The 72,089-nt window shown below is 48.2% G+C and overlaps 1 protein-coding gene across 1 annotated transcript; it reads right to left on the minus strand.

Annotated features, from left to right (window-relative positions):
• Positions 1–36,400: 36,400 nt before the first annotated feature.
• Positions 36,401–55,791, minus strand: LOC144590422 (zinc finger SWIM domain-containing protein 1-like). Its single transcript, XM_078395039.1, has 6 exons — positions 55,706–55,791; positions 51,379–51,714; positions 48,618–48,726; positions 43,968–44,208; positions 39,005–39,440; positions 36,401–37,259 (listed from the first exon to the last, which is right to left on the minus strand). The coding sequence occupies exons 1-6, from the start codon at positions 55,789–55,791 to the stop codon at positions 36,401–36,403; spliced, it is 2,067 nt and encodes a 688-aa protein (XP_078251165.1).
• Positions 55,792–72,089: the final 16,298 nt, after the last annotated feature.

A 72,089-nucleotide genomic window follows, 5' to 3' on the forward strand; every position in this document is an offset into this window, starting at 1 on the left:
GAAAAGTGAAACAGATGAAAAGTGAAAAGGCTTAAACTACGGAAATGAGGGTAGAGGAGACGTAAAATATCAAGGACTATAAGTGTGAGGAGACGGGGGTGGGGTGGGGGGGGGGGGTATGGGGCATTGGAAAGGGAGATACTGCTTCGATGCACAGATGTTCCGTTCAGCTCAGTTTAGTCTATTGTCACGTGTACTGAGCTACAGTGAAAAGCGTTTTGTTGCATGTTCACCAGTCAGCAGAAGGACAAAACATGATTACTTTCGAAGCATTTACAATGGGGGACTTCAAGTGTTGACTTTGAGAGCAGGATTTTAAGGGGCGAAGGCCCTTAGAACGCCCGTGACGGACGTTCGACGACAAAGGGAGTTTAGCGCGTATAACCGGATATGTTCCACCCTGAATGTTCTTCTCAAGGTTAAGCGACCCCAGCATACGACGTTTCTGAAACGTGTTTGTGAAATCTTTCTTCGGCAGCGTGTTTCTGGTAAACGAGGTAAGTTTGCCGTGATAGGTTCTTCTGAATATTTCATACCCTCTCTGGCTTAATTACGACGTTTTTTTATAATAGCTAAATCTACTCTTTGGAGCTTGGGAAGGGTAAGTTACCAAAGTGTTGGCGGTCAAATCTTTTAGCGATCGCTGTGCTATTAGCTTCTGGATTATTTTTGATCGAGACAGGTAGAACCTACCACTTAAAATTCTGAGCAGGGGCAAGGCTAACTTTGATGGTATTAGACAATAATATGTTAAATTTGATTGGGCCAAATTGTTTCCCGGCAAACGAACGTCCGTTAACTGAAGTGTTTTTAATAAGTGTGGGGGCCAGAGTGGATGATATGCATGTTCCTGTTGGAGTGAGGTGCGCAGCGGGAAGCTTGGATCAAGAACGAAATTGCGGCTCTGGTCAGGCAAAAGAAGGAGGCAAGGGACAGGTATAGGAAGCCGGGATCAACTGTATCACTGGAGGAGTTTCTGGAACTGATGGGCATACTTAAGAATTCCATGCTGAATATAATCGATCAGCACTTGGCTTTTCAAATTATTTCGGACTTTTGCCATCTCCCGCGGTGTATACACAGATGAAGACACTTTTACCTCGTTTATTGGAACCCTTTATTCGTAAATTGCTAAGAGAATCCTTTGGGACTTCGCATTACCTTATCTGCCTGGAATATCTCATGTTCCCCATTTGCTCTCCGGATTTCCATCCTACGTGCATACATCCTAGTGTGTTCCGCGTAACTCCCCAGGCATTCTATTGATACCAGCTGCCGATACATGACACGTATCCCCTTCTTTTCCTGACCAGGGCTGTAATATGAGGAAAGATTACAAAAACTGGGCTTGTATTCACTGGAGTTTAGAAGGATGAGAGGGGATCTTATAGAGTCATATAAAATTATAAAAGGACTGGACAAGGTCGATGCAGGAAAAATGTTCCCAATGTTGGGGGATCCAGAACCGGGGACACGGTCTTAGAATAAATGGGAGGCCATTTAAATCTGAGGTGAGAAGGAACGTTTTCACCCAGAGAGTTGTGAATTTGTGGAATTCTCTGCCAAAGAGGGCAGTGGAGGACAAATCACTGGATGACTTTAAGAGCGAGTTAGATAGAGCTCTGGGGGCTAGTGGACTCAAGGAACATGGGGAGAAGTTGGGCACAGGTTACTGATTGTGGATGGTCGGGCATGATCACAATGAATGGTGGTTCTGGCTCGAAGGGCCCAAATGGCCTCCCCTGCACCTATATTCTATGTTTCTATGTTCCTATGAGAGGTTGTGTAGGCCGGGACTCTGTTCCTTCGAGCGCAAGAAGATTAAGGGTGATCTTATTGTGGTTTATAAAATCACGAGAGGAATAGATCAGGTAGATGCACAGAGTCTCTTGCCCTGAGTAGGTGAATCGAGGGCCAGAGGACGTAGGTTGAAGGTGAAGGGAAATGGTTTAATATGAATCTAAACGATAACCTTTTCATACAACGGAAGGTGGATGTATGGAACAAGCTGCCGGGGGAGGTAGTTGAGGCTGGGACTATCCCAACATTTAAGAAACAGTTAATCAGTTACATTGACGGGGACAGGTTTGGTGGTATATGAACCCAGTCGTCCGGCCAAAACAATTTGGCCCTTGTCAAAGTCGCTCACGTCTTTACTCCTGCCCATTTCTCCTGCATCCAACACATCATCTTCAAGAACTGACTGTTCACTTGCTGCCTAATATATTCCACCCCTTGACAGGTGCCATTGTAACAAGATAATCAATGCTATTCACTTCGGCTGTCATTGGTCCTAATGTTTTGGCTGATCGGTGTATGTTTTGCAACATACGAGGAATTTCATTTGCCATACAATCATTGCAATAACAAGCAACAGGACACGCAAAGTACATTTTAACATGAACACCCACCATAGTGACTCCTTCACATTCCTCACTGTGGTGGAAGGCGAACAAAAGTTCAATATCTTCCCTTCTTTGTCCTCCAGCGGTCGGGGGCCTATAACCTTCCGTTGACGGGACGATCTTGACTCCTGTCGCCGGTGGCGGGCCTTCCTCGTCGGGGCGATCAAGCTCCCGCATCAGGGGGGAATCTCAGCACCCCCGCGCCGGGCTATCTACCCCAGGTCGGGGCTTGTCGAACCTCATGCGGCTTTTGGAGCTCCCGACAGGTCTCAACCCGAGACTGCGAACTCATCGAGTTAAGTCCGCAGGCCACGGTTAAGTCTATGGCCCCGCGGTGAGGCTCAAAGTTCACGAGGTTAATTCCCGAGATGGCGGGACTATCATATGTTGAAAGAATGGAGCGACTAGGCTTCTATACACTGGAATATAGAAGGATGAGAGGGGATCTTATCGAAACGTATAAGACTATTTAGGGGTTGGACACGTTAGAGGCAGGAAACATGTTCCCAATGTTGGGGGAGTCCAGAACAAGGGGCCACAGTTTAAGAATAAGGGGTTGGCCATTGAGAACGGAAATGAGGAAAAACATTTTCAGTCAGAGAGTTGTGAATCTGTGGAATTCTGTGCCTCAGAAGGCAGCGGAGGCCAATTCTCTGGATGCATTCAAGAGAGAGCTAGATAGAGCTCTTAAAGGTAGCTGAGTCAGGGGGTAGGGGGAGAAGGCAGGAACGGGGTACTGATTGAGAATGATCAGCCATGATCACATTGAATGGCGGTGCTGGCTCGAAGGGCCGAATGGCCTACTCCTGCACCTATTGTCTATTGTCTATTGTCTATCCTCCAAGCCCTTCCCCTGTGTGAATACAGGTGCAAAGTACTGCTTTACTTCCTCACCTACATTATCCGATTCGGCGCATAAATCTCTCCTTGATCTTTAAATGTTCCCACCTCCCCCTCCCCACTCCCCCCCCCCCCCCCCGCCATTCCCTTAGTACTAACGGACGTGTAAGAAATAATGGGATGTTCCTTAATCTGCCTCGCAAGACATTTCATGCCCCTACTGGCTGCTCTAATTGTACGGTTGAATTTCCAACTCCCTTTATATTCCTGCAAAGCCGCCTCTGATGCCTCCTTCTTAAACCTGGCAATCTTCCTTCGTGAGCTTTTACAACACCATTCGTCACTCACTGACCCTTTCAATTGCCATCCTTATCTCTCAACCTCAGTGAGAAATGCTGATCCTGCACTTTGATCATAAGGCGTGTTGATTTCGACATATAATCTAAGGAACAATGCCTCAATTAAGTACTTTCCCCCAACATCCATACCTGTCCCTATTCAAAACACTCTTCCGCACTTTCCCCCCACATCTTCTTTAACGTTTAAACATAGCCACTACTGACCCAAGAACGGATTACCTGTCACGTGATTCGAAAATAACGAAGGTAGGTTTACAGACACAGTGATTTTAATACAATGCAATTTTGTTCCTCAAAATATCGATGTCGATGCAAAGATTAATCAATTTAATCGTTCTATTTCACTAGAGCGTACATTTAAACCGAGGAATATAACACACAGGATCGTAGGTTAATGTTGCAGCTACCTGTTGTAGAGAACCGTTAGCTACCCAGAGCAACGCGGAGCAGGACGCAACGGCCGTGTTATCCGGACACCCACAGTAAATGCACCAGCAATGAATTTCGGATGGGTACAAATTCCAGAGATCAAAAGAGAGAAAGTGTGAAAGAAGGAGCTAAGGATACAGGAGGCGTAAAAATATGGAGCCAGAGGAAGAAATATAGATGGAAAGGTGCAGGAAGGAACTGCGGATGGCGGTTTACATAGAAGTTGGACACAAAATGCTGGAGAAACTCAGCGGGAAAGGCAGCGTCTCTGGAGAGAAGAGATGGGTGACGTTTCGGGTCGAGACCCTTCTTCAGAAAAAACGTCAGGGGAGAGGGACACACAGAGATAAGGAGGTGTAAGGGGTGAGAGTGAGACATCAAAGGGGATGGAGTTCAAGGAAAATGTAGAACAGATCATTGTTAGCTGGGAGAAGGTGACAACAAAGTAAACGGAGATTATATAATCGAGGACAGTCCGACTCGTAGGTAAAACGGGAAGGGGGAGGGATGGAGAGGGCACACGCTGGAGAGGGGGGTGAATGCACATTCACGTAGTAAACAACAAAGAGAGGGGGAAGCATGTAGGTTGATACTGAAGTTGTGGATCATATGGATTTGGGGCAAAAAGGATGTGCCGGATATTGATGTTAGAAGAGCAAATAAGTCACGCATGAACTCGCCTTGAACAGGTGTTGCGAGCGCGCTACATGGGAAATATATCGGGGCTAGCAAGTTACAATAATTTGAACATTGGGATAACATTTTATTCCACGAAGAGTCCTGCCCAACATGCCCGCTCTGGATGGAACCAAATTCACCGAATCATCATGTGAGATAATAGATTGATGGGCTGCGTCATATCCCACCTCCAGTTCTAGGCAACGGGCGCGCCGGTGTCATGAGTTTAACAATAATACTCGTTAAATGTGTAAATGCGTTCTTCACCTCCTGTCTAAATTTCCTCTGTGTCATCCCGTAGATCCACGAATTGGCGCTGGAGCTGACGTGTGTGAGCAAGACCCCAACCTCATAGGCGATGTAAGATGGGCTTGGGTGACCCACACCCACGGAGTTCACAGTGACCCGAGTGCGGATGAAAGCTACAGCGATCGTTGTCCAAAGCAGTATGAAGGCGCCGGACACGGTGAGCAGTAAAACGATGGACTTCCGCCGATTCTCCGCCTCCGTGTCCTTGCCATCCACTGCTTTCAGGCGACGACGGACTCTGTTGGCCGCTATGATGTTTTTGACCGTCAGTCCGTTGAACAATAGGATTATTAGGAAGGGTAGCAAGGGGTTAGAGATGGTACACATCCACGTAAAAACCAACCACCAATCGGACATGAAGTAGGCGCGTTTGGGTCGCCACCCCCATTTCACACTATCCACGGTGAAGCGTGGCTGGTACATGAAGTTAAAGGGGATGTACTTCAAGCAGCTCAGCGCGCACAAGGACACAATGACCGTGACGGCCGTCCGATCCGTACAATAGGTGAGTCTCAGCTTCGGGCAGCAAATGCTGACAAAACGGTCAAATGTGAAGGACATGGTTAACCAGGCGGAATAGTCCAGAGTAACGACCCGCAGGTATAGATTGGAAGGACAAATTGCGCTGAGGGAGAGGAAGGAGTTGGGGGTATAGTACATGTAGATGTTATGAATTAACACGTGAAAGATGAGAACGAGGAGGTTGGAGATTGCCATCGCCACCATGTACCGGGTGATTCCTTTCGAGAGCCCGCACTTACCCCGGTACAGGATCGCAGCCGTCAGCACGTTCGCTGGGGGAAGAGCAAAGTACAGTGAAATTAGTATTTAAATGGAACCACCGATGTAATGGAGCTAAAGTTACGATTGAATGTTGCGTAGCGCGACAGCCCTCAGCGAAGCGAATCACAAGAACCACATAGTGTTAGTAAGACGAGGCTCTTTCAATGCTCCATTCTTCAGAAACTCATCATATTAATTATCACAACATCATGTGCTCTTTAAACTCTAGTTTGCGTTTTCATTCCTCCTTTAAAAACACCGCATTAAATCCCCGTGATGTCCACTCTTTGGACATCTGTCCACATATCTCATATTCCCTCCAGTTATGGCCGCTGACGCCGATGCGCTGCGTCTCAAGTTGCAATTTCTGTGTTGATCACACATCAGATTATTGTAAGGTGCAGGAGAGGATGGAACAGGCAGTCAGAGTACTCACGGTCTGTCAGGAGGAAGCATTAAACAATCTCATCACAGCTTACCAGGGATACCAAACGCAGCCAGGATCGGATAGCTAATTTCATGGACGTATATAATTGGGGCCCGTTCCATCTGATTGTCCCAGTGAAGTTCAGGAACATAATGGAGCGATAGCGCAGTTCGGATGTTCTTTAATACTCCCACCAACTCCCCAGTGGGGACGGGAGAATGACGGAATCCCAATATTAGTCACACTCTCTTGAACAAACAAGTTTCTTTCCGCGCGCGCACGTGTTTGGGTGTGTGTGCGTGTGTGTGTGTGTGTGGGTGTGTGTGTGTGTGTATTAGTGTGTTTGCGCGCGCCCGCGTGTGTATGTGTGTGTGTGAGAGTGAGCGAGTGTGCGTGTGCGTTTGTGTGTGTGTAGATTCGTGTACATGTATGATTGTGCGGTGTTGTGCGCGCGCGTGCGTGAGTATTTGTGAATGTGTGGGTATATGTTTGTGTGTGCGTGTGCGTAGATTCGTATATGTGTGTGGTTGTGCGTTCATCAATTCATGAATAAGTAAGTAATGGAAGTAAGTTAGGCAATTCAGCACAGCGAATCTAGTCCGCCGTTCAATCATGACTCACCTATCTTTCTGTCACAACCTCGTTCTCCAGCTTTCTCCCCATAACGTTTTCACCATTACCAATCAAAAATCTGTGAATCTCAACATTAAAAAATACCCGATGACTTGGCCTTCACAGCCGTCTGATGGAGTTATATTTTTAGGCCACCCAATTATACGCAGGCAGATCGTGGAAAGATGTAGAACAAAAGTGTTATTGTAATTGGTCATTTCCACTTTTCCAATTTTGACTAGAACTCACTTGATGAGTGAGTTTTGGATTGAACTGAAATGGTTAGATGCCTCTGGGAAGTTTCTTGAAACAATGCGTGTAATCAAACTCGGGATGAGGCAGCACTAAAACATATTGGGAATGCGTCCGATCAGGTGATCATATTTGAAAGGTTTCGCATTTTTGAAGACAATGATCATCATTCAATAAGTTCTAGAGATATTATACGCTTCGTCAATAAAAGGAAGCGTATGCAAAGTTAAGAAACTGGTATCAGGTGAATATAATGAAGGGGGAAAGAAACGGAAACAAACAACTGGGGGCGCTAAAAGAGGCCATGAAAGGTTCTTGGCAATTGGGAGTAAGGGGAAGCCCACGGCATTTTATGGATATATTATAAGCAAAAAAATGGGAGCATTCATTGTTCATAATATAGGGTTGTAGGCTTTTCTCTTTACTATTTCTCACTGGAGCTCTTCTGTGTACAGGCCCTGATGTAAATGCTGTGTATTTCCATTGCTTTATATTTGCATCTGGTAAATTCAGACCCGTGAGTTCAGGCACAGTCTGTGAGGCGGGGGCAAGATATTGTACTGTAGGAGAGCACCAGGCTTCAATTCGGGCTCAGCGTTGAGGTAGCTGTCTCTGAAGGCTGGAAGCGAGCAATGGTGGACAGAGCTACACGCAGTCCACGCAGTCAGCTACACGCAGTAAGGGCAAATGTAGACACAAAGCACTGCAGACGCTGGAAATTTGAGCTAAACGCCAAATGTTTTATTAATACATCGGCTAGGAAGAATCTGCGAAGGATGTGGGTAGGTGAAGTTTCTCGTCCATTTTCTGTCAGGTTCAGCATATTATCCGCCAATCCACCCAGTTCCTATTGAAGAATAAACTCGCAGGTCGGTAAAGTGAAATATTTTGTGGATCTTCCGCTCTCCGATCCACCTGCCTTAAACTTCAATGATCCGCGAATATGAACACCAAAACCGCTCTCAATGTCCACCACATGTTCGCCCCATCTTGGCTCGATGCGGGTGTAGTTCTGATTTCCCAACCTACCCATTGGGACGCCTGCAATTTGTTAAATCTTCACTTTCTCTCCAGATGTAACATCCTTGCACCCTGGTTGTCTTTCCCTTTGCACTACCTGTTGCATTTGTCTATGGTTTGGTCTCATGAATGGCATGACTTAACTGCAGAGGCCGCGAACGAAGTATCTGGTGACAATAATAAACCGACGCCGATACCACTCTCTCTGCTAGGACTGTGCGCTGTACTGCAACATGACTATTGTTGTCGAGTAATCTCCGCAATGAAGGTCAATGCGCCTACAATAGGGAAACTCGTCAAAAATGCCCCTCTGAGTGGAAGTGTCAAAGACTAGAGGACACAGCTTCAATGTGTGCGAGTGGTGAATGGAGGCGTGCGGGGACAGTTACACAGCGCACGTTGAGTCGCTGGAACGCTGTCAAAAGTGGTGGGTGATCCCAAGATGATAATGACATTTAAAAGGCTTCTGGATAAGCACATGTATATGCTGGGAATGGAGTAGAATGGATTGTTTATAGACAAAATAGATTGGTTTATCTTGACATGGTTGACAGATATTTTGGTCCGAAAACCATGTGACTGTAGCGTAGTGTTCTATATATAGCAGTTTAAAAACACTGAAACCGAACCACTAACAGTTCTGACATTGCAGTCCATTTTCAATTGCCCACCCGCCGGTCCTAAAAGCAATTGGCGTAGAATTGGCTACTCGGCCGTTCAAACCTATCCTGTCATTGAATTTGCTCATTCCTGATCTACTCTGGCCATGTGTCTCATTATATACCAGTTCCCAATTGCTATCAATGCCTTGATCGTTACCAAGCTTCACCTTAAATATCATTGACGGGCGATGCCCCCTCTTCCCGCACCTGTAACTGAACAGGATAAAGGCAGCACTGAGGACTACCCGTTTACGATACGATACGATACGAAGGAACTTTGTTCATCCCCGGAGGGAACTTGATCTGCCAACAGTTATAATACACAACAAGGTACACGAAAAACTTGAAATAAAAATTTAATTAAACATGAAGAGAAAAGAAAAAGACAAGCGACTTTTGGCTGGCTGCCGTGTTATAAACAATAGACAATAGACAATAGGTGCAAGAGTAGGTCATTCGGCCCTTCGAGCCAGCACCACCATTCAATGTGATCATTCTCAATCAGTACCCCGGTCTTGCCTTCTCCCCATACCCCCTGACTCCGCTATCATTAACAGCTCTATATAGCTCTCTCTTGAATGCATTCAGAGAATTGGCCTCCACTGCCTTCTGAGGCGCAGAATTCCACAGATTTCTAACTCTCTGACTGAAATTCTTTTTCCTCATCTCAGTTCGAAATGGCCTACACCTTATTCTTAAACTGTGGCCCTTGGTTCTGGACTCCCCCAACATTGGGAACATGTTTCCTGCCTCTAACGTTTCCAACCCCTTAATAATTTTATATATTTCGATAAGATCCCCTCTCATCCTTCTAAGTTCCAGTGTATACACGCCTAGTCGTTCCAGTCTTTCAACATATGACAGTCCCGCCATTTCGGGAATTAACCCAGTAAACCTACGCTGCAAGCCCTCAATACCAAGAATATCCTTCCTCAAATGTGGAGACCAAAACTGCACACAGTATTCCAGGTGCGGTCTCACTACGGCCCTGAACAACTGCAGAAGGACCTCTTTGCTCCTATGCTCAACTCCTCTCGTTATGAAGGCCAACCTTCCATTGGCTTTCTTCACTGCCTGCTGTACCTGCGTGCTTCCTTTCAGTGACTGATGCACTAGGACACCCAGATCTCGTGTTAACAGCGCTTTCACCGGAATGACCGACCAAACAAACAAACAAACAAACAAACAAACAAACAAAAGCGGGCTTATCCCCTGGGAAGAGGATTCTAAAACTAGAGTCGTCCCCCCTTCCCCACACAGGGTCCCCCTTTTTTCTCCCACCCTCCCTCACGGCGGTCCACCCAACGCCGGATCCTTCAATGTTCTTCACGGCGGTCCTCCCACGTCGACCCCTCCATTGTTCTTCACGGCGGCCCTACCACCGCGGTACCCTCCCCCTCCCCCCTCACGCTCATCGACGGCTGATCGGGGGTCGATCCCGAGGCCCCACCGTCGCCGAGGCTGCCGCTGCCGCTGTCACCGAGGCTCCCATTGCCGCCGAGGCTCACGCTGCCGCAGATGCCCCACCGCCGCCTAGTTCTCGTCTCACGGATAGAGGGCGACTTGAATGGAGACACAAGTTACTGCAGATGCCGGAACGTTGAACAAAACACAAACTGATGGCGGAACTCAACGGGGCAGGCCGCATCTGTGAAGTGAATGGTCAGGTGACGATTCGGGTCGGCGCCCTTCTCCAGACAGCGTATTTCACGGGTCTATGGACGTAGGCACCCCCCTATTTAGTCCGCTAAGTTGGCAAACAGATCTTTTTTTAAATAATGTTTTTATTAACCGCTCTTGCTGTTGGCATTCGTTGCTTCGTATGATCCCGTTTAATTTCGCTTACTTCTGATGGAGGGGTATTACCCCGTCCTCTTCGGATCGTTCACCTTGTTGTGGTGAAGAGGCTTGCGTGCCCCCATGATTCCGAGAGCGATGCCGTCGGAAGAACTAGCTTCTGGTAGGGCCACCCATGGCGGTAAAGTCGAGGATGAGGGTCCAGACAAAGAACGATCCAATCTACCAGACCTCAACGGCGGACCAGGCGGACGAAGTTATCTTGAACTCAACGACTGTGAAGGCGGATGAAGGCTGCAACAGATCTATCAGCTCCAATCGTCTTGGTTCCCTTGCCATTGTAATTAGTGGATTGCTTTGTGAAGGACCGTGTGCTTCTTGGAGTGCAACATCATGTACACGTTAAACAAACACAGGCACAGGCGTCTTCGTTCTGTGAGCAGCACGAAACTTCACTGAAGACGTTCGGCGATCGGGGAAAGGCGACAGGAGCAGGCTACGTGATCGCTGAAAGTTCCCAGTCAACAACCGGAAGTGGTGAATACTTGACTCAATCGCTCAACTTTGGACAGAAGCAGGAAAGTTGTTCGCCAGCAGTATTCATGTCTGAGCAGCCCTATTTAGGATCCACTCTGCTCACCCTGAACTGGGAAGGGGCTAGAAAAGGTGCTCTAAAAATACTTTGCTTCGCCTCGTCCTGTCTGTAAACCCACGTCCAGAGGGATCACCATCATGTGGTCCAAAACCATCAAGAAGCAAAACTATGAAACATGGAACCTGGAACATACAAACTCTGATGGACAACCTAAATTCAGACTGACCAGAGAGAAGAACCACCTTTATGGCTCGTGAACTCCACAAATTCAGCTTTGACATCATTACTCTGAGTGAGACCCACGGAGCTGGAGAATGATAACTAAAGGGAGAACAAGGTCAATACACGTTTTTTCTGGAAAGGGCTTGATCCTGAACAACCGATGATCTACGGACTGGGTTTTGCCATCGGAAACAGCCAACTTCAGAAGCTGACAGAGCAACCACTGGGAATCAATGAACGTCTCATGACTCTGCGAATCCAGCTCGTCAAGAACCAATACACCACCATGATCAGCGCCGATGCTCCAACTCTGGACACTGAAGACGAAGTAAAGGAGAACTTCTCTGCCCTACCTGACGACGTCCTTTCCTCTGTTCCCAACGACGACAAGATCATTCTCTTAGGAGTCTTCAATGCTAGACGCGGGAAAGATCATAGGCTCTGGACCGGAACAATGGGCAAGGAAGGAGTTCGCAAGCTTAAGGCCAATGGAACATTCCTCCTCGCCAAAAGTGCAAAACACAACCTGGTGCTTAGAAACACCTTATTTCGCCAACAAAACAGGCACAGAGTCTCCTGGCAGCATCCACGTTCTAAACACTGGCACCTCATCGACTACAATATCCTACGATCCCGTGACCGACAAGATGTACTGAAAAGTCTCATCTGGTCCAACATGAGAATGAAGATTCCGCCCAAAACGAAATATCAAAACCAGAACACTATTAAGAAATTCAATGTTGGTATCCTTCAAGACATCAACCATGCACAGAGCCGGAGACCGGGAGCCCGAGGAAGGGAGAGGGAAGCGAGCGTCCGGTTCAGTTAGCGGGCGGCGGCGGAGTCGGCCGTGGAGTGGGCGCCGCCATCTTACCGCAAGCCACCGGCGGCCGCCGCCTTCGCCCCGCCGCGCTGTCACGGCTGCCACTCCTCGAACAACGCGGGCGGGCAGGGCCAGGGCCAGGACGACCCTGCCTCCCGGGGGCAACACTGCCGAGTTGGAGGCGACTGTAGGCCGGGTCTCCCGGGCCGGGACAGAAGCCTGCCGGCGCCCCGGGGAGACTCGAGCCGGCGGCCTGCGACCCGGACCCGGGGCCTAAGGAGCAGCAGCAGCCGGCGGACGGCGCTCCCCTCCCCGCCCGTGGGGCTACGGACCACCGCCTGGAGGGAACCGCCCCGGTCTCGACCGTCACCCCAAGCCGTGGGAGCAGCCGCAGGACTACCCCCCGCCCCTACGATGTCTCCACTGTCTTGTATACATGCCACAAGTACCGTCGGCAAGTCGTTGGTTCCAGCGACTTTGGGGCTTGTCTACCGTGCATGTGAAGCCTGGGTTCGGCGGATTGCGCGGAGGAAACCACCAGAAGGTTCAACGGGCAGAAAGACGATCCCAGCAAAGCGTCGTGGAGCGCAAACAGGGCAGAGTGAGATAGGTAGGACACATCTGAACATCCACTGCATCCCGATCTGTCCACAGCCGTCTCGACTATGTCTTGCTGCTGGGGCCCGATATGCCGGGACGAGAGAGTGAGGCTGACGATCTGCGCAACTCCCCCTCACTTAAATCCAAGTCAAGCGCAAGTCATGACTTCAACCTCGGCCAGCATTCCGCGGCTGGCGGGGATCCCAAGCAGCGGTCGAAATAATAAGATTGGAAGTGAAGTCATGGTCATCTTCGAACCCGAAGGACGAACAACAGCAGAAGTTTCAACAACAACTTTAAGAACAACTGCCCCAACAAATCCCACCATCCGTCGAAGAACACTGGAATTTATTGAAGAACGTGATCATCGCCTCCTGCAAGGAAACAATTGGGTTCAGGTAAAAAAATCATCAGGATTGGTTCGACGATAAAGACAAAGAACTCCAACAACTCCTTGATTAAAAGAGAAACGCTTTCATCACCTTACAAAATGACCAACAGTCGGCTACCAAAAGGAAGTGCTATCAGGAATGCAAGGCTGCAGTCCAGAAGAGCACCCGAAACCTGAAAATCCAATGGTGGAGGGAGAAAGCTCAGGAAATCCAACAACGAGCAGACGCCAACGACACTCGAGGCTTTTTCAACACAACTAAGGACACTTTTGGCCTATCCACTCACGTTCAAGCCCCAAAAGCAAAGATGGGTCTACCATCCTCAAGAGCAATGCAGACATCAATTCTAGATGGAATCAGCGATCATTTTATTATTCAAGCAAAACTACACACAAAGATTAAAGTTCCTTCAAAACCACCGCGTAAACTTTCCCTCTGGAGAAAAGTGAACAGTGAGGAATTTAAAGAATTGGCAGAAAAACTGAGGAAAGATTTCTTTAACCTGCTCCAGATAAAAAGAACAGTAAAGGACAACTGGGTGTGGCTGAGAGACTCTTTAAATGACATTGTTGTAAATCATGTTCCTCAAAGACCCATTAAGGGTCGTATGCATCCTCCTTGGTTTTCGTCAAAACTGAAACGTCTCTGCAGTAAGAAATAGAAGTTTTATATCCATGCCCAAAAAAGGGGTACAAAACTGGATTGGGACAATTTTACTGGAGTACGAAAGCAAGTCGATCGCGCTATTAGGAGTACTCATAGACAACATGTTCCTTCCATTCTTGAGGGGGAGCAACCCAAGGCGTTTTGGAGATATGTGAAATCTAGATGGACAGATGCCCTCTGTGGCAGAGCATTCCATTGTTACAAAATTATGCAATAAATTAATTATTATTATTATAAATAACAAATGAAAAATGGATTATATTACTTCAGAGAAGCTGGGATCTTGTTATAGAAACATAGAAAATAGGTGCAGGAGTAGGCCATTCGGCCCTTCGAACCTGCACCGCCATTCAATATGATCATGGCTGATCATCCAGCTCAGTAACCTGTACCTGCCTTCTCTCCATACCCCGTGATTCCTTTAGCCACAAGGGCCACATCTAACTCTCTCTTAAATATAGCCAACGAACTGGCCTCAACTACCTTCTGTGGCAGAGAATTCCACAGACTCACCACTCTCTTTGTGAAGAAATGTTTTCTCATCTCGGTCCTAAAAGACTTCCTCCTTATCCTTATGCTGTGACCCCTGGTTCTAGACTTCCCAAACATCGGCAACGATCTTCCAGCATCTAGCCTCTCCAACCCCTTAAGAAATTTATATGTTTCTATAAGATACCCCCTCAGTCTTCTAAATACCAGCGAGTATAAGCCTAGTCTATCCAGTCTTTCTTCATATGAAAGTCCTGCCCCATCCCAGGGATCAATCTGGTGAGCCTTCTCTGTACTCCCTCTAAGGCTAGAATGTCTTTCCTCGGATTCGGAGACCAAAACTGCACACAATACTCCAGGTGCGGCCTCACCAAGGCCGTATACAACTGCAGTAGAACCTCCCTGCTCCTATACTCAAATCCTCTTGCTATGAATGCTAACATACCATTCGCTTTCTTCACTGCCTGCTGCACCTGCACACTTGCTTTCAATGACTGGTGCACCATGACAGCTAGGTCACGTTGCTTCTCCCCTTTTCCAAATTAGCCACCATTCAGGTAATACTCTGCTTTCCTGTTCTTGCCGCCAAAGTGGATAACCTCACATTTATCCACATTATATTGCATCTGCCATGCATTTGCCCACTCGCCTAATCTATCCAAGTCACTCTGCAGCCTCCTAGCATCCTCCTCGCAGCTAACACTGCCACCCAGCTTCGTGTCATCCGCAAACTTAGAGATGTTGCATTCAATTCCCTCGTCCAAATCATTAATATATATTATAAATAACTGGGGTCCCAGCACTGAGCCTTGCGGTACCCCACTAGTCACTGCCTGCCATTCCGAAAAGGACCCGTTTATTCCTACTCTTTGCTTCCTGTCCGCCAACCAATTCTCTATCCACCTCAACGCTGAACCCCCAATACCGTGTGCTTTAAGTTTGTACACCAATCTGCTATGTGGCACCTTGTCGAAGGCCTTCTGAAAGTCCAGATATAACACATCGACTGGTTCTCCCTTATCCACTCTACTAGTTACACCCTCGAAAAATTCTATAAGTTTCGTCAGACATGATTTGCCTTTCATAAATCCATGCTGACTTTGTCCGATGATTTCACCACTTTCCAAATGTAATGCTATCGCATCTTTAATAACTGACTCTAGCATTTTCCCCACTACCGATGTTAGGCTAACTGGTCTATAATTCCCCGTTTCTCTCTCCCTCCCTTTTTTAAAAGTGGGGTTACATTAGCTACCCTCCAATCCTCAGGAACTACTCCAGAATCTAAAGAATTTTGAAAAATTATCACTAATGCATCCACTATTTCTGGGGCTACTTCGTTAAGCATTCTGGGATGCAGCCGATCTGGCCCTGGGGATTTATCTGCCTTTAATACATTTAATTTACCTAACACCACTTCCCGACTAACCTGGATTTCCCTCAGTTCCTCCATCTCATTAGACCCCCGGTCCCCCGCTATTTCCCGCAGATTGTTTATGTCTTCCTTAGTGAAGACAGAACCAAAGTATTTGTTCAATTGGTCTGCCATCTCCTTGTTCCCTCTGATCAATTCACCTGTTTCCGACTGCAAGGGACCTACATTTGTCTCAACTAGTCTTTTTATCTTCACATATCTATTAAAGCTTTTGCAGTCAGTTTTTATGTTCCTTGCCAGTTTTCTTTCATAATCTATTTTCCCTTTCCTAATTAAGCCCTTTGTCCTCCTCCGCTGGACTCTGAATTTTTCCCAGTCCTCTGGTATGCTACTTATTCTGGCTAATTTATATGCTTTATCTTTTGTTTTAATACTATCCTTGATTTCCCTTGTTAGCCACGGATGCACTACCTTTCCTGGTTTGTTCTTTTGCCAAACTGGGATGAACAATTGTTGTAGTTCATCCATGCAATCTTTAAATGCCTTCCATTGCATGTCCTCCGTCAACCCTTTAAGTATCAATTGATAGTCTATCTTGGACAATTCACGTCTCATACCCTCAAAGTTACTTTTCTTTAAGTTCAGAACACTTGTTTCTGAATTGACTTTGTCACTCTCCATCCTAATGAAGAACTCCACCATATTATGGTCAAAACAAAAAAGCTGGAGGAACACAGTGGGTCGGGCCGCATCTAGGGAGGAACGCAGGCGCCGTTCCGGGGTAGAGGCCCTTCTTCGGACTGACTGGGGGAGATGCTGGCTTCCTAGAAAACGTTTATGTTTTGTTCAAGTTTCCTACATCTGTGTCTCTCCCATGAGTTATAATCGTGATCTGCAGATAAAGGACATTCAGCCCAATGAGGCAGTGCCAACCATTATATTTCCCTCCAGATGAAAAGTCTTGACTTGAAACGTCGATTGCCCAATTTCCTCACGGATGCTGCCTCGCCTGCGGAGGTCGTGCAGCATTTGGTTCTGGTTCCAGATTCCAGCCTCTTAAATCTTTTGTGTCTACGTTGTATGTATCTTTATCCGTGCCTTAGTCCACGATTGAAATACTTGTCTGGATACTTCTAAAATGTTGCTAGAACCTCTGGCTCCACCACACACTTAAGCAGTGTATTCCTGATTTCGGGCACCCTATGAAGTTAACGTGAATGAGTTCATCTTTTCATTCGCTATATTAACATTAACAGAACTATGGTAACTGATCGGTAGGATGACAACCCCCCCGCGCACACGGCGCCGACGCTGACACTCTAGCCAATCCCCCCCCCCACACACACACACACACACCGCGCCGACACTGAAAGTCTAGCCAATCCCCCGTCACCCCCACCCCCTTCACACCGCGCCGACACTGACACTCTAGCCACTTACCGTACGCAGCCACGTTGCCAGCGGTGTTGCGCGTGTGTATGTTTATGCGTGTGTGTGTGTGCGCGCGCGTGTGTGTGTGTGAGAGAGAGTGTGTGTTTGTGCTTGTGCGTGTAGATTCGTGTATATGTATGGTTGTGCGGTGCTATGCGCGCGCGTGTGAGTGTGTGTGTGCACCCACCAAACAAATCGTTCTCCTCTGTTACACTTGACATCACATTTTATCACTAATGCATCCACTATTTTTATTAGAAATTTCGCTGCGATTTTTTCATTCTTCAGCTAACGTGATGACGGCTGCGATCCTGTGCCGGGGAAAGTGCGGTCTCACCAGCGGAATCACCCGTTACATAGTGGCGATGGCAATGGCCGATCTGCTGGTGGTCATCTTACAGGTGTTGCTCAAAGAGGTTCCTGGCCTTGTGGAGACACGAATCACTTGCATATTGAACTGCAACAAGTTCAGTTTATACATACAGCATGGGAACAGGCTGTTTAGCCCACTGAGTCCACGATGCCCGGTGATCATCCGTTCACAAGAGTTCTTTGTTATCCCACTTTCTCATTCACGACCAGTGAGCAAACGTGCAAACTCTAGATAGACAGCACCCGAGGTCAGGTGCGAAGTTTGGTCTCCGGCGCTGAGAAACAGCAGCTCTACCAGCTCCGTCACTGTGCCGCCGCACATCCACAGTCATGTTTTTTTCTCTTTAGCATTGTTTTCACTACAGCAGCTAGCACTACAAGCTTCGATCCATTCTGCAGTTTCGCATTCTTCATTGTACTTATTGTTGCATCTATTATTATGACCAGGATCTTTGCAAGTGTTGATGAAAGAGTACTGTGATGTGGCGGCGCGGCAAAAGACGTTGCGTTCTGCAGCGGCGCAGTCGTCACATAATCTGGTCGTTCTCTGCAGAGTAGATCACTTTGTGAACAAGACTGCGACGCGCAAGAATGAAAGAAGTCCCGGCGAACCGTTGCTCCCGCAGGTGGGCTGTTTCGGTCCACGGAAAGTGAGAAAGCGTAGAAGGTGCTGAATCACAAGTGGTTCCACATTGATGTACCTTGGTCGATGGGAATGGAAGAACATATCAGGGAATCACAACAAAAATGTTATTTGAATTGCACGGATGGGACGACCGCCGTGGTCACTGTGTCCTTGTGTGCGCTGAGATGCTTAAAGTACATCAAATTTCAATTGAACTGGGGCGAACGGCCTCAAGCCGTGCACTTCACGTCCACCTGGCTATGTAGCACATCTCTCTCCTTACACCCTTTCGGTCTCATCATACTCCTGAATGGTCTGACGGTCAGGAACACAGTGCGCAGCAGTCTGGAGACCGGGTGATCGTGAGGGCCAAATTATATTCCCTTACAGACAAAGACCGAATACTTTTGGGATCCGCACCCCCAAAAAACTGTTGTCAATCACATCATTCTAAACTCCCCCCCACCCCCAACTCCCCCGCCCCGCTAACGTATTTCAAACTGTTCTTTGTTTTTTTGCAGATGTACGGGGCAGGGTTTTTTGTTACTTGTTTCCTCCCCGATGCTTTGCTCTCTATTTGGTGCTCTGCGGAAGCGAACGCTAAGACCTCTGTCAGTACCCAACTATGTCCCCATAAATCCCCTAATTTTACTCGATCGCTGTATCGGAATAAAACCGTTGACACTCAGTCGGTTTGGAATTCAAATTCAACGCAGTTTACCGCAAAAGATGAGCAAAGCACAACCGGTCGGGGTCAGGCAGCTTCTGTGGATGGGATGGACAGGGGACATCGGGCCACCAAAGGCTTAAACGAATTTATAAATACGGAATTCTAAACCTTGTGAGCCCTTTAGAAATTTAATTGCGTGTTCATTTATCTGCCTGGTTGTAAAGAACACGAGGACATTGATTGACTGTGTTTGATGAAGCCATGAAGTTACGCGCGTTCCTCTCGCTGACGAGACTTTGTGCTGCTCGCCGGGATGTGGGTAGAGTCCCGGCGCACCCGTATGGGGCAGATTGTATACGTCTGTGGGGCATTGTCACCGTCTTTATTGGGCTGAGCACTGCACAGAGTCAGGTACCATCTGTACAAGGAATGGATATTCGACGTTTTAAGTCGCGACCCCTTTTTCAGTCACTTTAATTAGCTAACTCGAATAAAATCAGTATGTCATGAAACAATTTATCGTTGAAATACTTAGTATTTAACTCATTTCATTATCTCGTCCTGTAAAGCATATGCTTGATGAAACACCCCGGACTGTTCCTTTGTTTTTAGTTTAATGTGTTTACAAGTTTGTGCTTTTCAGCTCAATCTATTACTGTTAATATGAAACTGTTTATCCGTCACAAAATGAGAGATCCAATGAAAAATTGCCAATGAAATCGCTGGGCGGAGGATTCGGGGTGGATTTTAGACAAGGTGACGCACGCACACGTATCAAAAGGGAATTTAAAAATTAAGGCCGCACACCTATTACGTGAAATTCATTCCCCGTTTCCCTGGATTCAACGTTACTCATCGATGTGATGAATAGAAACAGAGGATTGAGAAAGCCATTGTGAAACGTCCTATTTCCTGTTCCGCGGATAGAAATATGATAAAGTGCGGTTTTTATTTCGGATTTCCTCCTGTTAACAATCCACTGACATCCAGCACATTGTCCTCCAGTGAATGAAGCGAATCCGGCCACAACAAATGTCCTTCACCTTACATCGTGGATGGAGAGAAGGATCAGTAAAAAAATCCGTTCCCTCCTATAATCTTTGCATTGTGTATTCCTCCGCCAATAAGGAGTTAGGATTACGTGGGAATGTTTGTTAAGATGTCCGTGACTAATGTCTGGTTTGTCCCTCTGCGAACAAACTAGAGGTTTGGACGCGGGTATTAATGAAGACCGAAACCGCGTACCTTGTTCAATTCTCTCTTCGGAGAGAACTGCCGAGATCTTCTGGAATGGCGCGGGCTCCGGCTCTGTACATGAGGGAGATCGCCTATCCGATTCTGGTAGTGTTGGGAATGCCTGGTAAGACCGACCATGCCATTCAATGTGCACTATTACAGTGTGTCGAAACGTTATCGAGTGCTCTATATTATGAAGTTAATTTAACGGCGTAAGTTTTGGGCGCGGACACTGTGGGGCCAAAGGTCTGTCGCTGTGCTTTATTGTTCTAAGTTATTATCTTCACAGTTTCACCCCAATGAAACCGCCGCTCCAACCCCCCTCCCCCCCCCCCCCCCACCCGCCGCCCCCCCCCCCCCCCCCCCCCCATGGCACCCACCCAAACAAATCTTTCTCATCTGTTACACTTGACATCACATTATGTGGGCATGCTTTGAATAGAAATTTCGCTGCAATTTGTTCTTCCTCCAGCGAACCTGCTGACGGCTGCGATCCTGTGCCGGGGAAAGTGCGGTCTCACCAGAGGAATCACCCGTTACATGGTGGCGATGGCAATGACCGACTTGATCGTGGTCATCTTTCACGTACTGCTCAAAGAAATCTACATTTACTACAACCCTAACTCCTTCCTCTCCCTCAGCACGGTGTGCCCTTCATACATACACCTGCGGACCGCCACCCTGGACTATTCCGTCTGGTTAACCGTGTCCTTCACCTTTGACCGTTTTGTCAGCATTTGCTGCCCGAAGCTGAGACTCACCTATTGCACGGATAAGACGGCCGCAGCGGTCATTGTGTCCTTGTGCGCGCTGAGCTGTTTAAAGTACATCCCCTTTGAATTCTTGTACGAGCCACGATTTTACGTGGACAATGTGAACTGGGGGTGCCGACCCAAAGTCGACTACTTCACCTCCATGTGGTGGGTGGCTTTTACCTGGATGTGCAGCGTCTCTCTCTCCTTACTCCCATTCGGTCTGATCGTGCTCCTGAACGGGCTGACGGTCCGGTACATCATCGCGGCCAGCAGAGTCCGCCGGCGCCTGAAGTCACTGGAAGGCAAGGATAGTGAGGCGGACAATCGGCGCAAGTCCATCGTTTTAATCTTCACCGTGTCCGGCACCTCCATATTACTCTGGACCACGGCTACGGTAACTTTGATCTTTAATCGTGTCTCAGTCAATCACGTGAGCGCTGATCTCACCAACCCCTCGAACATCGCCAACGAAGTGGGAAACTTACTCGTCCGGGTTAGTTGTTGCGCGAATACCTGTATCTACGCAATGACCCAAAGCAAGTTCAGGCAGGAAGTAAAGAACGGGATTAAGATTCTAAGTCGTTTCATTATTAAACCCATTAAACTGGCGAGGCAGTGAGCCCTGAGTTGGAGTTCGGACATGACGTCTCCCTTCTCGCTATTCTGTTGAACAAACCGCACCATTCTGCGATCGAGACCGACCCGCAACGTCCATTCCATCCAGAGAAGTTGCCCGACCCGAAGCGTTTCTCCAGCACTTTGTGTTTTTCTCAAAATTTGACATCTGCAGTCACGACCCGAAGCATTGCTGATGGATTCCCTGCACTGTTCCTGCTTGTCCCGCGATGATTCTCTAGCACTTTGTGTATTTCTCAAGACTTCAGCATCCTTAGATACCTGTATCGCTATTCTTTGCTCCAGTTATGTGCGGAGAGGTCCCGGTGAAAAGGAGTATTAGAGATGATCCAACCGAATACTTACAGTGTTAATGCGTTTAATCCGCCTCCACCATCCGCCGACTGTTTCTCCTTCCTATCAGATGAGACAAACCTTCGTCAAGTTCCCAGCCTCCCGTGCTATAGGAAGGAGTTCGCTAAGCTGGAAAGAGTGCCATGGTTTAAAAGGACACAGAGACCTGGACTTTAGGGAGGGATTGGGCGGACTAAAATGTTATTCCTTGGAATTTATTACTTCAATAGTGATAATTTGGATGTGAATTAAATAATGAGAGAAATTTTCAGGGTGAATGCATTGAGTCTTTTACCCAGCGTATGGGAATCATAAACAAGGGGGGCATACATTTGTGATAGGGGGGCCTGAGGGGCAACCTTTTCACACAGATGCCAATGGGGAGATGGAACGTGCAGCAAGTGGAGGTATTTGAGGAAGGTACAATGAAAATTAAAAGACATTTGGACAGGTACATGGATGCAAAGGTTTTGGAGGAATATAGGCCAAATGTGGGCACCTGCGACTGGAGTAGTTGGGCGCCTTGTTGGCTTAAAAACAATTTAAAAACACAGAATTCCAATCGTTAGCAGCCCTTTAAAAAATTGCATTGCATGTTCAATTATCTGCCTGGTTGTAAAGAACACAAGGACATTGATGGACTGCGGTTGATGAAACCATGACGTTACGCGCCTTCCTCTCGCTGAGGAGACTTTGTGCTGCTCGCCGGGATGTGGATAGAGTCCCGGCAATAGACAATAGACAATAGGTACAGGAGTAGGCCATTCAGCCCTTCGAGCCAGCACCGCCATTCAATGCGATCATGGCTGATCACTCTTAATCAGTACCCCGTTCCTGCCTTCTCCCCATACCCCCCTCACTCCGCTATCCTTAAGAGCTCTATCCAGCTCTCTCTTGAAAGCATCCAACGAACTGGCCTCCACTGCCTTCTGAGGCAGAGAATTCCACACCTTCACCACTCTCTGACTGAAAAAGTTCTTCCTCATCTCCGTTCTAAATGGCCTACCCCTTATTCTTAAACTGCGGCCCCTTGTTCTGGACTCCCCCAACATTGGGAACATGTTTCCTGCCTCTAATGTGTCCAATCCCCTAATTATCTTATGTTTCAATAAGATCCCCCCTCACCCTTCTAAATTCCAGTGTATACAAGCCTAATTGCTCCAGCCTTTCAACATACGACAGTCCCGCCATTCCGGGAATTAACCTAGTGAACCTACGCTGCACGCCCTCAATAGCAAGAATATCCTTCCTCAAATTTGGAGACCAAAACTGCACACAGTACTCCAGGTGCACCCGTATGGGGCAGATTGCATGCATCTGTGGGGCATTGTCACCGTCTTTATTGGGCTGAACGGTACACAGAGTCAGGCAGCATCTGTACAAGGAATGGGTAGTCGACTTTTGAAGACAAGGACCCTTCTATAGACTCTTTATTTGGCTAGCTCGAATAAAGTAAAAATATAACGAAGCGGATTATCATTGAAATGCTTAATATTTATCGAATATAACTGTCTAGTTCTTTAAAGCATATGCTTGATGAAACTGTTCCGGACTGTCCCTTTGTTGTCAGAATTTGTAGCGTGGGAGGTCCATGCCTGGGATGGTGGTGACTGCTTTAGAAGTGTCAGCGCTGAACAAACGTATCCCTTCCACCTCACTGACATCTCAACTCGGCTGTGATAATGAGGGCCGACTGATTTTCCTTTATAAACTTCGGTATGGCCTTTGACATAGCCTCACATGGGAGAATGATTTTACGAAGTTAGAGCCCACGGGACAATTATATACTTAATTAGATGGGTGACAGAAGACGGGAGATGATGACAAAGGGTTATTATTGCGATTGTAACTCCATTCCGAGTGGGGGTTTGTCAGGGGTCGCTTTGTCCTTTGCTAGTTCCAATAACAAACAGTATGTCAATGCAGGAGGTATGAACAGTAATTTCGTAAATCACTCTATTTGGTGGAGCTGGTAGTGCTGTTGAACATGAGCAGGGTGTTTTCGCCAAAGCAATGATATATCTGAGTTCCTAAAATGGATTGAGCAATGGGACGTGAAATGTAAACCTGCAATACGTGAGATAGTGCTCTTTGGGAGGGTTAACAAGCCCTTGGCATCGATGCAGAGCTAAAGGTAAGACGTTAGTATGTTCTAATAATAGTTACTCAACCCAGCCCACCACAGCAGTGGGGGTCTCCCGTCACCACAACCTATATCTGCATCAGCTCCATTGGTTCGTGCCCTTGTAGGGACACGAAGCACTTGTAAATCTAACCCTCAATAGTTCAGTTTGGAGATACCGCATTGCCACAGGCTCTGCTGTCCAGCGAGTCAATGCTGACCATTGAGCGCCCTTTCATACGGGTTGTACGTTATCCCAATTTCCCATCCACTCCATATGCGCCAGGGACAATTTACAGAGGCCAATTAACCAGAAAACCTGCACGTTTGGTAGATGTGCAACAAACCCGGAGTATCCGGTGGAGGCCCACGCTTTCACAGCGAGAACATCCAAAATCCACACATGCATCATCAGATATCAGGATCAAACTCACATCTCTGGCGCTATGAGGCAGTATGTTCTACCAACTGCTCCACTCCGCCACAACTGGGCCAAAGTTATGTTTCCGATCTTTAGCATTTTGTTTACACCGAACGACTGCTTTGGTCCCAGGAGGTTGGAGCGGCTGGTGCAGCGTGTGGGCGGGAAGTTTAAAAACCAAGCGCGGGGCTTTGTTCACAGAGGCCCAGGGGCGGTTGGTGCAGCGTGTGGGCGGGGCCCAGGGGCGGTTGGTGCAGCGTGTGGGCGGGGCCCAGGGGCGGTTGGTGCAGCGTGTGGGCGGGGCCCAGGGGCGGTTGGTGCAGCGTGTGGGCGGGGCCAAGGGGCGGTTGGTGCAGCGTGTGGGCGGGGCCCAGGGGCGGTTGGTGCAGCGTGTGGGCGGGGCCAAGGGGCGGTTGGTGCAGCGTGTGGGCGGGGCCCTGGAGCGGTTGGAGCGGCGTGTGGGCGGGGCCCAGGAGCGGTTGGAGCGGTTGGAGCAGCGTGTGGCGGGGCCCAGGGGCGGTTGGAGCGGTTGGAGCAGCGTGTGGGCGGGGCCCAGGAGCGGTTGGATCAGCGTGTGGGCGGGGCCAAGGGGCGGTTGGTGCAGCGTGTGGGCGGGGCCCAGGGGCGGTTGGTGCAGCGTGTGGGCGGGGCCCAGGGGCGGTTGGTGCAGCGTGTGGGCGGGGCCAAGGGGCGGTTGGTGCAGCGTGTGGGCGGGGCCCTGGAGCGGTTGGAGCGGCGTGTGGGCGGGGCCCAGGAGCGGTTGGAGCGGTTGGAGCAGCGTGTGGCGGGGCCCAGGGGCGGTTGGAGCGGTTGGAGCAGCGTGTGGGCGGGGCCCAGGAGCGGTTGGATCAGCGTGTGGGCGGGGCCAAGGGGCGGTTGGTGCAGCGTGTGGGCGGGGCCCAGGAGCGGTTGGATCAGCGTGTGGGCGGGGCCAAGGGGCGGTTGGTGCAGCGTGTGGGCGGGGCCCTGGAGCGGTTGGATCAGCGTGTGGGCGGGGCCCTGGAGCGGTTGGAGCGGTTGGAGCAGCGTGTGGCGGGGCCCAGGAGCGGTTGGAGCAGCGTGTGGGCGGGGCCCAGGAGCGGTTGGTGCGGTTGGTGCGGCGTGTGGGCGGGGCCCAGGAGCGGTTGGAGCAGCGTGTGGGCGGGGCCCAGGAGCGGTTGGAGCAGCGTGTGGGCGGGGCCCAGGGGCGGTTGGTGCGGCGTGTGGGCGGGGCCCAGGGGCGGTTGGTGCAGCGTGTGGGCGGGGCCCAGGGGCAGTTGGAGCGGTGTGTGGGCGGGGCCCAGGGGCAGTTGGAGCGGTGTGTGGGCGGGGCCCAGGGGCAGTTGGAGCGGTGTGTGGGCGGGGCCCAGGGGCAGTTGGAGCGGTGTGTGGGCGGGGCCCAGGGGCAGTTGGAGCGGTGTGTGGGCGGGGCCCAGGGGCGGTTGGTGCAGCGTGTGGGCGGGGCCCAGGGGCAGTTGGAGCGGTGTGTGGGCGGGGCCCAGGGGCAGTTGGAGCGGTGTGTGGGCGGGGCCCAGGGGCAGTTGGAGCGGCGTGTGGGCGGGGCCCAGGGGCAGTTGGAGCGGTGTGTGGGCGGGGCCCAGGGGCAGTTGGAGCGGTGTGTGGGCGGGGCCCAGGAGCGGTTGGAGCGGCGTTGGTTTAAAAACGTTCCATCTCACTTCAAAAGAAGCGGACTAGAGGAAGTAGCTGATTGGGCGAAAACCCAGGTTTGTATTTGTGCTTTCTGTTCGTACTTTGTAGTTAAGGGTTCAGTGAGTTAAGGGTTCAGTGGGTTAAGGGTTCAGTGGGTTAAGGGTTCGGTGAGTTAAGGGTTCAGTGAGTTTAGGGTTCGGTGAGTTTAGGGTTCGGTGAGTTAAGGGTTCAGTGGGTTAAGGGTTCAGTGGGTTAAGGGTTCGGTGAGTTAAGGGTTCGGTGGGTTAAGGGTTCGGTGGGTTCAGGGTTCAGTGAGTTAAGGGTTCGGTGAGTTAAGGGTTCAGTGAGTTTAGGGTTCGGTGAGTTTAGGGTTCGGTGAGTTAAGGGTTCAGTGGGTTAAGGGTTCAGTGGGTTAAGGGTTCGGTGAGTTAAGGGTTCGGTGGGTTAAGGGTTCGGTGGGTTCAGGGTTCAGTGAGTTAAGGGTTCGGTGGGTTAAGGGTTCAGTGGGTTAAGGGTTCGGTGGGTTAAGGGTTCGGTGAGTTAAGGGTTCGGTGAGTTAAGGGTTCGGTGAGTTAAGGGTTCGGTGAGTTAAGGGTTCGGTGAGTTAAGGGTTCAGTGCTTTTTAGTAAAGGTACAGTTTAAAGGATTAAGAGGGATTTGATTTAATTTGGGGGTAAGACATGTCAGGTGAGATCGGCCCCGTGGAATGCTCATCCTGCAACATGTGGGAGATCAGGGATATTGTCAGTGTCCCTGATGACTACGTGTGCAGGAAGTGTGTCCAGCTGCAGTTCCTGGCAGACCGCATTGAACGGTTGGAGCTGCAGTTGGACTCATACTGGAGCATCCACGATGCTGAGAAGGTCGTGAATAGCACGTACAGTGAGTTGGCCACACCGCAGGTAAAAGATAAGCGGACAGAAAGGAAACGGGTGGGCACTAGCCAGCGTAGCAGTAGGCAGGTAGTGCAGGAGTCCCCTGCGGTCATCTCCCTCCTAAACAGATATGCCATTTTGGATACTGTTGGGGGAGATGGCTCATCAGGGGAAGGCAGCAGCAGCCAAGTTCATGGCACCGTGGGAGGCTCTGCGGCAAAAGAGGGGAGGAAAAAGAGTGGAAGGGCTATAGTAATAGGGGATTCAATTGTAAGGGGAATAGATAGGCTTTTCTGCGGCCGCAAACGGGACTCCAGGATGGTATGTTGCCTCCCTGGTGCAAGGGTCAGGGATGTCTCTGAGCGGCTGCAGAACATTCTGGAGGGGGAGGGTGAACAGCCAGTTGTCGTGGTGCACATTGGCACCAACGATTTAGGTAAAAAACGGGATAAGGTCCTACAAGGTGAATTTAGGGAGCTAGGAGAAACTTAAAAACAGGACCTGAAAGGTAATAATCTCTGGATTACTACCAGTGCCATGTGCTAGTCAGAGTAGAAATAGGAGGATATTTCAGATGAATACGTGGCTTGAAAAATGGTGCAAGGAGGAGGGATTCAAATTTCTAGGACATTGGAACCAGTTCTGGGAGAGGTGGGACCAGTCCAAACAGGACAGTCTGCACCTGAGCTGGAATGGAACCAATGTCCTTGGGGGAGTGTTTGCTAGTGCTGTCGGGGAGGATTTAAACTAATGTGGCAGGGGGATGGGAGCATGAGCAGAGAGACAGAGGGGTGCAAAATGAGGGTGGAACCAATAGGTAGCAAGGTGAAAAGTAACAGTGGCAGGCAGACAAATCCAGGGCAAAAATCAAAAAGGGCCACTTTTCAACATAATTGTATAAGGGGTAAGAGTGTTGTAAAAACAAGCCTGAAGGTTTTGTGTCTCAATGCAAGGAGCATTCGGAATAAGGTGGATGAGTTGAATGTGCAGATAGTTATTAATGAATATGATATTGTTGGGATTACGGAGACAAGGCTCCAGGGTGACCAAAGCTGGGAGCTGAACATCCAGGGATATTCAATATTCAGGATAGACAGAAAGGAAAATGAGGTGGGGTAGCGTTGCTGGTTAGAGAGGAGATTAACGAAATAGAAAGGAAGGACATTAGCTTGGAGGATGTGGAATCGATATGGGTCGAGCTGCGAAACACTAAGGGGCAGAACACACTAGTGGGAGTTGTGTACAGGTCACCTAACAGTAGTAGTAGAATTGGGGATGGCATCAAACAGGAAATTAGAAATGGTGGCAACAAAGGTAAAACAGTTATAATGGGTGACTTCAATCTACATATAGATTGGGTGAATCAAATTGGCAGAGGTGCTGAGGAAGAGGATTTCTTGGAATGTATACGAGATAGTTTTCTAAGCCAACATGTAGAGGAACCAACGAGAGAGTAGGCTATTCTAGACTGGGTATTAAGTAATGAGGAAGCGTTAGTTAGCAGTCTGGATGTGCGTGGCCCCTTGGGCAAGAGTGACCATAATATGGTTGAGTTCTTCATTAGGATAGAGAGTGACTTAGTTAATTCAGAAATAACGGTTCTGAACTTAAGGAAAGGTAACTTTGAGGGCATGAGACGTGAATTGGCCAAGATAGACTGGCAATTGATTCTTAAAGGGTTGACGGTGGATATGCAATGGAAGGCATTTAAAGACCGCATGGATGAACTACAACAATTGTTCATCCCAGTTTGGCAAAATAATAAATCAGGGAAGGTAGTGCATCCGTGGCTAACAAGGGAGATTAGGGATAGTATCAAAACAAAAGATGAAGCGTACAAATTAGCAAGAAAAAGCAGCCTACCAGAGGACTGGGAGACCAGCAGAGGAGGACAAAGGGCTTAATTAGGAAAGGGAAAATAGATTATGAGAGAAAACTGGCAGGGAACATAAAAACTGACTGCAAAAGCTTTTATAGATATGTGAAGAGAAAAGATTAGTTAAAACAAATGCAGTCAGAAACAGGTGAATTGATCATGGGGAACAAGGACATGGCAGACCAATTGAATAACTACTTTGGTTCTGTCTTCACTAAGGAAGACATAAATAATCTGCCGGAAATAGCAGGGGACCGGGGGTCAAATGAGATGGAGGAACTGAGTGAAATCCAGGTTAGTCGGGAAGTGGTGTTAGGTAAATTGAATGGATTAAAGGCCGATAAATCCCCAGGGCCAGATAGGCTGCATCCCAGAGTGTTTAAGGAGGTAGCCCCAGAAATAGTGGATGCATTAGTGATAATTTTTCAAAACTCTTTGGATTCTGGTGTAGTTCCTGAGGATTGGAGGGTAGCTAATGTAACCCCACTTTTCAAAAAGGGAGGGAAAGAGAAAATGGGGAATTACAGACCAGTTAGTCTAACATCGGTAGTGGGGAAAATGCTAGAGTCAGTTATTAAAGATGGGATAGCAGCACATTTGGAAAGTGGTGAAATCATTGGACAAAGTCAGCATGGATTTGTGAAAAGTAAATCATGTCTGACGAATCTTTTAGAATTTTTGGAGGATGTAACTAGTAGAGTGGATAAGGGAGAACCAGTGGATGTGTTATATCTGGACTTTCAGAAGGCCTTCGACAAGGTCCCACATAAGAGATTAGTATGCAAACTTAAAGCACATGGTATTGTGGGTTCAGTATTGATGTGGATAGAGAACTGGCTGGCAGACAGGAAGCAAATAGTAGAAATAAACGGGTCCTTTTCAGAATAGCAGGCAGTGACTAGTGGGGTACCGCAAGACTCAGTGCTGGGACCCCAGCTATTTACAATATATATTAATGATTTGGACGAGGGAATTAAATGCAACATCTCCAAGTTTGCGGATGACACGAAGCTGGGGGGCAGTGTTAGCTGTGAGGAGGATGCTAGGAGGCTGCAACGTGACTTGGATAGGTTAGGTGAGTGGGCAAAGGCATGGCAGATGCAGTATAATGTGGATAAATGTGAGGTTATCCACTTTGGTGGCAAGAACAGGAAAGCAGACTATTACCTAAATGGTGGCCGATTAGGAGAAGGGGAGATGCAACGAGACCTGGGTGTCGTGGTACACCAGTCATTGAAAGTAGGCATGCAGGTGCAGCAGGCAGTGAAGAAAGCGAATGGTATGTTGGCATTCATAGCGAGGGGATTTGAGTATAGGAGCAGGGAGGTTCTGCTGCAGTTGTACAGGGCATTGGTGAGACCACACCTGGAGTATTGCGTACAGTTTTGGTCTCCTAATCTGAGGAAAGACATTCTTGCCATAGAGGGAGAAGGTTCACCAGATTGATTCCTGGGATGGCAGGACTTTCATATGAAGAAAGACTGGATAGGCTCAGCTTGTACTCGCTGGAATTTAGAAGATTGAGGGGGGATCTTATAGAAACGTACAAAATTCTTAAGGGGTTGGATAGGCTAGATGCAGGAAGATTGTTCCCGATGTTGGGGAAGTCCAGAACAAGGGGTCACAGTTTAAGGATAAGGGTGGAAGTCTTTTAGGACCGAGATGAGAACGTTTTTTTTCACACAGAGTGGTGAATCTGTGGAATTCTCTGCCACAGAACGTCAAGTCAAGTCAATTTTATTTGTATAGCACATTTAAAAACAACCCACGTTGACCAAAGTGCTGTACATCTGATTAGGTACTAAGGAAAAAATGGAACATACAGTAGCACGCAAACCCAACAGCACATACAGAACAGTTCACAGCGCCTCCTCAATGAGCCTCAAACGCTAGGGAGTAGAAATAGGTTTTGAGCCTGGACTTAAAGGAGTCAATGGAGGGGGCAGTTCTGATGGGGAGAGGGATGTTGTTCCACAGTCTAGGAGCTGCAACCGCAAAAGCGCGGTCACCCCTGAGCTTAAGCCTAGACCGCGGGATAGTGAGTAGCCCCAAGTCGGCCGACCTGAGGGACCTGGAGTTAGAGAGGATTTTTGATGTGGGGGGGGATGTCCATTTAGGGCTTTATACGTGAATAGGAGGAGCTTGAAGTTGATTCTGTACCGTACAGGGAGCCAGTGGAGAGAGGCCAGAATTGGGGTGATGTGGTCCCTTTTACGGGTACCCGTCAGGAGTCTCGCTGCGGCGTTTTGGACCAGTTGCAGGCGGGACAGGGAAGATTGGCTGATCCCAGTGTATAGGGAGTTGCAGTAGTCTAGGCGGGAGGAAATGAAAGCGTGAATGATTTTTTCTGTGTCGTCGAATTGGAGGAAAGGTTGATTTTAGCTATGGTACGAAGTTGGAAGAAGCTGGCTTTTACCACAGCGTTGACTTGCTTGTCAAATTTTAATGCAGAGTCAAATATCACGCCGAGGATTTTGACATGCGGTTTGACTAGGCAGGATAGAATGCCTGTTATCGATTTGATGGAGTCGGAGGGGGGGGCGAATAGGATGACCTCAGACATGCTCTCATTTAATTGGAGGAAGTTCTGTGCCATCCAACATTTTATATCCTCAAGGCAGTGTAAGATGCTGTTTAAATTTGACTGGTTGTTGGGTTTCAGGGGGAGGTAAAGCTGAGTGTCATCGGCATAGCAGTGGAAAGAAATGCCGTGCCTTTGAAAAATTTAGCGAATTCTTCGCACTTAGCAGGGGACCCAACTAAGCTGGTACTGGGGGCGGGACATATGACAGAGGTAATTGTGCTAAATAAGACATTGGAGTTATGAGAGTTTTTAAGGTAGTTGAGGCCAGTTCATTGGCTATATTTAAGAGGGAGTTAAATGTGGCCCTTGTGGCTAAAGGGATCAGGGGGTATGAAGAGAAGGCAGGTATGGGATACTGAGTTGGATGATCAGCCATGATCATATTGAATGGCGGTGCAGGCTCGAAGTGCCGAATGGCCTACTCCTGCACCTATTTTCTATGTTTCTATGAAATGATAATTTAATCTGCGAGAAGCAAACGACAGAAGATAGCGACAAGATACACTGATCAGCCAAAACATTGTGACCACCTGCCTAATATGCTGTTGGTCTTCCGTGTGCCGCCAAAACAGTACCGACCCATGAAGGTGGCCTTTGGTATCTAGCACCAAACCTTTAGCAACAGATCCTTCAAGTCCTGTAAGTTGCGAGGTGGAGCCGCCATGAATCGGACTTGTCGATCCAGCACATCCCACAGATGCTCAATCTGATTGAGATCTAGGCTCAAGGTGTGGAGAGAGGGACAGGATTGAAAGCTCCATCACATGACTGAGAAGTGACCCAACATCCAACTAGACTCGATTTTTATAGTAAACTTTAGAAAATGTTGATCCCAATCAAAACAAACCTGCTGAGTTGACGAAAGTATAAAACACATGTTAAGTGTCACCACCTTTTCCCTTGACAGAAATCTTTCACAGCCACTGTGTATTTCCAACATTTCCTATTTGTTTCCTGGACATTCCCAGGTCTCTGTGTCTCCGCAGGGAAGACAAGAGGTTGTACATAGTCAGACTGACCAGCGAACACATAGGTCTTGTTCCCAGCCTGCAAGGAATCAGCCGATCTCAGTCAGTGCTCCCGCAGAGAAGACAGAGCTGTACTCAGTTATCTAAACTTGGCTCCTGTTTGCTGCTTAAAATTCCAACTGAATGGATGTCATGATCCCACGGAATGTCAGAACCCGATTCAGGTCCCTTTGAAGAAAACCATTAAAATCACTTCCAGGAAAAAGATGTTGAAATTCATCGACCGCGACAGTCCACAAACTAATTCAGGTTCAAAGCTCATTCAGAGGCCGACACGTGTAACACACACAGAGCCGACACATACACGTGCACACGCCTGCACACACACAAGTTCACTCACACTTACGTGCGTACATACATGTACACACAAATGCATAACGCACACAGAGCCGACGGACAGTTCACTATCAATGGTGATCGGTGTATGGCAGTGTTCATTGGATACATCTGCATACACACGTAACATACACATACTCGTGCACGCACATGCAAAATGCACGCAGGGCTGACTATATATACACATGGGCACACGCAGTCACACACGTATGTTGGATGCATCCGTACACACACACGTCACACACAGGACTGGCAGTTCACTATCATTGGTGATCGATGTGTGGCAGTGTTCATTGGGTGCATCTGTGTACACACACAAACACACACTCAGCCACACAAGCGTAACACACACGGGGGTATGAAGAGAAAGCAACTTCAGATCCTGATTCCTGGGATCGCGGTGAATCACTGTGACTGTAAGCGGCTCTCACTGTCTGTCAGTCAGTCAGATCTGAAATCAGTTCTTACGCACATCTTCAACTTGCCTCGGTGGCTGGAGACAACGATTCTTGCTCTGTTGCACCAGTCACTGAAAACAAAGGAACACAACTGGTGAGTGATGTTGGAGGGGGCACAGCCGAGAGGGAAACAGACAGTAATAAATTATTGGGGGACGCACACAGTAATGTGTCCAGAGTACACATGGTGCAAAACGGTAAAACAATATTTGAGGAAACATTCAGTAATAAATCATGATAGAGGGCTCGGTAAGTCCCACTGAGTTGCTCCAGCATTTTGTGTCTATCTTTGGTCAATAAGTATCAGAGGGCCTGTCTATCAGTGGAAAGGTAATCTTGTGATAGATAAAATGGTGAGAGGGGCAAAGTTTCAAGGAGATGTGCGAGGCAAGTTGTTTTTCTCGTCACTTTACACGGAAGGTACTGAGTGCCTGGACTATGCAAGGGTGGTGAATCTGTGGAATTCTTGGCCACAGAAGGCTGTGGAGGCAAAGCAGTGAATATATTTAAGGCAGAGATAGATAGATTCTTGATTAGTGCGGGTGTCAGAGGTTATGGGAGATTTCAATATGCAGGTAGACTGCGAAAGTCAGGTTGGTACTGGACCCTAAGAAAGGGAGTTTGTAGTGTGCCTCCGAGATGGATGCTTGAACTGGAGCCTACCAGGGAGAAGGCAATTCTGGATTTAGTGTTGTGTAATGTACTGGATTTCATAAGGAAACTCAAGGTAAAGGAACCATTAGGAGGTAGTGGCCATAACATGTTTTAATTTGCAATTTGAGAGGGAGAAGGTAAAATCAGAAGTGTCAGTGTTGCAGTTGAACAAGTTGAACAACATGGAGGCATGAGGAGCTGACCAAAGTTGACTGGAAAGGGTCCCTAGCAGGGATGACAGTGGAACAGCAATGGCAGGAATTTCTGGGAATAATCCAGAAGATGCAGCATCATTTTATTCCAAAGAGGAAGAAAGATTCTAAGGGGAATAAGAGGCAACCGGATCTGACAAGGGAAGTCAAGGACAGTATAAAAATAAAAAAGACATAACATAGCAAAGATGAGCAGGATGCCAGAAGATTGGGTAACTTTTGAAGATCAACAGAAGGTAACTAAAAAGGCAATATTGGGAGAAAAGATAAAGTACGAAGGTAAGCTAGCCAAGAATATATAGTAAAAGCTTCTTTAGGTATGTGAAGAGGAAAAGATTAGTGAAGGCAAATGTGGGTCCCTTGAAGACAGAAACAGGTGAATTTATTATGGGGAACAAGGAAATGGCAGACGGGTTGAAAAGGCACTTTGGTTCTTTATTTGCTAAGAAAGACACAAATAATCTCCCAGAAGTACTAGGGTACAGAGGATCTAGGGTGACGGAGAAACTGAAGGAAATTCACATTTAGCCGGGAAATCGTGTTGGGAAGACTGATGGGACTGAAGGCTGATAAATCCCCAGGGCCTGGTCTGCATCCCAGGGTAGTCAAGGAGGTGGCTCTAGAAATCGTGGATGCATTGGTGATCATTTGACAATGTTCCATTGATTCTGGATCAGTTCCTGTGGATTGGAAGGTAGCAAATGTTATCCCACTTTTTAAGAAAGGAGGGAGAGAGAAAACAGGAGATTATAGACCAGTTAGCCTGACATCGGTGGTGGGGAAGTTGCTGGAGTCAATTATTAAAGATGTAATAACAGTGGATTTGGAGAGCAGTATCAGGATCGGTCCAAGTCAGCATGGATTTATGAAGGGGAAATCTTGTTTGACTAATCTTCTGGAATTTTTTGAGGATGTAACAAGTAAAATGGATAAAGGAAATGTAGTGTATCTGGACGTTCAGAAAGCCTTTGATAAGGTCCCACACAGGAAATTAGTGGGCAAAATTAGAGCACATGGTATTGGGGGTATGATATTGACATGGATCGAAAATTGGTAGGTAGACAGGAAACAAAGAGTAGGAATTAACGGGTCCTTTTCAGAATGGCAGGCAGTGACTTGATCCTGTGACCGCAGCTATTTACAATATATTTTCATGATTTAGATGAAGGAATTAAAAGTAACATAAGCAAATTTACAGATGACACAAAGCTGGGTGGCAGAGTGAACTGTGAGGAAGATGCTATGAGGATGCAGGGTGACTTGGGTAGGTTGGGTGAGTGAGCAATGTATGGCAGATGCAGTATAATGTGGATAAATGTGAGGTTATCCACTTTGGTGGCAAGAACGAGGCAGATTATAATTTGAATGGTACCAGATTAAGAAAAGGGGAAGCTGTAGGAGTCCTTGTACATCAGTCACTGAAAGTAAGCATGCAGGTACAGCAGGCAGTGAAGAAAGCTAATGACATGTTGGTCTTCATGACGAGAGAATTTGAGTAGAGGAGCAAAGGGGTCCTTCTGCAATTGTACAGGGCCCTGGTGAGGCCATAGCTGGATATTGTGTGCAGTTTTGGTCTCCTAATTTGAGGAACGACATTCTTGCTATTGAGGGAGAGCAGCATAGGTTCATGAGGTTAATTCCCAGGATGGCGGGACTGTCATATGACAGTCTGAAATTCTGAAATTTAGAAGGATCAGAGCGGATCTTATAGAAACATATAAGATTATTAAGACATTGGACAAGCTAGATGCTCCCGATGTTGGGGGAGTCCAGAAACAGGGGCCACAATTTTAGAATGAGAGCTAGGCCATTTAGAACTGAGATGAGGAAAAACTTTTTCACCCAGAGTTGTGAGTTTGTGGAATTCTCTGCCTCAGAAGGCAGTAGAGGCCGATTCATTGGATGCATTCAAAAGAGAGTCAGATAGGGCTCTTAGGGCTAGTGGAATCAAGGGATATGGGGAGAAGGCAGGAACGGGGGAGATTGTGGATAATCAACCATGATCACATTGAATGGCGGTGCGTACAGGCTCAAAGGGCCGAATGGTCTGCTCTTGCACTAATTTTTCTGTTTCTCTGTTATGGGCAGAAGGCAGGAGAATGGGGTGAGGGAGAGATGAATCAGCCATGATTGAATGGCAGAATAGACTTGATGGGCCAAATTGCCTAATCCTACTCCTGTCTCTAATGATCTTATGAACCATATGTTGCGGTAGAGGTAGATGTGATAATGGAGTTTACGAGGCAGTAGATAGGCACATGGATATGCAAGGAATGGGGAGATATGGATGATATGCAGGTAGATAAGCGATGGTCTTGTCATCATGTTCATTGTGTGCTGAAGGGCCTGTCCTTGTGCTGTGCTGCTCCATGTTTTGTGTGTCGTTGCTTCACTCTCTCTGAGACTGCGTCGCTACAAACCATTGGTTTCGGTGATTTGCACCTGGCCACCTCTGGCCCAGATGTCGGTGACGGCCGTCATGACCGCCAGGCACCTGCCAAAGTCTTCGGCCGGACACCGGGCGGCGAGGGAGGAGAGTTTGCGAGCTACCTTGAGGGCCTGGCGGTATCGCTCCTGCTGCACCTTGGCCCGCTCCCTCGGCGACGCGGGCGGGAGCTGACCGCCGAGGAAGCGCTCCTGCGTCCAGCGCGCGGCGCAGAGCGAGGGCTCAAAGAGGTCGGAGCCCAGCAGCCGCCGGAGAGCCAGGACGTGCCGGCAGGGGAGCCTCATGGAGGTGCGGAAGGCACACTGGCAGCTGGCCTGGTCCGTCACCAGGGCCCGGCGCCGGCACACGGGCCAGGCCCTCTCGGCCTCCACGCTGAGAAAGGAGACCGACTCCGCTTCCTGCAGCTCCGTCCGCACCCGGCGGAAGGCGAAGTCGGTGAGCAGCGCCCGGTAGGAACACTCCGCGGAGTTGTCCTCTGGCCCTGCGGGGGGCTCACTCTGCAACACCCGCTGGTCGTACTCGGCCCGCACCGTGTCCACGGCCTTCAGGAGGTCCCGGGTGAAGGAGGTCACGTTGGAGAAGTCCTCGACCGCGGCCGCCAGCCTCTGGCTCATCACCTGCACCCGCTGGAGGGTGCTGGTGAGGTAGCTCTCGTTCTCGTGCTTGAAGCCCTCCACCCACTGGCGGCGGGACCCGTGCCACGTCTTGTGGAAGTAGTCGACGGCGCTCTCCGCGTTGGAGTCCAGCAGCTGGCGGTACAGCAGGTCGTAGTCCTCAGTTGACGTGGCGTAACACATACTGTGCAGGATCTGCAGCAGCTGGCTCCTGGCGGGAAGAAAGGGAAGAGGAGACAAGGTGAGGAACCTCCCGGTGCAGCAAGGTGGCGTAGCGGTAGAGTTGCTGCCTTGCAGTGCCAGTCCCAGGATCCATCCTGTCTACAGGCATTGTCTGTGTGGAGTTTGTACGCTCTCCCTGTGACCATGTGGGTTTCCTCCAGGTTCTCCGGGTTCCCCCCAAGTTCCAAAGACGTGCAGGTTTGTACGTTAATTGGCCTCTGTAAATTGTCCCGTGTGTCGCCCAGAACTAGTATGAACCAAAGATACTAGAGGAACAAGATGGACCACTCCATTCAATTCGCCTATACTGAAGTGTAATGTGTAAAGGAGCGGGACGTCCGCCATTTTAGTAAGCAAACCCCGCCGTTCGTTCTGCCTCTCGCAGTGTAATCAGTGTTTTGGGGGAACAGTATGTGTGATGATACCATTAAAATGCAGAAAATAACATCTATCAATTCATACATTTTTGTTATTTTTTCTTTTTAAATGTTTCTGCAATTTTCTGCCCACTAAAATGGTGCCATGTCCTTCTACGCTTTTTAACGTTGAGTGGTCTATCTTGTTCCTCTAGTATCTTTGGTGTGAACGGGTGATTAATGGTCGGTGTGGACTCAGTGGGGCAAAGGGCCCGTTTCCAATCTGTATTTCCGAAACTAAACCAAACTCTCAACTCAACAGTCCCCAGCGGCTACAAGAAAAACTCCACCGTTTCTTTCCCTACGAAAAATAAAGTGACCTCCTCAATGACTACTGAACAGTGGAGTCAAACAGCACGGAAATAGGCCTCTCGGCCCAACTCGTCCTCGCTGACCAACATGCCCCATCTAATGCTGACCAAGATGCCCCATCTAATGCTGACCAAGATGCCCCATCTAATGCTGACCAGATGCCCCATCTAATGCTGACCAAGATGCCCCATCTAATGCTGACCAAGATGCCCCATCTAATGCTGACCAGATGCCCCATCTAATGCTGACCAAGATGCCCCATCTAATGCTGACCAAGATGCCCCATCTAATGCTGACCAAGATGCCCCATCTAATGCTGACCAGATACCCCATCTACAGAAAGGGGAGAGGAGGGGGCAAAAGGGGAAGGAGCAGGCAAAGGGGGAGAAGAGGGTGGAAAGGAGGGAGAGTGGGGCAGGGGTCGACTGGATTGTGCAGACCATGTTGAGGAATGAGTCGCACCCTTATCTGACCCACGCCGTGACTGGAGGAGGAATATTTGGGATAACCCAACCTCCCCCTCCCCCGCCCGCTCCGGTCCCACGACGGAATCACGATGCCAGAGCTTATTGTTGCCCGATGGTGGAGGAGAGGAGGGGGAGGAGAGCAGAGGGAAGGAGAGGAGGGGAGGAGGAGAGGAGGGGGAAGATGAGAGGGGGAAGGAGGCGAGGAGGGGGAAGGAGGCGAGGAGGGGGAAGAGGGGAGGAGTGGGTGAAGTGGGTGAGGAGGAAACAGGAGTAGGGGAAAGGAGAGAAGGGGCGGAGGAGAAGGAGAGAAGAGGGAGAAAGAAAGAAGGGAAGGAGGAGCGGGTAAGAAAGAAGGAAAGAAGAAAGAGAGAGAGGGCAGAGAGTGGAGGAGATGGGACATGGGTAGACTGGATTGTGCAGAGGGATGAGAGTCACAACTTTACCAAACCAACACAATCTGACAGGAGGAGGAATATTTGGGCCCCCCACCCGCCCGCTCCGCTCCGGCCCCACGAGGGAATGGCGGTGCTAGTGCTTACTGTTGCCCGGCGGTCACGTGCAGCTTCTCGGCGGTCACGTGGTCCTGGAAGACGCTCAGGGTGTGGGCGAGGCAGGCCAGCGGCTTGCAGTGGGGCAGCACGTCGGTCACCAGCTCCCCGTCACACGCCTGGCCGCCGACCACCACCGCCCGCGTTCCCTCCGCCGCCGGGTTCTTCTGCCTGAAGATGCGCAGAAGCTGCCGGACGGTCTCGCGCTCCTCGCTCTGCAGGAACCACAGGCACGCCAGCTCGCTCTCCCCGTTGCCGTCGATGGCCAGCAGCAGGTAGGTGGGCAGCCACAGGCCCGCCCAGCTGTAGGTGGCGCCCACCAGCAGCACCTCGGGGAATCTCTCGAAGGTCTGCTTCATGCGGCCGTCCTGGTAGTAGATGGCCTGCAACACGTTGGCCTTGTTCACCACCACCACCACCGTGCCGTCTGTAAGCAAACGCAGACAAGAGTTATAGAAACACAGAAAATAGGTGCAGGAGGAGGCCATTCGGCCCTTCGAACCAGCACCGCTATTCAATGTGATCATGGCTGATCATCCACAATCAGTAACCGGTTCCTGCCTTCCCCCCATATCCCTTGATACCACTAGCGCCTAGAGCTCCATCTAACTCTCTTTTAAATTCATCCAGTGAATTGGCCTCCACTGCCTTCGGTGACAGAGAATTCCACAAAGTCATAACTCTCTGGGTGAAAAAGTGTCTTCTCACCTCAGTTTTAAATGGCCTCCCCTTTATTCTTACACTGTGTCCCCTGGTTCTGGACTCCCCCAAAATTGGGAACATTTTTCCTGCATCTAGCTTGTCCAGTCCTTTCATAATCTTATACGTCTCTTTAAGATCCCCTCTCGTCCTTCTAAACTCCAGTGAATACATCCCCAGTCTTTCCTCATATGACAAGAACAGGCAGAACAAGGGACTGACCCACTCTCACCCTGGCCACAAACTCTTTGAAGTAGAAACACAGAAAATAGGCGCAGGAGTAGGCCATTCGGCCCTTCGAGCCAGTACCGCCATTCAATATGATCATGGCTGATCATCCAGAATCAGTACCCTGTTCTGGCTTTCTCCCCATATCCCTTGATTCCATCAGCCCTAAGACCTACAGTGCATTCAGAAAGTATTCTGACCCCTTCACCTTTTCCACATTTTGTTACATTACAGCCTTATTTTAAAATTAATTAAATTCTTTTTTTTAAAATCGTCAATCTACACGCAATACCCCAGAATGAAGAAGCGAAAACAGGTGTTTAGAAACTTTTGCAAAGTAATTTAAAAGAAATAGCTGAAATATCACATTTACATAAGTATTCAAACCTTTGCTATGATGCTCAAAATTGAGCTGAGGTTCATTTTGTTTCCATTCATTATCCTTGAGATGTTCTACAACTTGATTGGAGTCCACCAGTGGTAAATTAAATTAATTAGACATGATTTGAAAATGCACACACCTATCTATATAAGGTCCCACAGTTGACAGTGCATGTCAGAGCAAAAACCAAGACATGAAGAAGAAGGAATTGTCCGTAGATCTCCGAGACAGGATTGTGTCGAGACACAGATATGGGGAAGGGTAGAAAACACTTTCTGCAGCATTGTAGGTCCCGAAGAGCACAGTGGCCTCCATCATTCTTAAATGGAAAAACTTTGGAACCACCAGGACTCTTCATAGAGCTGGCCACTCGGCCAAACTGAGCAATCAGGGGAGAAGGGCCTTGGTCAGGGAGGTGACCAAGAACCCGATGATCACTCTGACAGAGCTCCAGAGGTCCTCTGTGAAGATGGGAGAACCTTCCAGAAGGCCAACTTTATCTGCAGGACTCCACCAGTCAGGCCTTTATGGTAGAGTGGCCAGACGGAAGCCATTCCTCAGTAAAAGGCACATGATGGCCTGCTTGGAGTTTGCCTAAAGGCACCTAAAGGACTCACTGACCATGAGAGATAAGATTCTCTTGTCTGATGAAACCAAGATTGAACTCTTTGGCCTGAATGCCAAACGTCACGTTTGGGGGAAGCCAGGCACTGCTCATCACCTGGCTAATACCATACCTACGGTGAGGCATGGTGGTGGCAGCATCATGTTGTGGGGATGTTTTTCAGCGGCAGGAACTGGGACACTAGTCAGGATCAAGGGAAAAATGAACAGAGCAAAGTAAAGAGAGATCCTTGATGAAAACCTGCTCCAGAGCATTCTGGACCTCAGACTGGGGAGGAGGTTCACCTTCCAACAGGACAATGACCCCAAGCACACAGCCAAGACAACGCAGGAGTGGCTTCATGACAAGTCTGTGAATGTCCTTGAGTGGCCCAGCCAGAACCCGGACTTGAACCCGGACATCTCTGGAGGGACCTGAAAATAGCTGTGCATCGACACTCCCCATCCAACCTGACAGAGCTTGAGAGAAGAATGGGAGAAATTACCCAAATACAGGTGTGCCAAGCTTGTAGCGTCATACCCAAGAAGACTTGAGGCTGTAATTACTGCCAAAGATGCCTCAACAAAGTACTGAGTAAAGGGTCTGACTGAATACATATGTAAATGTGATATGTTATTTCTTTTTAATTACTTTGCAAAATTTTCTAAACACTTGTTTTCACTTTTTTATTATGGGGTATTGTGTGTAGATTGATGAGAAAAAAATAATTGAATCCATTTTAAAATAAGGCTGTAACATAACAAAATGTGGAAAAAGTGAAGGGGTGTGAATACTTTCTGAATGCACTGTATATCTAACTCTCTCATGAAGCCCTCCCCTCTGGGCACACCCTGACACAAAAACAGCCTCTCCCCACGAGTGGTAGGTCTAGTTAACAACCACTCTACACCACTACATTCTGGTCTGTAAGACAAACAATTATGAACTCTCCAAGTGCATTTTAGATATTTACACGTGCAATATTTAGCAAAGCTGCCACTTATTACTCTTGCACTTTATTTTACATTGTTTAATTATAATGTTTTTTTAATTGTCTGCTGTCTTGTGTTTTTATCACGTGGAGTAAAGCACCAAATCAAATTCCTTGTTTGTTTACAAACTAGGCCGATAAATTGAGTCCGATTCTCAAATGGATTCTGAACAAAGCACTGGTAACGCACAGTGGCAGTGGTGAGGTACGTTTGCCTTCATCGGTCGGTGCACTGAGTACAAGACTCAGATAGTCAAGATGCAGCTCGATCAAACCCTGGAGAAACAAGGATCTGCAGATGCTGGTTCATGACAAAAGACAAAGTGCGAGAATAACTCAGCAGGTCAGGTAGTATCTCTGGAGTTTCCCCTCGCCCCTGACTCTCGGTCTGAGTAAGAGTCTTGACCTGAAATGTCTCCGATTCTTTTTCTGCAGAGATGCTGCCTGACCCACTGAGTTACTGCAGCATTTTGTTTCCATCTCCAGTGTAAACAAGCATCTGCAGTTCTTTCCCACACATGTCTGGAAAACATGGAAACGTGATGTATCAGGTCGGGACCCTTCTTCAACTAATTGTGGCAAGTCGGGGGGTGGGGGGGGGGGAGGAAGAAAGCTGGAAGAGAGGTGGGGGCAGGACAAAGCCTTGCAAGTGACAGGTGGAGGAAGGAACTGCAGATGCAGCCTGGGTGGGGTTACAGGAGGGAAGAGTCATCTGAAGAGTGCGTGGCACGATCCAAGAGCGATCCCATGAGAAAGTATTGGGGACACAGCTGTAGAGTTGCTGCCTTACAGCGCTACAGACCCGGGTTCCATCCTGACTGTGGGTGCGGTCTGTACGGAGTTTGTACTTTCATGGGTTTTCTCTGGGTGTTTCGGTTTCCGCCCACACTCCAAAGACTTGCAGTATTGTAGGTTACTTGGTTTCAGTAAGTTGTAATAAGAAATGGCCCCTTGTGTGTGTAAGTTAGCGTACAGGATCATCGCTGGTCAGCACCAACTCGATGGGCCAAACGGCCAGTTTCCACGCTGTATCTCTGAAGTGTAAAAGTCATTGACTATCCCAGGGGAGAGGAGGGAGCGATCTAGTGACAAGACAGTGCACTATCATGAGATGGGGGAAGGAGGATCCACACCCAATCCTCATCCATTTATTTGGAATATTGTGAGCAGTTTTGGCCCCATGTCTAAGGAAGGGTGTGCTGGCGGTGGAGAGGGTCCAGAGGAGGTTTACCAGAATGATACCAGGAATGTCTGGGTTAACATCTGATCAGTGTTTGACGGCACTGGGCCTGCACTCGCTGGAGTTTAGAACGATGAGGAGGGGCCTCGTTGAAACTTACCAGATAGTGAAATGCCTGGGTAGAGTGCATCTGGAGAGGATCTTTCCACTCGTGGGAGAGTCTAGGAATCATGGCTGATCTATCTTTCCCTCTCAATCCCATTTGCCACCCTAACGAATGAAGAACCTGTCAATCTCTGCTTTATAAATAGCCACAGACTTGGCCTCCACAGCCATCTGTGGCAGTGATTTCCACAGATTCATCACCCTCTGACTAAAGAAATTCCTTCTCATCTCCTTTCTAAAGGAACGTCCTTTTATTGTGAGGCTGCACCCTCTGTTCCATCACTCTCCCACTAGTGGAAACATCCTCGCCACATCCACTTTATCCGGTCCTTTCACTATTCGGTAAGTTTCAGTGAGGTCCCCCCTCATCCTTCTAAACTCCAGCGAGTACAGGCCCAGAGCCATCAAATGGTCATCATTAACCCAATAAAGGGGTGATCCGCATTATTCCGGAATGAAGGAAGGATGCAGGATACCCCAGGACAAGAGAGGGAGTGGTGCAAACCTGGAGCAGCCGGTTAGGCCTGGGACAAGCGAGGACACCTTCACCTACCTTGATTCTTGATCAGTACGGGTGTCAGAGGTTATGGGGAGAAGGCAGGAGAATGGGGTTAGGGGAGAGAGATAGATCAGCCATGATTGAATGACGGAGTAGACCTGATGGGCCGAATGGCCTAATTCTACTCCTATTCCTTATGACCTTACCCTTGACGGCTGCCAGTGTGGGCACCATCATCTCCAAGTCGGTTTTGTTGGTCTTGAACTCGTCCCATTTCTCCTTGCGTGCGGGGCTATGGGCATCCTCATCAGTGAGCACCTTGCCGGCAACCTCCCCCAGCTGCACCTGGACACCCGCTCCATTACTCCGCAGCGAGACGATGGAAGTGGGGTCCACGCGCAGCGCTGTAACAAAGCGCCTTTGGTGCCGGAGCCTCTCCTCCTCTTCCTGTGGGGTACAAGCAAGATCCTAGGGTCAGTTCATCCGGTTTGGAGGTCAATTGTCCTCTGTAAATTGCCCCGAGCGTGTCGGGAGTGGATGAGAAAGTAGGACAACATAGAACCAGTGCACGTAGGTGGTCGATGATCAGCGTGGACTAGGTAGGCCTATGTTTCCATGCTGTATCTGTAAACTAAGCTCAGATCCCATATTAGAACACAGACCAGCACAGGAATGGGCCCTCCAGCCTACATTATCTGTGCCAAACATGATGCCAAGTTGAACTGATCTCATCTCCCTGTACATGATCCATATCGCTCAATTCCCTGAACTTCCATGTGCCTTTCCCAAAGCCTCTTAAACACCCCTATCGTATCTGCATCCACCACCATCTCTAGCAGTGCATTCCCAGCCCCCACCCCTCTCTGTGTAAAAATCTTGCCTCGCACATTAAACCTCCCCCCTCTCACCATATCACTCTGTCGTCTAGTGTTGGACATTTCCACCCTGGGCACAAGCCTCTGACTGCCGACCTTAACTTTATATACTTCCGTCGAGTCTTCCCTCAACCTCTGACGCTCCAGAAAAAATAACCCAAGTTTATTCAACCTCCCCCTGTAGCTGAAACCCTCTAATCCAGGCAGCATTCTGGTCAACCTCCTCTGCACCCTCTCCAAAGCCTCCACACCTTTCCTGTAATGGAGCGACTAGAACTGCAAATAATACTCCAAATGCAGTCTAACTAAAGCCCGATAGAGCTGCATCATGACTTGCTGGCTCTTATATTCAATGCCCCTAGCACAGAAGACAAGCATACCACACGTTTCACCCATACTGGTTAACATATGATGACCGTTTGTCAGCACTGGGCCTGTACTCGATAGAGTTTAGAAGAATGAGAGGGGACCTCATTGAAACGTACCGAATAGTGAAACGTTTGGATAAATGTGGAGAGGATGCTTCCTCCAGTGGAAGAGTGTCGGACAAGAGGCCATAGCTTCAGAATTAAAGGACATTCCTTTAGGAAGGAGAGGAGGAATTTCTTGAGTCAGAGGGTGGTGAATTGGTGGAATTCTTTGCCACAGAAGGCTGTGGAGACCAAGTCAGTGGATATATTTATGGCAGAGATAGATGGATTCTTAATTATTGCTGGTGTCAGGGGTTATGGGGAGAAGGCAGATGAATGGGGTTAGGAGGGAGAGATAGATCAGCCGTGATTGAATGGCGGAATAGACGACGGGCTGAATGGCCTAATTCTGCTCCTGTCATTTATGATGCCTTCTTCCCCACCCCATCTACTTGTGCTGCCTCCTTCAGTGAGCTATGAACTTGAACTCCAAGATCCCTCTGCACATCAATGTTGTTAATGGTCATGTCATTAACTGTATACTCTCCTTGCATTTAACCTGTCAAAGTGCATCACCTCACACTTGCTCAGGTTAAACTCCATCTGCCATTTCTCCACCCCTTTCTGCAGCTGGTCTACGTTCTGATATCTACAGACAGCATTTCCCGTTGTCTGCAACTCCTAATTTTGGTGTCATTAGCAAACTTACTCATCAACCCATCTACATTTACGTCTCGGTCACATATATATATATAATACAAAATTCTCTAACTCTGGCCCCAGCCCATTCCTGAATTTTTATCCCTGTCCAATTGACTTTGCCTTTAGCAACTATTTGGAACTTTCTCCCTCTATCTGTCTCTGCACCTCCACAACTACCATGGGGGAAAAACAATCGGACCATATTCCCCATCTAGTTTAGTCTAGTTTCTTGTCACGTGTACCAAAAAGCTTTTTTGTTGCATGTTACCAGTCCGCGGAAAGACTATTCATGATTACAATCAAGCCGTCCACAGTCGAAATGTGTTGGAAGGAACTGCAGATGCTGGTTTAAACCGAAGATAGATACAAAAAGCTGCTGTAACTCAGCGGGTCAGGAAGCATCAATCTGAAGATGGGTCTCGACCTGAAATTTCACCTATTCCTTTTCTGGTCTGAAGAAGGGTCTTGACCCGAAACGTCACTTATTCCTTTTCTCCAGAGATGCTGTCTGACCTGCTGAGTTCCTCCGGATTTTTGTGTTTAAGCCGTCCACAGTGTACAGACACAGGGTAAAGGGAATAATGTTTAGCATCACCGTTGTGTTTGGCTGCCTGCCACTGTATGTTTCTTTTTTTCCTAGTCAGATGTGCAGCACTTTGGTCAACGTGGGTTGTTTTTAAATGTGCTATACAAATAAATTGACTTGACTTGACTTGACTTGAGATAAAGTCCAGTAAAGTCCAATTAAAGATAGTCCGAGAGTCTCCATTCTATGCCTCTCATGAACAGATATACTTCTCTCAGATCACCCTCAGACACTCTTGCCTCCTTAAACCCCATTATAAGACATTCCTTGAAATCCACCAACTCCACCCAAGTTATAGGTCATCTCCAGAATCCCTGCTAAGGCAGTTCACATCAATTACTTTGATAATGTCCCTGAAAGCGGGAGGTATTTTTAGTGTGTTAGAACTACGTAAATAAAACTTGTTACTGTGAGGGAAATGACTAGTGATATCGAGTGTGACTCTGTTAAACAATGCCAAAGTTGTCAGAGTTCAGAGGCTGGATTGATATCCCAGTGGGGGAGTGTGGTATCATCCCATAGAATCACACCGGCTCTTCCACCTACATTGTCAGCAATGACCATCAAGCACCCATCTTGTTCTGTTCTATGTGTCGGGGCAGCACGGTGGTGCAGCGGAAGAGTTGCTGTGTTACAGCGCCAGAGACTCGGGTTTGATCCTGACTACGGGTGCTGTCTGTACGGAGATTGTACGTTCTCCCCATAGGTTTTCTTCGGGAGCTGCGGTTTCCTCTCACACTCTAAAGATGTACACATTTATAGGCTAATTGGCTTGCTAAAATTGAAAGTTGTCCCTGATGTGGGTAGGATAGCTTAATGTGCATGGATTGCTGGTCAGCCTGGACTCGGTGGGCTGAAGGGCCTGTTTCCACGCTGTATGTTTAAACTAAACAGCAGATTCTAGTTTACGCCAATTCTAGACACAAAAAGCTGGAGTAGCTCAGTGGGTCAGACATCTCTGGAGAAAAGAAAAAGGTGACATTTCGGGTCGAGACCCTTCTTCAGACCAGCCAGGAAGGATCTGAAACGTCACCTATTCCTTTTCTCCAGAGATGATGCTTGACCCGCTGAGTTACTCCAGCTTGTTGTGTCCATCTTTGTTGTTATGTATTATGTTTTCTTGAGCCAATGCTGCACAAATCCCATTTTATTGCACCCTACAGCTTTAAGTCCCACCGATATGTGTTGGTGCCACAGGTAACATTCTCTCACGGGCAAAGACAAGGGCAGAGAGACAGAGTTCTGATAAACTCTTTATAAATAATTACGTGGACATATTCTGGACGGCACGGTGGCGCAGCTGTAGAGTTGCTGCCTTACACCGCTTGCAGCGCCGGAGACCCGGGTTCAATCCCGACTACGTGTGCTGTCTGTGTGGAGTTTTTACGTTCCCCTCTGTGTGGGTTTTCTCCGAGATCATCAGTTTCCTCCCACACTCCAAATATGTACAGGTGTCGAAGTTATTTGGTTTGGTGTATGTGTAGATTGTCCCGTGTGTGGAGGATAGTGTTAATGTGGGGGGATCGCCGGTCGGCGCGCACTCGGTGGGCCGAAGGGCCTGTTTCTGTGCTGTATCACTGAACTAGGATATTCAACCGCCCAGGATCCAAGGCTGGAACCGAGCGTGTACAGAACTAGTAGAATGCTCTTTGAAAACGTGGAGAGGTGGGACAATACACGCACCCCCACCCCCACCCCCCCACACACACACACACACAGACACCACCCCCGCCCCCCCCCACACACACACACACACACACACCACCCCCGCCCCCCCCCCACACACACACACACAGACACCACCCCCGCCCCCCCTCACACACACACACAGACACCACCCCCGCCCCCCCCCCCACACACACACACACACACACACACACACAGACACCACCCCCGCCCCCCCCCACACACACACACACACACAGACACCACCCCCGCCCCCCCCCCACACACACACACACACAGACACCACCCCCGCCCCCCCCCCACACACACACAGACACCACCCCCACCCCCCCCCCACACACACACACACACACAGACACCACCCCCGCCCCCCCCCCCACACACACACACACACACAGACACCACCCCCACCCCCCCCCACACACACAGACACCACCCCCGCCCCCCCCCCCACACACACACACACACACACAGACACCACCCCCGCCCCCCCCCCCCCACACACACACACACACACACACACACACTGAGCCGCCAAACTGAAGCAGTGGCAGATCCAACAACTCCACCTGGCTGGTGTGTGTGTTCTGCTTTTACCTGCGGCACTGTGTGGTTATGCGATTCATTCATCTCTTTCACCACAAACTTGTTTCCATCCGCAGAGAGACGGACTTTAATGACACAGGGACACTTCATCTTGTTGGTTCTGAAAAAGACAGTGGGAGGCAGTGTGTAAGCCAACTGGGTGAAGACCAGCAAACGATAGACACAAAATGCTGGAGTAACTCAGCGGGTCGTGCATCATCTCTGGAGAAAAGGAATAGGTGACGCTTCGGATTGAGACCCTTCTTCAGTTTTGTTTAGTTCAGTTTATTGTCACGTGTACCGATGTACAGTGAAAAGCTTTGTTGCATGCTAACCAGTCAGTGGGAAGACAATACATGATTACAATCGAGCCATTTACAGTGTATAGATACACGGTAAGGGAATAACATTTAGTGCAAGGTAAAGTCCAAACAAAGATAGTCCGAGGGTCACCAATGAGGAAGATCACAGTTCAGGACTGCTCTCTCGTTGTGGTAGGATGATTCAGACCAGCAGTGTGTGGCGATCTTTTACAATCATCACAGAATCCAACAGAAATATTCCATTGACATTGGCCATGAAGCAGTGTGAGTGGGAAGACAAGATGGTGTGCTGAATGACTGCCCTTTGACTGATAATAAACTCTTTCACAAACTGGGGGGACTTGAAGCAACAGCTGCAATAGAATGTGATTCATGCAGGATTGGTGTAAGATAACATAGTGCATAACAAAGGAGATGGACACAAAATGCTGGAGTAACTCAGCGGGTCAGGCAGCATCTCTGGAGAAAAGGAATAGGTGACATTTCTGGTTGGGACCCTTTATCAGACTGAGAGTCAGAGGAGAGGGAACTAGGGAGATGAAGGGTTACAAAGAACAAATGAACAAATGAATGAAAGAACAACACAAAGACTGCAAAAATGATAAAGGAAAGGTGGAGCCCACAATGGTCCATTGTTGGCGGTGGAGAAGGTGATAAGAAGTAGATACAAACAGTGAAACTAAGCAAGGCGACAGTGAAATTAATAGAACGACGAGAATGGGAGAAACTTCTAGTTTACCTCCCCCCTGACTCTCAGCCTTAAGACGGGTGTCAAACCGAAACGTCACCTATTATTTTTCTCCAGAGATGCTGCCCTACCTGCTGAGTTACTTCACCATTTTGTGTCTATCTTCAGAGTAAATCAGCATCTGTAGTTTCTTCCTACACATAGTACATAACAAGCTGGGTGCTTGATGGTCATTGCAGGCGGAAGACCCTGTGTGATTTAATGGGATAATATCACACTCCCCCACTGGGATATCAATCCAGTCTCTGAACCATAAAACACAAACTATCAAATTGTCAATTGTCCCAAGTGTGCAGGCAGTGGATGGCACAGTGGGATAACATGGATAATACCGAGTCCCTTGTGTTAACACAGCAAATTGTATGTGACAAGTGGAATAGATAGGGTGAATGCACAAATCTTTTATCTGGGATAGGGGAATCAAGATCCATAGGACAGAGATTTAACATGAGAGGGGAAAGATTTAAAAAGAATGTAAGGGGTAACCTTTTCTGCACAGTGTGGTGGGTAAATGGAACTAGCTTCCAGATGAGGTAGTTGAGGCAGGTACTCTAGCATTTAAAATACATTTGGAAAGGTACATGGATAGGGAAGGTTCTGAGGGCAGGTGGGACTGGTGTACTGGTGTACATGGGCCATCTCGATGAGCATGGGCAAGTTGGACCGAAGGGCCTATTTCTGTGTTGGATGACTCTACCACTTTATACAATCCCAGCGAGTCGTAGGTGCGGGTAGGAATGGGAAAATGTGTGGTGGGGGAGAGAGAGAGGTAGAGAGAGAGAGAGAGAGAGAGAGAGAGGGAGAGAGAGAGAGATAGAGAGAGGTAGAGAGGTAGAGAGAGAGAGAGGGAGAGAGAGAGAGAGAGAGAGAGAGAGAGAGAGAGAGAGAGAGAGAGAGAGAGAGAGAGAGAGAGAGAGAGAGAGAGAGAGAGAGAGACGTGGAGACGCACACACACACACACAAAGATGAATAAAGAGTGCAAAAGAGAGAAAAAAATGAAGAGAGGGGGAGAGAGACAGAGAAAAAAAGAGAAAGAGACAGACAGGGGCAGCAGAGGAGCTGCTGCCTCACAGCGCCGGAGACTCAGGTTCGATCCTGACTACAGGTGCTGTCTGTGTGGAGATTGTACGTCCTCCCTGTGACCACGTGGGTTTTTTCCAAGTGGTTTCCTTCCACATTCTAAAGACATGCAGGTTTGTGGGTTAATTTGCTTTTGTAAATTGCCCCTCGTGTGTAGAGAGTGGATGAGAAAGTGGGATAACATAGAACTAGTGTGAATGGATGATTGGTGGGCGGTGTGGACTCGATGGGCCGAAAGGCCTGTTTCCATGATGTAACTCTAAACAAAACTAACTACCCGGCTAAACTTATACAATTAAATTTAAAAGGATAAAACATCTTTAAATAAGAAGGTAGGAAACAGGAGCAGGTGTCGACCATGTTCCATGTTCTCCCACTTTGTCATCCACTCCCGACACACTCGGGATGATTTACAGAGGGCCAATTAACCAAGAAACCTGCACGTTTTGGATATGGGAGGAAACTGAAGCCCACAGAAGAAACACAGCTGGTCACAGAGAGGACGTGCAAACTCCACACACGGAGAGCACCCGTGGTCAGGATGGAACCGGGATCCCCGGCGTTGTGAGGCAGCGGCTCTACCAACTGTGCCGCTGTGTCGCCCCTGCAAGTATTTCCTCACCTCTGGATTGTCCGTTTGCCGGATCCTTTGGTCTTGAATAACTTGCCGCCGTGAATGCACGCGTAGTCGATCTCGGCAAAGTTCAGCGCGTCGTTCATCGGGCGCTTGGGTGCCCGACGCCGCTGCGCCTTGATGGTCCGTGAGTGCCTGGTCCACATCTGCACGGAGCTGTCCCTCTGGTAGCGCCGGTACTCCCGGTGCAGCTCGCTGTAGCTCGAGAACTCGGCGCCCACTCGGAAACCCACCACCTGGGACATGGCTGCACGTGCGTCAGATGGAGTTGGCAGACTGATCCCACCTGGAGAGCGGGCACTGAGAATAGACCACAGGCAGCAGCTGCAGGTCAGCCAAGGTAGAACGCATCACAACAGCTCATATATAGAGTTCAAGAACAGCACGGGGGTGGTCCAACTGTAGAGTCACCGCCTCACAGCCCCAGAGACCCAGGATCCATCCTTTGCTCGGATGCTGTCTTTACAGTTTACTTTAGACTTTAGAGAAGAAACAGGCCCTTCAGCCCACTGAGTCCGCGCCAACCAGCGATCACCCCGTATACTAGCACTATACTAAATGATTGGACAATTTACAATTTTACACAAGCTAATTAACCTGCACGTCTTTGAAGTGTGGGAGAAACACAAGATCTCAGCAATGCAATTCTCAGCATTGGGAGGAAAATCACGGGATTGTGGGTCGGGGTTGGGGGCAATCCTTGATTCAGGTAGGCTGCAAGTTCCTGGGATTGGGATAATCGCCCGTGTGTGGGTGGGGGGTAATTCTCTGGGTTGGAGTAGGGGCATCTTGCAATGCTCAGCATTGGGATTGGGATAGCATTGGGATAAATCAATCCCTGATTTACATAGAATGCTCATTACTGGGAATGAGATCAAAATTGCCCGTGTGTGGGTGGGGGATAATTCCCTGGGTTTAGGGGAGGTGCATCTTGCGATATTCCACATTGAGATTGGGAACAATCCCTAATTTAGAAAGGATGGATATTTCTGGCATTGCAATAATAGCCCGTGTGCAGGTGGGATAATTCCCTGGGTTGGGGGGAGGGGCATCCTGCAATGCTCAGCATTGGGAGGGATATCTGCGGGATGGAAGATCGTAATAAATCCCTGATTTCAGCAGATGAAAATTCCTGGGATTGGGATAATAATCGCCCTTGTGCAGGTATGGTGGTAATACGCGAGTTCGGTATCTCAACTGCGCATGCCCAGGTCATAGGTCACTCGTGCGAAACATTCTCGCCGGCTGAGCTGCTGCGCGTATACAGACCTGCTTTTCATCCGTATTTTCCAGTTTTGCTTCTTCAAGGTAACACAATGCTGCTTTCAAAACTATTAATTAGGCGTATTTACGGTTAATTTGTACAAAACTACGTTGATTTTGTTGGTTTTATTGCTTTGTGCTTCGGTGAGTGAGCAAAGCCATGCCAATTTTTGTTTGCATTGTAACTTGTACGGTATGTAATGGGCATGCTTACAGGACTCTATTTGACTTAACATATGATTGACTTTATTATATATTTTGTTTTATATGTTACTGGGCAAAGCCATGCACATTTGTGCAACTTTGGGCTGTGGGAGTACCACGTATCACCTGAATAAGTGGATGCAGAATGTGTGTGACAGCCACAACTGTCAATTTGCAAAGGGAAACTGTTTCTGCCCTCCTCCCTTCAAACACTAGGAAAAAAACTACAGTTGCTAGTTTAAATTGAAGGTAGACACAAAATGCTGGAGTAACTCAGCGGGTCAAGTAGCACCTCAGGAGAGAAGGAATGGGTAATGATTCGGGTAAAGACCCTTTTTCAGAAGTCTGAAGCGAGATACCTAACTCGCTTATTCTCCAGACTTCTGAAGAAGCGTCTCGACACAAAACGTCACCCATTCTTTCTCTCCTGAGATGATGGCTGACCCACTGAGTTACACCAGCATTTTGTGTCTACCTTCGATTTAAACCAGCATCTGCAGTTTATTTTCCTCGAGTTTGAAGGCAGGTGGGCAGAAACAGTTTCCTGTTGCAAATTGACAGTTGTGGCTGTCACACACATTCTGCATCCACTTATTCAGGTGATACGTACTACTCCCAGTCCAAAGTTGCACAAATAGACAATAGACAATAGGTGCAGGAGTAGGCCATTCAGCCCTTCGAGCCAGCACCGCCATTCAATGCGATCATGGCTGATCACTCTCAATCAGTACCCCGTTCCTGCCTTCTCCCCATACCCCCTCACTCCGCTATCCTTAAGAGCTCTATCCAGCTCTCTCCTGAAAGCATCCAACGAACTGGCCTCCACTGCCTTCTGAGGCAGAGAATTCCACACCTTCACCACTCTCTGACTGAAAAAGTTCTTCCTCATCTCCGTTCTAAATGGCCTACCCCTTATTCTTAAACTGTGGCCCCTTGTTCTGGACTCCCCCAACATTGGGAACATGTTTCCTGCCATGTGTCCAATCCCCTAATTATCTTATATGTTTCAATAAGATCCCCCCTCATCCTTCTAAATTCCAGTGTATACAAGCCTAATTGCTCCAGCCTTTCAACATACGACAGTCCCGCCATTCCGGGAATTAACCTAGTGAACCTACGCTGCACGCCCTCAATAGCAAGAATATCCTTCCTCAAATTTGGAGACCAAAACTGCACACAGTACTCCAGGTGCGGTCTCACCAGGGCCCGGTATCATATCATATCATATATATACAGCCGGAAACAGGCCTTTTCGGCCCTCCAAGTCCGTGCCGCCCAGTGATCCCCGTACATTAACACTATCCTACACCCACTAGGGACAATTTTTACATTTACATTTACCCAGCCAATTAACCTACATACCTGTACGTCTTTGGAGTGTGGGAGGAAACCGAAGATCTCGGAGAAAACCCACGCAGGTCACGGGGAGAACGTACAAACTCCTTACAGTGCAGCACCCGTAGTCAGGATCGAACCTGAGTCTCCGGCGCTGCATTCGCTGTAAAGCAGCAACTCTACCGCTGCGCTACCGTACCGGTACAACTGGCTTTGCCAGTAACATATAAAACAAAATAAATAACAAGGTCAATCATATGTTAATTCGAATAGGGTCCTGTAAGCATGTCCATTACATACTGGTACAAGTTACAATGTAAAAGAAATTGTCATGATCTCGCTCACTCACCGAAGCATAAAGCAATAAAACCAACAAAATCATCATAGTGTTGTACAAATTAACCATATATACACCTAGTTAAGTTTTGAAAGCAGTATTTTCTTACCTTGAAGAAACAAACCTGGAAAATACCGATGAAACGCAGGTCTGTATACACACAAAAGCTCGGCCAGCGAGAATGTTTAGCACGAATGACCTATGACCTGGGCATGTGCAGTCGAGATACCGAACTGGCTTATTCTCCAGGTTTGCACTGGGAGCATCCTGCAAGGACCCGCATTCAGAGGGAAATCTGGGGGGGGAGGGAGGGAGGGGCAATCCCTGATTTAGATAGGATGGAAATTCGTGGCTTTGGAATAATAACCACCCATGTGCGGTTGGTGGGATAATTCCCCAGGTTTGGGGAAGGGGGCATCTTGCAATGTTCAACATCGGGATAGTAGATTGGGATCAATCCCTGATTTAGATAGGATACAAATTCATGGGATTGGTATGTAAATGCTCGTGTATGTGTGGGGGATAATTCCCCAGGTTTGGGGAAGGGGGCATCTTGCAATGTTCAACATCGGGATAGGGGGTCGGGATCAATCCCTGATTTAGATAGGATACAAATTCATGGGATTGGGATGTAAATGCCAGTGTATGTGTGGGGGATAATTCCCTGGGTTTGGGGTCGGGGTGTCTTGCAATGCTCAGTATTGGGATGGAAATCCGCGGGATAGTAGATTGGGATCAATCCCTGAATGAGGTTGATGCAAATCCCTGTGATTGGGATGAAACTGCCCGTGTGGGGGGGGGGGGGGGTTAATGAATGGGGACGGGGGGGGGGGCGGCTGCAGCTGCAGCTCCAGCCCGGTGGTCGCGGTGCAGGATTGGGACGATCCCGGATCCCTGGGCCCAGGGATGGGGTTTCCCGCGTATTTGGCGGCGTCTGACGCGCAGCCGCGGCCCCGGCGCTTTGTGGCGGCTCCGCTCCGCTCCGGGTCCGGCCCGAGGTTGGCGCATGCGCTGCCGGCACACGGGCACCGATCTCAGAGCCCCCGGGTCACCTACCGGTCAACACTGAGCGGCCCCGCCCCCCCCCGCGCTCTCTCTCTCTCTGCGTCACTCTCCGCCCCCACCCCTCGACATCCGTGTCCGGGCCGCCGGGTCTCCACTCTGCGGCCGCTCCACATGCGCACTGCCGCCGCCCGCGCGTCCCCAGCCGCCATGCACATGCGCACTGCCGCCGCCCGCGCGTCCCCAGCCGCCCTGCACATGCGCACTGCCGCCGCCCGCATATTCCCGGCCGCCCTGCACATGCGCACTGCCGCGGCAACTGGTCGGCGCCGGGCACTTTCTCGCTCCCTTTGCATTGTGGGAGATCTAGCCGCCATTGCTGTCCTGTCGCCGCCCCGCCGTGACCGCTGAAACCCGACGCCGAATCACTCCCAAGATAGATACCAAACCCTGGAGGAACTCAGCGGGGCCGGCGGCATCTCTGGATAGAAGGAATTGGGTGACGTTTCGGGACGACACCCTTCTTCAAACTCCCTCTCGTTTTAGTGTTTTTAGTTTAATTTAAAGTTACAGCGCGGAAACAGGCCCTTCGGCCCAGCGAATCCGTGCCGACCACCGATCACCCGGACACCAGTTCTGTTCAGCACCCGGACACCAGTTCTGTTCAGCACACTCGGGACGTGAGTCAAGAGTGTTTCATTCTCTAATGAACCAATTAGAACAATGAAATTCTTACTTGCAGCAGCACATCACAATATGTAAACATATTACTCTGTAAACAATGTTATAAACAAAGGGAAAAGATTACGTTTTGGGTTGGGTCTGAGAAAGGGTCCTGAACGTCTTTGGAATGTGGAAGGAAAGAAGAGCACCCGGAGAAAACCCATGCGATCAAAGGGAGAACGAGCAAACTCCATACAGAGAGCACCCATATTCAGGATCGATTCCATGTCCCCGGCACTTTTAGGCAGCAACTTTACGGCCACTGTGCTGCCCCATAGTATTGAACTGAATTAAAACATAGCTGTAAAGGGGGACATTGCGTGACTTAGATATTTAATACTGAAAATGGATAGTTTATTATTTTTAGTAACCAAAGTTACCAACATTAAATTTTTTGAAATCAAGATATAGTGGCACTGCTGGTAGAGTTGCTGCCTCTCACCCAGAGATCTGTGTGCGATCCTGAAGAAGTGTCTCGAACCGAAACGTCACCCATTCCTTCGCTCCTAGATGCTGCCTGACCCGCTGAGCTACTCCAGCATTTTGTGATACCTGTCCTTGGGCACTGCCTGTGTTGAATTTGCATATTCTCCCTGCAAGCGTGTAGGCTTCCTGCCACATCCCATAGACAAATTGGGTTTGTAGGTTAATTTGTCTCTGTAAAATTGCTCCGAATGTGTAGGGAGTGGGTGAGGAAAGTGGGATAACAGAACTAGTGTGAATGGGCGATCGATGGTTAGCGTGGACATGGTGGGCCGAAGGGCATGTTTACATGCTAAATCTCTGTTGGAAATATGCAAGAGACCAAAGTATGAAGATGCACTGAAAACCTAGAGGGCTGAAAGATTAGAGGAGGTAGCGTGAATGGTGAAATTCATATTTCTTTTTAATTTACTCTGTTGACCACAGGTTAGCTGTATAAATCGCAAACTGGTTCCTGATTTTATTTTTGATTCTGGCAGTGAATGCCACATGCAAAATTATTAAAAACAGCATAAATCCCCCCCACCCTCATCACCCAGTTCCTTTTTACTCCTCCATCCACTCATCTCCCACACTTCCCAATTCCAAGTCAACCATTTTTATGCCCCCATCCTTGTTCATGCCAGCCCTGGTTCTACATTTTGTGCGCCATTCGCATCATTTTGTCTTCTGTATTTATAACCTCCAACTAACTCACCTGCCAATTAATCCCTCCTCACCTGGATAGACAAAAATGCTGGAGTAACTCAGCGGGTCAGGCAGCAACGCTGGAGAACATGGATGGGTGACAGAACATGGATTGGACCGATCCAGGATGGGGAGGAATCTGCCTACAGATGAGAAGTGACACAGCTGGCATCTTGGTGCCATCGCAACAACCTGGAACTCAATGCTCTTAAGACAGTGTAACTAATTGTAGACTTTTGATGAGATCCCCCTCCCCTACACCCACTCACAATCAACAACACCACAATCACATCTGTGGTATTTATTCACAAAATGCTGGAGTAACTCAGCAGGTCAGGCAGCATCTCAGGAGAGAAGGAATGGGCGTCGTTTCGGGTCGAGACCCTTCTTCAGACGCTCCTGAGAGCATCTCCTGAGATGCTGCCTGACCTGCTGAGTTATTCCAGCATTTTGTGAATAAATACCTTCGATTTGCACCAGCATCAGCGGTTATTTTCTTATCACATCTGTGGAGTCATTTAAATTCCTTGGAACCATCATCTCCAGGGACATTAAATGGGTGGGGGGGGGGGGGCACCATCGACTCCACAGTCAAAAAGGCCCAACAGAGGATGTACTTCCTGCAGCAACTGAGGAAACACAATCTGCCACAGGCAATGATGGTCCAATTCTACACTGCTATCATTGAGTCTGTCCTCACCTCCTCCATCATGGTCTGGTTTGGCTCAGCCACCAAGTGCGACATCTGGAGGCTGCAACGGATCGTTCGCTCAGCTGAGCTTGTTGGCTGCAACCTTCCCCCCCATTGACGAACTGTGCAGTGCAAGGGCCAGGAAGCGAGCGGGTAAGATGATCTCTGACCCCTCTCACCCTGGCCACAAAATCTTTGAAGCACTTCCCTCTGGAAGGCGACTCCGGACTGTCAAAGTAGCCACAGCCAGACATTAAAACAGCTTTTTTTGCACGAGTAGTTGTTCTACTCAATAAACAAAGTCTGTAGTCTATTTTTTGCTCTGGTTTATTTTCACTTACATGTTTAGACCATAATATTGTATTATGATGTGTTTATGCTTCATTCTTAATTGTTGAATGTATGTTTGTATTGTCATTTGTGAGCGGAGCACCAAGGCACATTCCTTGGAAATGCACATACTTGGCAAATAAACTTATTCATTCATTCAGGACTTCGGACTGATCATCAGGGTCAGCCGATCACTTCCTAGCTCTTATCCCATCCCTTACCCTCAAATCTTTCTATCAGCTATCTCCCCTCTACGCCATTACTCTGAAGAAGGATCCTGACCTGAAATGTGATTTGTCCTCTACTTAAACAGATACTGCCTGATCCAATGTTCCTCCAGCAGTTGTTTAAAAAAAATCTTTGCTTTGGACACTGATTAGGATCTTGACCCCACTCATTACCTATTCCTTTCCTCCAGAGATGCTGCCTGACCCATTGAGTTACTCCAGCTTTTTGTGTCTGTCTTCAGTTTCCAAAGCCCTGCCTTGAACATTTACATGATTCAGGATGGCCCACTTCCTTTCTTTATTTAAAAAATAAATTATATTCAGAAAGATATGAAAAGAAGAAATCCAAAATTGTACATGGGGTTTTATATTCACAATCTTTATCCATCTGTACATGGTGTTGTCAAATCTATATTGGGAGTGCTATTGGTTTAATAGATTCTATTATGACAATGCACCAATGTCACTCATGTGGCCTCTGAAAAGTACCCTGATATGTTTGTGGGACTCTGCCCCACGTTTTCTAATATTAGCAGAGTGTGAAGGGCTCCAATCCACAATATCGCTTGCCCATTCCCTCCACAGATGCTGCCTGACCCACTGAGATACTCAAGCACTTTGTGTTTCACTCAGGGTTCCAGATATGCAGTTCTCTGTCTCTCTTTAGATACCAGCCCTTCCCTACAAAGCCTTTGCATTGACTGCATGAACCAGGCCACTTAAACAAACTGGAGGAACAGCAGATCATATTCCCCTTGGGTAGCTTTCAAACCAACAGTATTAACATTGAATTCTCTATTTTCAGTCAATCTCCAACCAATCCCCCCTTCCACACACCCTCTGTCTCTCCCATACCCTCTGTCTCTCCCATACCCTCTGTCTCTCCCATACCTTCTGTCTCTCCCATACCCCCTGTCTCTCCCATACCCCCTGTCTCTCCCATACCCTCTGTCTCTCCCATACCCTCTGTCTCTCCCATACCCCCTGTCTCTCCCATACCCCCTGTCTCTCCCATACCCTCTGTCTCTCCCATACCCTCTGTCTCTCCCATACCCTCTCCCCTCCCATGTGCCCCATTGGACTCCCATCTATTTTTCCACCCCCCTCACCCCACCTGCTACATTCCTCCCTCCAGCTTCAGGGTCATATCAGGGTCAGTACAGGAGAAGTGGGCCATAGTCCTGTGCTGGACTGTCCACTGTTTCCTCTGCTTGCCAGGCTGGTCTGAAGCAGGGTCTCAGCCCAACCCGTCACCCCTTCCTCCGCTCCAGAGGAGATGCTGCCTGTCCCGCTGAGTTACTCCAGCCTTTTGTGTCCATCTTCTGCTCCATCAATGTCCGGCACGTGACGCCCGGCCCCGCCCCGAATCATCGATGAATAGGCACCACGTGACGCCCAGCCCGGCATGAATGGAGATCACGTGACCCTTCCGCCCCAACCAATGAGGGAGCGACTGGCACCTGCCGGCCCCGCTCACGCAAATCAACTTAACGGAGGGTCGCGTGACGTCCCCGTCCCGTCACTGGACGAGAGGTCACTTGACGTCCCCGACCCGTCACTGGGTGGAGGGTCACGTGACGTCCCCGCACCGTCATCAGCGCGGCCGCCACGTGACGCGACGCGCCGCCATCTTGCCGCCGCGGGCACGAGGCCGGTGGAGGGGGAGCGGCGGCGGCCGGGAAGCTGCAGGTTTCAGCGCCGCTCCTGTCCGTCCGTCCGTCCGTCTGCGGGTCCGGGCCCGGCCGCGGGTCCAAGCGGCGACACCCAGCGGGTCCACAGCTCACAATGGCGGCGTCAAGCGTCGTCCCTGTCTGAGGCCCCGCCCCCCCCGGGAGCTCCCTCCCCCCGGGCACTCCCTCCCCCCCCCCCCCCGGGCACTCCCTCCCCCCCCCCCGGGCGCTCCCTCCCCCGGGCGCTCCCTCCCCCCCCCCCCGGGCGCTCCCTCCCCCCCCCCCCGGGCGCTCCCTCCCCACCCCCCGGGCGCTCCCTCCCCACCCCCCGGGCTTCACCCCCCCCACCTCGGGCGCTCCCTTCCCCCCCCCCGTGCGCTCCCTCCCCACCCCCCGGGCGCTCCCTCCCCACCCCCCGGGCTTCACCCCCCCCCACCTCGGGCGCTCCCTCCCCCCCCCCGGGCGCTCCCTCCCCACCCCCCGGGCGCTCCCTCCCCACCCCCCGGGCTTCACCCCCCCCCACCTCGGGCGCTCCCTTCCCCCCCCCCGTGCGCTCCCTCCCCCCCGGGCTTCACCCCCCCCCCCCCACCTCGGGCGCTCCCTCCCCACCCCCGGGCGCTCCCTCCTCCCCCCACCCTGGGCGCTCCCTCCCCACCCCCGGGCGCTCCCTCCTCCCCCCACCCTGGGCGCTCCCTCCCCACCCCCGGGCGCTCCCGCCCCCTCCCCTCAAACCGGGTGCTCCCTACTTCCCACCCCAGGCCTCCGTTCTTGTTGCCTCAGCCCCCCCCCCTCCCCGGGCGCTTGTCCCTTGGGCCGTGTTATGTGAAACACTACTTGACGCGTTCAAACAGGTGGGAATCTGTAAATCGTCCCGCATTTCGCGTTGAGACCAAGAGGGGGGTCGAGGTGTCCCAGCGGTAGAGTTGCTGCCTGACAGCGCCAGTGTCCCGGGTTCGACCCTGACTACAGGTGCAGGCTGTACGGCGTTTGTACCTTCTCCCCACAGCTTCAGACAGTGGGGTTTCTCCGGTTTCCACCCCCACTCCGAAGACGTCAGGTGGAGAATTCTTTAGTGTGTGGAAAAGGTGGTGGTAATAGTGAGGCGAGACTTCCACTGCTGAATCACTATCGCTGAATTACAATATGTACTCATTCCAGATTCTCTCTTCATCCTGCAGTATGGACAGTAATATCAATTGGCTAATAGAGAAGTGCTACGGATTCCTGCCCTTCCTGTGGTTGTACAACTCCTGATTGAAGAGGAGGATTTACCAGGAGCCCTGCTGCGGTTATGTTGCAATAGGTAGGTTCAGAGGGGCCATGTGATTATGTACCCTATATAAATTGCACAATTTAAAAATCTGGTCATGTACAGAATAAAAGTAGTTTGCACGAGTTGTCTTTGGAAGTGAATCAGATGGTTGACACACTTTTGCCAACGTTACTGATTTGAATGTTCCCAAATCATCCTCAAAGTTACTGTTAAGCTAAAGTTGACTGACTAAAAGGAAGGAAAAGAATAAAGAACATTATGGCTCTTTGGCCCACAATGTCTGTGTTGCCAAGATGTCTGTGTTGAAATTATGCCAATATAAATCCTCTTCCTGCAGCTGATCCATACCCCTCCATTCCCTGCATACCCAGGTGCCAATCAAAGGATATAGAACAATACCATAGAACAGGCAAAAAAACCCTCATAAATAACTAATTGTCGAGTTCAGCATCTTACATTGTTTTAGTCACTCCCCTGAGCAGCAGGGAGAGAATCAAAGTACTGCATTCCAGTTACTTAGTCTTGGCCCTTGATGCTTGCTGCAGCACCTACACTTCTATAATAGCTGCTGGACTCTCAATTTCGCTTCCTACTAAGTTGGACAGCAGGTTTGAGCAAAGATACAAGATAGACCACTTGACCCTAAAAACCATAGTATGTCACGGTGCTGTTTTAGTAGGCAGAAACTTGCAGAAACATTTAAAAAGAAAAATAACAAATCTGAGTTGATAGATTAGATATATTCTGCATTTTAATGGGAACATACTGTTCCCCCAAAGCACTGATTACAGTACGAGAGGCATAGCGAATGGTGGGTTGTGCCTACTAAAATGGCGGATGTTATGCTCCTTTGTATACTAAAGTTCAGTATAGGTGACTTCAACGGAGTAGTCCATTTTGTTCCTCTTGTATCTTTGGTTTTGAGTGGCGCTAAATATGTAGGCTTTGGATTCATTCCAGAGGGTCCTCGAATGAAATTCAACTGCTGCAGCTCGACTTTTACGCATATTGTTTGTAAAATCTTCACCCCCTCCTCTGGTTATCTCCTCTTTAAACTCTCAGTCCTGGTGCAGGGTCTCGACCTGAGACATAAATTATTCCTTTGCTTCCACAGTACTTGGAAGCACCTGCTGAGTTCCTCCAGTAATGTGTTTGTTGCAGTACAATTATGCTATTTTTTTGTGCTAACAGAAATTATTTTCCCCCCACAGTCAAGTATGGACAGATTGCCTCTTTCAAGAATGCTGACAGGAAATTCAACATTCGTGCCCTGATGTCCGAGGTAAAATAGGGGAAGGCTTATTATTGGAATTAGTTTTTATTTCAATGTATTACAGGAGTACAATTTACTGTGGCGTTGTGTTGCTTTACTGCCCTGGAGCTAACACTTCACACTCACTTTGCCCCTCATCATTTAACCTCCCCACCATCTTTCAAATGAAAGAAAAACATTGTGGACATTCCCAAAACAATAGGAGAGATTAGACAGCAGGTGGTGTAATGTCAATGATGATGAAGGTATGTTGCTCATTTAGTGGAGATTACAGACTTTGTAAATCTGAAAGTCTTTACTTGTTTTGGTCATTGTTCAATTTCTTGTTAATCACTTTGAACAGAAATTTTCAACAACTAGCTTTTAATATTCATAGATCTGAGACAAATGGATTAAATTGGCAATAATTTGTCAATCTTGTCCTCTCCATAATAAACATTGCACAGCGCTAGTGCAAGGAAATTGCCTATTTGTTATCTCATTGATAGCTTTGTAAAAGTTGTTTTACTCTTCACTAAGTGGAAAAGTATATTATGTCTATTCTGTTGACCAAAAACCTTTCCTCAATGTTTTATTCTTTTCCTGATAAGTATAATTTCACATTTTTCTACAAATACTTATTCATTTTTACAGCTCTTCTAGTGTATCCATATTTTTTAAAAATAGCATGGCAACTGAAGCACAACACTAAGTTTTTCAAATTTTCGTTTTGTCCCTCCATAAATATGTTTGGTTTGCTTTTGCTTGAACCTTTTAAACCACTTCATGATTTTTTGTATACTTGTAAGTCCAAATTCATTTTTTCCCTTTAGATTCTCAGACAGCTAGCTTAGAATTTTGACACATCAGAAAAACAGGAGTTACAATGTTGAAAATTGTATTAATGTGACATCATGTAATTTTGCCTACATTTTTGGCGCATCAACATCTATCATTATTCACGTATGATTATTTTAATGGTTAATTTGTTAACCTCACATATAGCTCAGCAAAATAGTGGCAATTCCCAAATTCATTTCCAGGGAGATTTTCAAAGATGTTGGTCTATATAACGAAGGTATCACAAAATGCTGGAGTAACTCAGTGGGTGAGGCAGCATCTCTGGAGAGAAGGAAGGGGTGACGTTTCGGGTTGAGACCCTTCTTCAGGCTGACCCGTTGAGTTACTCCAGCATTTTGTGATACCTTCGATTTGTACCAGCATCTGTAGTTATTTTTCTAAACAACTTGGTCTAAATAACGAATGCCATTGATCATGGAGAAGAACCAGCTTTTATTAATCATGAAGCTGAAACTGAATGTCTTTAAACAGCAAGTCTGTGTGCTTGCCTGTGTATAATCCATATCCCTTCATTCCTTGCACATTCATGTGCCTATCAAAAAGCCTCTCAAGTGCCATTATCGTATCTGTCTCAACCACAACCTTGGCAGTGCATTCCAGGCACTCAACACCCACTGTGTAAAAAAAAAATCTTAAAAAAACCCCTCAATAATTTGCAATCAAAATTATCTCGTAGTGCCTCTCTGGCTAATCGTGGTTGTCAATAAGGTAGTCCTCAAGCCAACATAGTTTAGTATTTATTTCTGGAGAGGCTGAATTAAAATTTCAAAGTTACTGAGTTCCGATTGAATTCTGCCTCACATGTGGAAAGACATATGACTCTTCATGGAGGCATTGGAGGGGATACAAACATGATCAACAGGTGTGGACCAAAATTGGGAATTGCTACTCATCTTTTGAACAATGAGTTAATTTGACTGGGAAAAAGAGGAACTTAACAAGATACTAGGGTTTTCCATTTCACCCACTACCAACCCTTGCAGACAACCATGGCTTATTGCAGACCGAACCATATGTCACTTTGCTGTGGAGAGCCAGTAGAGGGCTGAGGCCCTCTTTCAGGTTCCGAGTGTAGTAGGAACCGAGTGTAACACATCCAGTGAATTGGCTTCCACTGCCACCTGTAGCAGAGAATTCCACAGATTCACAACTCTCCGGGTGAAAAAGTTTTTCCTCATCTCAGTCCTAAATGGCCAACCCCTTATTCTTAAATTGTGACTCCTGGTTCTGGACTCTCCCAACATGAGGAACATTTTTCTTGCATCTAGCCTGTCCTATCCCTTAACGTTATGTTTCTATAAGATCCCCTCTTATCCTTCTAAATTCCAGTGAATATAAACCCAGTCTAAATCTCAGTGAATATAAGCCCAGTATCTCCCTCCTTCTGCTTTGCATTTCATTTATTTTCTCTAATTATCTGACAGTCTTGTGTCTCTTTTTATCTTCACCGTTTATCCCCCCATCTGCTTATAAAACCCCCTCGCCTGTATCCACTTGCTCGGCTTTGTCCCCTCCCACCTTTTTTCAGCTTTCTTGCCTTCCCTATTAAAACCAAAACATCACATATTCATTTCCTCCAGTGATGTTGCCTGACCTGCTGAGTTATACCAGCACTCTATGTATTATTTTTGGTGTGCTAGTTGTAAATGTGCACTGGATCTACTAAGTGACTTGGTTTTATGTACCCTGCTACCATATCTTTAATTTAATTTCCCTAATGCTGATGCTAGCCTAACTGATCTGCAGTTTCTTATTTTCTATCTCCCTCTCTCCTGAAATAGTGAAGCGTCATTTGCTCTCTTCCAACTTGTGTGAACCATTCTGCAACCTACGGAATTCTGGAAGATGATGAACAGTGCGCCTGCCTGAAAGGTTGCGGATCAAGTTCTGGAATTTGGGCAGCTATTTTCCAGCCGGCGTGGACACCATCTTCTATGTCACCAACTCCACGACTACTTGAAACTGCAACACCGTGGAAACCTGGAGCGCTCTCCCCAAAAGGCTTTTTGGATGCTGTGGGTCAGTTGGTATTTTCAATGCCATGATAAATAAGATTTTTGGTGGGAGGGTTAATGAGGGATTCGGAGCAAATGTGCATAAATTAATCTGAGCACAGGCCTTCCCTGACTAACAAATGGATTCCATTTGTACAGATGTTGATTTTTATATTTGTCAGAAAATAGGCAAAAATTACTCTATGGTAACCATTCTACTGCATTTTGTAATGAATGGCATTAAAAAACACAATTCTGATAAGAAGGAACAAGAAGGGCAAGAAGGAACAATTAAAAGAGACAAAACTAGTTCTGACGTTCCTAGAAATGAACGTATGTATGTACATCAGACTTTTGAATTTAATATTGGAGCTTTTCTGCATGTATGAGTTTCTCGTAAGTGGGGCATTTGTTACTCTGGGACGACCTGTGTACTGCTCTGTCATGATTGAATGGCAAGAAAACTGAATTGATTGTGATTTTAGCTTTGAAGAGGAATGTTGTGCAGATCATCTAATTGAGGTATAGAAATGTATTTATGGCACTTGGAATATAATTTTATATTCAGGAGGGAGGGACGGAATGCTGAGGTACAACAAATTTGCCATATGCTCGTTCGTTTATTTTCTGTAATGAAAAATGATTTATAATCTGGCAAGCAAAGCCATTAATGGATTGTCTCGTGGTTTACACATGTGTGGCTATTTCACATAATAGATCAAAAGTATTACCTTTGATTCTTTTTCACTAAATCAGTATCCCTTGTTTGGAAACCTTTATGCCTTTGGCAAGAACCGTATGTACCTGACTGATCTATGAACTCTCCTTTTAACCTTCTCTAAGCACGACAATCCCACTTTCTTTGGATTTTTCATGTAAGTGAAGCCTTTCATCTTGATACCATTCTTGCTGTTTTATGCAGTTCAGCAGACTGATGTAGAAGAGATTTGTAAAAACTTAGCACACCTTACTTGCTTTTATACTTTGCTTCTCTGTTCCAAAGGTTCTGTGTTCCTTTTTTAAATTGTCTAAACCAACTTGTTCTGCAATTGTTAAAAATTGCTGTTGCCTCTGTAGCAGTCTCTGTCCCAAAATCCCCATAAAATTGTACCATTTAGTTCACATGGAACTCTAGAGGTGAGAGCTGGGTTACTGTTCCTTCTCTGTTGTTTAGGTAGCACTCTATGCAGTGCAGCTTTGATTGCAGGCATGAGATGATGTGGAATGCTTGGTTTTAGGTACTGGTGAGTCCAACCAGTGACAGGACTCGGACTCAAGCAATAGACACCTCTCGACCGTCATTAGAGGCAAAAATTGGATATTAAAAGCTGCTGTAGAATTGCATGCAAACATGGGTGACAAACTGCATTAATATTTCCCATGATTACAAGCATCTGATAATACCACAAAATACTCATGCCAGAAGTATGCAAAACACTTTTGCTTTAAACTAATAATCCCATTACAGATTGCCTTGCTTGCAAAGCCAAGATGTTTTGGGGTCACCACCAGAGTGGGAAATGTGACTTGTATCCTTCCTGAGTAATCGATTTAAAATGCACTTACAAGTTCATAAGTCATTCGAGTTTAGTTAGCCATTCGCCTCATTGAGTCGACTCCGCCATTCAATCATGGCTCATCTACCTTTCCTCCTCAACCCCACTCTCCTGCATTCTCCCATAACCTTTACTAATAACCCTTACTAATCAAGAACATGTCAATTTCTGCTTTAAGTATACCCAATGACTTTGTCTCCACAGCCATCTGTGGCAATGAATTCCACAGATTCACAACCCTATGACTAAAGAAATTCATCCTTGTATTTTTATAGATATGTCCTTTTATTCGGAGGCTGTGCCCTGTGGTCCAAGACTCTCCCACTAGTGGAAACATCCCCTCCACGTCCACCCTATCCAAGCCTATCATTATTCTGTAAGTTTCAGTGAGGTCCTCTCTCATTATTCCAAACTCCAGTGATTACAGGTCCTGAGCGGTCAAACGCTCATACGTTAACCAAATCGCCCTCTGGATCATTCTCGTAAACCACCTCTGGATGTCGGCACAGCCAGCCCCCCACCTCAGATTTGGGCCCAAAACTGCTCTCAATACTCCAAATGCAGTCTGACCAGTGCCTTCTAAAGCCTCAGCATTATATCCCTGTTTTTATATTCTAATCCTCTTGAAATACATGTTTTTAGATCACTTGCCAGGCTTTGTACTCCCCCACCCCCCCTCTTTTTCAGGTTTGCTGTGTCACGAAGCCACTCCCAACAGGCCACTCCACTCGAGCTTGCTTCCCTTTTATTTGCTACTCTCTCTATCGGACGCCTACTTCACACTAATGTCCCGCCCCCACAATCAGTAATTCTGAAAAAACTGCTACTCTTCACGCTGGTTTTTAAAACCTTTTTCTTGTAAAAAAAAAAGCAGATTCTTACTTCTAGCAAGATGGCTCTTCTCCCTCTGGTTTCAGTTCTTGCAGTGGGAGCAATCCCAATGATCCTCTGCTTCCGTTGTATTTGATCCTCCCACAGTCTGGCCAGGGACCCCATCCAGATCTCTGCTTTTCTGCTCTCGGGAAGTGATCTGGCATCTCCCAAAGTAACTGTTGCAAGTAATTGGTGCAAGTGCATCCAACACTAGTGGGACAAGTGGCATTCCACCACTGACCTCCTGTTTAAAATGCATTCAGTTCATGGGGTTGGGACCCATTGTTGACAGAAATACTTGCCATTTTTGTTTGGAAGCTGTGTAATGTGTTAGCCTTGCCACAATGTAGGAGTATCTGTGTCAGTGCTGTGTGTGTGGGGGGGGGGTGCGGGGTGGGTTGTGGGGTGGGTGCGTGAGTGGTTGTGGGGTGGGGGGGGGGAAGGGGGGTGGTGGTTCCAGCTTGTTTCTCATGTTTCCTGAGTGGATGGCAGCTCCTGGTCAAGGCAAGAATCAGCCACTCCATCAGGTGGGTGGTTGAGCTCATGCGGTCTGAGAGTTTGGTAGCAGATTCAGCCCTTCAGGAATATGAACGAAACTATTATGGTGGTGGCCTGTTGTAGATGACGATAGGATTGTTGTGCAGTCTCATGTCTTGTTGGATTGAGTGTGGCTCATGAGTCCGATGTGCGGCCCCACACGCGGGACCAGTGGGAGGCACATGATGGCCGCTGTGGGGGGATTTAGAGCTGCAGCCTTCCTCCTGTCTCTGGCACGAATGAGTCGGCTTCGGCGATTGTCTCTGAAACTGCTGACGCCTCCCCAGTGGTTGTGCGCCAGCCTGTCCTGTCACTGGCACGGGTTTCCAGTTCTTTTGGGACTAGACCTGTGTGGTGAAGGTGGTCCGTGATGCAGTCTTTGAACCGTTTCTTTGGGTGCCCTGGTTCTTTAACCCAGTGACAGAACTCCGTCCATACAAGGCATGCGAGATTCATCCACCCGGAACACATGGCCTGACCAATGAAGATGGGCCTTTATGACCATTGCTTCTTTGATGCTTGTAAAGCCAGATTGGTCCAGCAGTTCCTCGTTGGTCACCCTGTCCTGCCAGCGAATGCCCATCATTGACCGCAGAGAGCGCACGTGAAATTTCTCAAGCTGCTGGGTGATAAATATTATTACAATTATACTTGATGCTATACTTGCAGGTAGAAAAAATATTTAGAAGTGTAGAGCGATTTTATCGGATGATAGTATAAGAAAATAACTGCAGATGCTGGTACAAATCATAGAGTCCTACAGCACAGAAAGAGGCCCTTCGGCCCATCGTGTCCGCGCCGCCCGTTACCAAACACAGTCTAATTTTAATCCCATTTTCCCGCATTTGGACCGTAGCCCTGAATGTTGTAGCATTTCAAGTGCCCATCCAAATGCCTCTTAAATGTTGTGAGTGTTCCCGCCTCCACCACCACCCCAGGCAGTGAGTTCCAGACACCAACCACCCTCTGGGTGAAAAAGTTCTTTCTCACATCCCCCCCGAAACCTCCCTCCCCTTACCCTGTATCTATGTCCCCTCGTTGTTGAACCTTCCACCAGTGGAAGAAGTATCCCGCCATCTACCTTATCTATGCCCCTCATGATCTTGTACACCTCGATCATGTCCCCTCTTAGCCTTCTCTGCTCCAGGGAAAACAACCCCAGTCTGCCCAGTCTCTCCTCATAGCCGAGGCCCTTCATCCCTGGCAGCATCCTGGTGAATCTCCTCTGCACCCTCTCCAAAGCTATCACATCCTTTCTATAATGTGGTGACCAGAACTGTACACAATACTCCAGCTGTGGCCTCACCAGTGTTCTGTACAATTCCATCATTACCCCCCTACTTTTATATTCGATGCCCCGGCTAATGAAGGCCAGTAACCCATATGCCTTTTTAACCACCCTATCCACCTGTCCTGCCGCCTTCAAGGACTTGTGCACCTGCACTCCAAGGTCCCTTTGTACCCCTGTCTTCCCTAGAGTCCTTCCATTCATGGTGTACTCCCTCTCCAAGTTATTTCTGCCAAAGTGCATCACCTTGCACTTTTCAGGATTAAATTCCATCTGCCACTGCCACTAAATCGAAGGTATTTATTCACAAAATGCTGGAGTAATTCAGCAGGTCAGGCTGAAGAAGGGTCTCAACCCGAAACGTCACCCATTCCTTCTCTCCTGAGATGCTGCCTGACCTGCTGAGTTACTCCAGCATTTTGTGAAGCAATTATCGGAAGGTAGTGCAACTTCCTCTGGGAAGAGCACGCAAAGTGTAGCCACATTGGTGCCACTTATCGATCAGATGGATGGCAAAATCATGACTGGGGCTGGGTCAGATGGAGGGTGTGAGGAGGGTAGGGGAGGATGGGGGGGGGGGGCTCAAGGAAGGTAGTGTGGAGTGAGTGATGGGTCAGGGAGTAGAAAGGGTTGTGCGGGCAGGGTGGTGCAAAAATGGGCAGATAGGAGGAACGTCAATGGGACTCAACAGTGCCGGTATTAAGGAACCCAGACCTGGAGGTGGCAGAGCAGTAGGACCCAGCAGTGTCAACACGCACAGCTTGTCAGGAACTGGAAAAGCTGTAGGAGCCGGCACTCCCGCCTTGAAAGTAGCCATAGGATCTGGCAAACTCAGTGCTGCCAGTCTGAGTACGACCGAGGAAGGCGAGAGCAATGAGTTTAGTGGGGCAGGAGGTGGCCAGAAACAATAGGTCCGCCAGCGCAGTCCTGTTTGTGTATTTGGGATAGCCCACAGCTGGCCGTTGAGGACGTGAGAACAGGTGGATCCAGTTGTCCCAGCTTCGGGCTGGAAGGATTCCATAGCGTCTATGGCCCTGCTCGATCCGGCAGCGACGACATGAGGGACCTGTCCTGGAAGTGTTTGGGAGCAAGGTGCAATCATGCCGTGTGATCTATGGTCTGGGGGCAGTTAGGAGTGAGGTGTGTCGTGCAGTATCAGTGGGAGACCCCGTCTGGCGGCAGGTGAGCTTGCAATCCTTGGTGGATGTCAGGCGGAGCAGTGGAGTCGATACCCAAAACACCCGACTCCGACTCCAACTCCTTGATTTCTTGTGTATCCGACTCTGACCCCGACCCCTGGGTATAATAATTCTAAATCTGCTGTGATGACGTTACACAAGATGGCGTTTCAGAACTACATGAATCATCAGGCTACCTTTTAAACCCACGTCCTTAAAGTTTTGAGTCTAATGGTTTTAGCTGTGCTGTTGTGGCTTTTTTTATTGTTTATTCTTGAAAAAAACCCATAATTCATTATGCTAAAAGAAAAAAAAACATAGGACTATGACAAAATTAAAATTCCATTGAATTAAATAAAAATTATAAAAGCATTACTCCAATTTATTAAACTGAGGCCACAGTTATGAGCTGAAATGGTTAAATTATGACGACAAAAATTTGAGTGCAAAAGAAATTAAAACTAAATGCATAGGTAAAGTTTGCTACAAAGGTACATACCTAAAAATTATTAATAACTTGTCCTTAGGAACAGAATTGCTTCTGCCAGATCCTCTTTCATTGAAACCCTTAAATCTGTTGTTGTTTATATATATTTTTTTGAAACAAAAAAATAAAAAGAAAACAAAATAACAATAAAATGAAATGAACGATAAACTTGTATACGACTCAATAAATAAATTCTCAAACAACATAAATTAAATCTTACATGTTCGAAAAGGAGTATACATTTATACCTACCCCTTCTCTGCTACTCGTTAATTAACTCACAAACTTTACCTCATCTCCACATGAGACACAACCTTAACCCTTTTTTTAAAAGCAACATATACATACATTACATTACAGTACAGTTTATTACATTATAATTTTTCTCTACACTGTGTTAACTAAACCAGAAATGAGTAATAGCATGCAGAGGGTAGGGAGGGGGGGG

This window comes from Rhinoraja longicauda, unplaced genomic scaffold, assembly GCF_053455715.1.
Source record: "Rhinoraja longicauda isolate Sanriku21f unplaced genomic scaffold, sRhiLon1.1 Scf000181, whole genome shotgun sequence".
In the NCBI taxonomy this organism is placed as follows: domain Eukaryota; kingdom Metazoa; phylum Chordata; class Chondrichthyes; order Rajiformes; family Arhynchobatidae; genus Rhinoraja; species Rhinoraja longicauda.

Bases quoted from the DNA above. Each gene is read 5' to 3' on its own strand.
- LOC144590422 (XM_078395039.1), bottom strand. From the start codon at position 55,791: ATGTGCAGGGCGGCTGGGGACGCGCGGGCGGCGGCAGTGCGCATGTGC. The intron at 48,727-51,378 runs GTGAGGAAATAC...TGTCTTTTTCAG, and splicing joins GGCAAACGGACAATCCAGAG to AACCAACAAGATGAAGTGTC. The intron at 39,441-43,967 runs GTAAGGTCATAA...GTTTGCTTACAG, and splicing joins CACACTGGCAGCCGTCAAGG to ACGGCACGGTGGTGGTGGTG.